The sequence below is a fragment of the Electrophorus electricus genome, chromosome 14 (genome assembly GCF_013358815.1).
Source record: "Electrophorus electricus isolate fEleEle1 chromosome 14, fEleEle1.pri, whole genome shotgun sequence".
Taxonomy (NCBI): Eukaryota; Metazoa; Chordata; class Actinopteri; order Gymnotiformes; family Gymnotidae; genus Electrophorus; species Electrophorus electricus.
In genome coordinates, this window is record NC_049548.1 from 21,200,494 (window position 1) to 21,272,582 (window position 72,089).

At 40.2% G+C, this 72,089-nt stretch overlaps 1 protein-coding gene and 1 long non-coding RNA gene across 3 annotated transcripts; both read right to left on the reverse strand.

Moving 5' to 3' along the window:
- Window positions 1–12,852: 12,852 nt before the first annotated feature.
- Window positions 12,853–22,533, reverse strand: LOC113567819. 2 transcript variants are annotated; one of them, XR_004776849.1, is made up of 6 exons: window positions 22,219–22,533; window positions 21,377–21,459; window positions 19,242–19,390; window positions 15,795–15,880; window positions 15,146–15,426; window positions 12,853–12,979 (listed from the first exon to the last, which is right to left on the reverse strand). It is a non-coding gene; the product is annotated as an uncharacterized LOC113567819 (long non-coding RNA). The 2 variants fall into 2 exon arrangements; XR_004776848.1 differs by lacking the exons at window positions 12,853–12,979; window positions 15,146–15,426; window positions 15,795–15,880 and adding an exon at window positions 18,513–18,548.
- A 9,305-nt stretch (window positions 22,534–31,838) lies between these two features.
- LOC118242434 lies at window positions 31,839–33,280 on the reverse strand (the record flags this gene model as incomplete). Its single annotated transcript, XM_035533746.1, has 3 exons — window positions 31,839–32,303; window positions 32,452–32,583; window positions 32,891–33,280. Coding segments are annotated over 3 exons (636 nt in total), but the record flags the coding sequence as incomplete, so codon positions are not given.
- Window positions 33,281–72,089: the final 38,809 nt, after the last annotated feature.

Consider the following 72,089-nt stretch of genomic DNA (forward strand, 5'->3'; position numbering starts at 1 on the left):
ATTAGAAAAATAAGTACCAGAATCCTTTATCGTTTTATTCATAAGTATGTGATTTAAAATAAATAATCTAATGGTAGGTATTTAGCTCGAAACTAGAGTTATATTATACAGTATATCATTAAGTTGAATGGGATTGTAAAATAGTAGCTAGTGTGGCCTCTGTGTTCCGTCCCATTCGATGCACACCAGGTTGTAGATGAAGGGGGTTTCCTTTTATTTTCCACACTATAAGAACTTCAGCAACCACATTTAATTTCACTGAGGGGTCAGCAAACAAGCCCACAGCAGGTATGTCTCGCTCTGCCATGCACCTCCCAGTAAATGTTACAACTTCTTCCATAATAAAATATATAAATAAAAGAAAGCTGTGGTCATAAAAAGGAACAGCACCTTCTAGCGATGAACCTCAATTATTTCAAGACAACTAAAACATAGGTAGGTTAAAGCACCGTTAGCTTGCAGCGAGAACAAAAAAATGCTCAGATTAACTTGTGCCTCAAGGCAAACAGTTGAGTTAAAAATTAAACAATGAAATCAAATTAAATTGACCCAACTGCAACACATTGTGCAATTGCATTTAATTTCACAAACGAGACAGAGGGCTAATGAAGCTTACAAGAGAACATGAATCTGTTTATACAAAACATTTAAATTCAGTACAATAACTTTTATATAAGGAAGTAGGTGAAAGATAAAAAAAAAGGTCAAAAAGCTGAGCATACTGGTGTTAAACTTATATATAATTATTATTATTATTTATTTATTTATTTATTTATTTATTTTTTCTCCTCCCCAGATTGCAGTGTAGTTTTGGGTCAGATGAGAGACATGGTGAGCTAGAACAACAAAAGCCTGAGACATTAGTGACACTGTTTGAAGCACATGGCCACAACACTGACATCACACCATGTGACATCACACCATGACACACACTGGCTTTCATCACTCTTACTGTATGATAAACACTACATATGTTCAAAGTTACAGTTTAGGCATGGGCATACACACTCAGCCCTTTAGTTTCCTGCATGCTAAAAAATAAGTTTTTTAATTTTAACATTTTAACTACTAAATTCTTTTATACGGTATTCTTTTAAAATGTTCTCTTGTTCTGCTTTAGGCATATTGAATAAGTTGGATAAAAGCTGCCAACCAGCCTGACAACGCATTAATGTCAGATGGTGTCTGTCTGTCTGTTGCATTATTTAGCTTTGAACACTAGGTGGCAATACAAGGTTTTAAAATGTTTTCGGGTCAAAGAAAAGCCAAGTAATTCTCTGTACTTTCATAAGGTAATCTGTGATATATAATAGTAGACTTTAAATGTCTCTGTAACGGGTGCAGAGTGGTGCAAGACTGTTTAAAAGTATACAGGTTTAGAACTTTTCTGAGGAATCTTAAGATCCTGGTACAGAGAGCTTCCAGACCACTGACCAGAAGAAAAGCAGATTATTAGAAGGACAGGTGAGATTTGTTTTTGTTTTTTTTTGTTTTTTAAAAGAGAAGTCCTTGGTTTGGATATAATGGTACCAAACTATGGTTTAAGTATTGAATATCAATTTGCATAATGGTTATATCATGATTTGGACATATTGGTGAAAACTTCAAAAATCAATATATAAAAATGGAAATGTGTATAAAGAACTCCTTTGTAGCCCCTTAGACATTCTCCAGAGGATTCCTGAAATGCTTGTAATCATCAATTTGCAATAAACAAGTGGACCTGCCATCCTCCTCAACTAATTCTGGAGTCTCCACCTTTATTTGATTTTATAACTTTGATGTCAACTTACTGGGAGTTTAGGCACAATAAGAACAGAAACTGAGCAGCAGCTCACCCTGCACCAGAAGCTGCCCACCGACTGGATGCTGTTGAAGGTGGATGGTTTCGGTTGGACTCGTAGGCTCTGGGGGGCACCACACTGGGTAGACCAGGCACCGAGCAGCAGCTCAGGCTGCCCCAGAAGATGCCCTTGTCGTGGATGTGATACCTGCAGCTGGGAGACGAGAGCACAAGAGTTCATAGCATTGCTCACTCCACTTTAAGATATGTGGGGAACCCAAACACATCATTCTTCTGTTTTCTTGCTGTTACACCCCATATTAAGGATAAGATAACATATCTACGTTCGTAATAACGTGGTGAAATCTGCTGAAAATGGTGAGACTGAGCATAAATAATAAGAGAAACTGAGCACTTAGTCCGCATATTTCTAAATGAGAAGAAAAAGTTCTTACAAACAATATAAAGCACACAATTATATATGGGAAAACAGTTACATTTGTCATTAAGAGAAGCACTACTTTAAAATTATGAGTTTATTAGTTTAAATTAATTATTAGTTTAAATTATTATACACAAATGTAAGTAGTAGGCTATTTATGTGAAAATGTTTCATATGTAGGTGTAAGTAGTGTGCGTGTGCACAAGTGTTTCCCTGATTTCTCCCTAAACGGGCCCTCATAGTTCAGCAGTAATGAGGCTAGTTAGATTTTGCTCAGAATTAAGTACACTTTGAGATATTATATGTATCACAGTCTCCGGTGGTGAGACATAACATGGTTAATCAATCCAGGTTGAGGAACCTGTTAGAGTCACTGCATTAATGACATATCTGTTTGCATTGCCAGTTGTTGCTATGGCGGCAATGAAATTAGGAAATTCAAAGAAAAACAACTCATCTACACTCTTGGAACTTTAGAACCCCATATGTCCCATGTCACAGTGTCACACAGGAGCGGAATCCCATGAACAACACCTTTACAGATCAGTCTGTGGAAAGACACCGAAGAGGACAGATAAAAAAATGAGGCGTTTCTAGAGCTGGTGTGCTGGAGGCATCGAGAATGAATATGTAGATACAAAGGAGGTGGAATCCAGGAGAGACCTAATAAAGAAAACTAAAAGCAGAAAGCAGAAGTGGAATCTAAAAAAACTGAAGATAGAGTAGAAAAAAGGTCCTACAGATGGTATGGATATTTGATTATTTTTTTCTGCTTTTTGGCCTTGCCTTTCTAAATGGACGAATATAAATCTCATGTATATAAAAAAAAAAAAAAAAAAAAACACAGAAAACTAAATCTTTACAATAAGGGACAAAAACTGACTTATTGAAAATGCTTTTATCCTCTGATTAGCGATGACTAAAACTCTCATTTAAAATATGCAACACCACTTGAAGTATTAATGCATTATTAAACTTTTACAAGCTTTTAGGCTCTTGTCAGGCTGTATGTAGTAAATACAATACATGTTCTATATATATCCAGCAGTAATGATACTTGCTCTGGCAGATTTGAAGATGGCCCACGAACGGACTGAAAGTACTGCGGCAGCATGTCTGAGTGAAGTGAAGGATGGATATGACCTGTACAGATCAGCCATGAGCAAGCGGAGGCACTCTGTGGCACCTGCTTCACCAGCCTTGAAAAGGGTCAACAAAGACACCAAACCAGGTTTGGATGCAAAGCAGTCAGCCATCTTCCTTCTAGGGCCAAGAGAACACGAGTGGCTTGTGAAGTGTGCAGCAGGACAGCAGGATCAAATCTGGCAGCTTCTGCTCCAGGACATCAAGCTGGCAGAGAGGAGAAACTTCATGCCTGGTTTCACAGCACTTCACTGGGCTGCTAAACAAGGAAACAGGGAAATGATGCGCAAGATCCTTCTTCTTTCACGGCAAGGTGGGCCAGGGGTTGACGTAAACACCAAGAGCTACGACGGCTACACCCCACTATACATCGCTGCTATTCACAGGCCCGAATCAGTCCTGAGTGTTCTGGTGCGTGATTATGGTGCCAACTGCAACATACGTGACAACAGTGGCAAAAAGCCCTATCACTACCTACACAAGGACGCCTCACCCAAGGTGAGAGAGATGCTCGGAGACCCTCACGCTGGGGATTACAAGCCCTCAGGCCATGAGCAGCACTTTTCTGATCTGCCCAAATGGTTCAGCACTTTGGGTAAACTATTTCAGTCCAAGCACAGTAACACACTCAGATGCAGACCAAGATTCCACTCAGCCTTGCAGCAGCTTGACCAAGATGAGGACAGGATAGACTATACATTCATTTCCAGAATGTTCCCCTACAATTAATGAACTTCCCCAGTGAAATGGCATATTCTCAAATAGACATTTTTTCTAACTTGTCTTTTACTCTGATTTTGATTCTGTGATCAGAACCTTAAGCTGTGAAATAACTCATTTGCACATAGATGTTTAAAATACTGAGTATACTCATTGTCACAAGAACTGTTTAAATCTGAGTCTTCCACTCTGCTGTACCACAGTGGAGAGTCCAGAGCTACCAGACCTTAAAGCTTTACCTCTCCCATATAGAGAATACAGTGATGTGTTCAGTAAAACCCAAGCCACTGTTTTACCTCCTCACAGAGAGTGGGACTGTGCTATAGATCTCCTTCCTGGAGCACCACTTCTCAAGCATCCTAAGCTGTACCCTCTCTCTCGTCCAGAGAATGCAGCTATGGAGGAATATGTGCAGGAGGCTCTTCAGCAGGGTTTTATCCATTCTTAAACCTCTGCCCTCGCAGCTGGATTCTTCTTTGTGGAGAAGAGAGGAGGAGGTTTCTAGGCATTTATGGATGAGATATTTCATGATATCATAGACAGGTTCCTTATTGTTTACATCGATGATATATTAATCTACATTTAGTCACTATGAGAGCATCTTCAACACGTTCAGTTCTAGCCCCACTCAGACAACACAACCTCTGTGCTAAAGCAGATCAATGTTTCATCGGACTTCTTAGGCTGTGCTTTTTCTCCAGGCAACATCTCCATGAATCCAGATGAGGTTACAGCAGTTGTAGACTGGCCAGTGCTTGCTACCATCAAGGAATTACAAAGATTCCTGGGGTTTGCACATTTTTATAGGTGATTTATTAGGAACAATAACTGAGGGGCAGGCTATGAGGAAACTACGATGGAATTCACAGTTCAAGGAGGCTTTCCATAGATTGAAGGTTGCATTCACGTCAGCTCCAGTACTGCACCAACCAGTTCCATTGCTCCCCTTTCAAGTGTATATAGATGCCTCTGATGTAGGGGTGCGAGCGGTGATTTCACAAAGGCAAGGCTTACCAGCCAAGATGCATCCTTGTGCCTTCTTATCCAGGAAGCTCCAACCTGCAGAAAGCAACTATGATGCAGGCAATTGCGAACTTCTAGCCATAAACCTATCTTAGGAACAATGGAGACACTGGCTGGAGGGAGCACAACATCCCTTTGTTGTACTCACAGACCATAAGAACCTTGAATATTTAAAAACAGCCAAGAGACTGACAACCCGACAGGCTAGATGGGCGCTCTTCTTTTCACGATTTTGCTTCTCAGTGTCTTGTTATCCCTGGCTCTAAGAGCAAGAAGGCTGATGCATTGTTTTGCTTGTATGAAAAGGAGGAAAGACCATAGAGAACAGAGAACATTTTGCATAGAACACTGTTTCCTGGCTATCATACTATGGGCTTTCAACAAGAGTTAGAGGAAGCTATGAACAAGGATCCTGGCCCAGCAGAATGCCCCCATATTGTCTGTACAAAGACCTAACTGTTTTAGAGGGCAACACCGTGATCATGGTGGTAGTGGACAGGTTTTCCAAGATGTGCCTTCTGATTCCCTTCCCCTCTCTCCCTACAGCTAAGGAGACAGTTGACACAATATTTATTTTTGTTTTCAGTATATTTGTTTTCAGGATCACAATTTACTTCTCAGTAATGGAGACAATTCTACCGGGGCTGGCCGAGGGGGATTTGGGCGCGGTTGTCTGGAGCTACCTGTCGGAGTGGGGTTCTGTGACAGATTCGACCCAGGCAACTAGTCTTACCACACCCAGACATAGAGCGCCCTCTCCTGAGTGCTGATAGGCTACACTTGTTTCTCTCTTCTATTTCCTTTATAGCCTCCCATTTTCCAACTGCACCTTGCGAAGTATTGCTCTCCTCAGATGCATACCGAGCATTCTATTCCCCAGTTGCGATTCCTGGCTACCAACCTCTGTTTTCGTCCTAGACTACGCCTCATTCCTAGACCTTCAGATTACTCTGGACTCTGGACAGTAACAGGAGCTAGTAACCTATGAAGACACACGGGGCAGACTGGGTAGGAATATGAACTGACAGGAGAACACATGCTGCAGGATGACAAAGACATAAGCTAAACAAAAGCTATGACTGTATTACTGAAAATAGAGTCCTTGCTCACATTTTTGGTAGCATGATGGGAAGGAACTGTTACACGATCCCTCCTGAAGGGAATCCAATGTGCCAGAGAAGATCAGGCCAAAGATGCTCCCTGCCATAGGAGGGTCTGGGGTCAAGGGTCTGACCCCAACAGAGTGAGGCACATCCAGAATATAGAGGATCTAGTGATGGAGGTAGAAGAGGTCCTCCATAGGGACCATCCGTCTGTTAGCGACACTGCAGACTAGGAGAGCGACGAGGCTCCAGCACCCAAGGCTCCACCCAAGGCTCCGCCCAGGGCGTGCCACTCCGGACCAAGTAAGCTGCCCCGTGTGACTTTCAAAGAGGTGTCTTCGTCATCCGAGGAAGACACTCCTCCCCCTAAGGCGAATAGCCCCATAGCACATGTGCCTACACCTAAGCCTCGTAGAGCCAAGAAGGCTGTGGCACCAGTGCCCACCCCAGAAACGGGTAAAACAGCCGGTGCTTTTCCCGACACGCTTGCACCAAAGCCTGAGCAGCCGCCACACAAGCCGGCGAAGGACAATTCCACCCTGGCTGCTCGAACTCCTACCCAGCCAAAGACTGAAGGACAGGCTGGGGCTTCCCAGAACTTTTTCAATATCCGTGGTGTAATTTTGCGCATGTACCTGTCCCTGTTACTGTCCGTGTCACTGTCACACAGAATATACTGATCACTTTGTCCCCCTTTGTGTCTGTGCCCGATGCTGTTTGTGTGTCCGTCCCTGTGGCCCGTGACCGGGTCGCTCGGTCCTTGCCGCTTGGCATTGGTCTCGGAGCTGTAGCCCGATAGGCTGGTGTGCTTGGAGTCGCGCCTCTGGGGAGGGGCTGTCACGATATGTCCCCTCCTCCCAGACGCCGTGCGTGTGCCTGTGTGTTCATTTGTAGGACCACGCCCCCGTGTCACACCTGTTTCTCGTTCTCCCTCGTTGTCATGCGTGTATTGTATGAGGTCTCGTCTAAATGTTAGTTGTTGTCAGTGTTTAACCACAGTGTCCTTGTTTTGTGTTGGAAAAACGTGTCATTGCGTTTTACACGATTTGTCCCTGCATCCTGCTCTACATCTGCATTACAGGATAATGGATGCCCCAGCCTCCCTTAATAAAAATTGGATACTGTATTGTATTCCTCCCCACACCACCCCAAAATCCAACTTCAAAAAATAAAACTACACTTTTGTTTATACTTCAACATTTTTGTTTGTTGCCAACCAAAATATACCATCCTAGTCGAGTACTTCTGGGGCTTGTTGTGTGAATGTACAGAAATTTAAAAATTGATCAGACATGTTCAAAACATGAACAGACTGAAAATAATTATCACTGATTAATGGTTTTCTTTGTCTAGAACACCTATGGGTATGTTTACTAAAACTTACTGTTTGTGAAATTCATTGGATTTCTTATTTGTCTTAGATGCTTCATAGCATTTTCTTCCTGGGATATATTTTTGACAACAAATTTGAGACAGAAGTCTTTCAAAGACCTCTTAAAGACCTCTTCCCTGAACCTTTTGAGAAGTACAACAGTCATCTGCCCAGACGCACTCCTTTTTCAATTCTGCTTAACATGGTGAGTAAAAAGCACAAACAATCTTTGTGCCATAAGAAAACCTTAATAAATTGGTCAATTGAAATTAATAAAAGGGCAGTGCTACCCTTAAATTAAATTTTGATATTTTTAAGACATTGTCTCTAAGACTATATAAGCAAATGCATTCACTTGAACTGTTCTGAAATTTTGAGATGTAATAGCTAGGATAAAAAAAATTCCCCATGCATACAGATCTGATTGAACACATCTGATAAAATGCTGATATATATTTTAGGATTTACCAACTACACCAGAACTTGTACATGTCTTATTGCAGCAAATATGTGAGATTTTACAAAACGTATTCAGCTATACAAAAAATAAGCATGTACATTATATGTAGTCAAAATGACTGCTATGGTAGGTTGTAGGTAGGTTATATAATTCTGGGCTTTTAACTCTTAGAGACATGATATATTCTCTTTGTGCTAAGCTGTAATAATACATTTTAATACCATATGAATTCAGATGAGTCACTGTTTTGGATATTATTTAAAAATAATTACTGTGAACATCAACACTAAGATATTCAGAGTTCTGAAAAAGAGCTGGGGTTTGTTTAGATTACAATTTTCAACACATTAGTTAACATCTGTAGTTTACACTTTCACTACAAGCTGAAAAGCTTTCCAACATCTCAGACCCTTTAGAAACACTCACATTTCAATAAACTAGCTAGTCTGGAACAGGAAAATCCTTTTTTTTTCATACCTGCATTTTGTTTTTGAATAACTTTGTTTTTTTTCAGCTACAGAATACCTTGGGATTTCTAAGTGCCCTCTCACAGTATACAAACGTGATTCTTTTATCTCACAGAAAACGTCTTTGAATCCTATGAATATTCGTGATGTTTGATGAAGGAGTGAGGCAGGACTATGTTATAACAAAAATGTTTTTAATGAAAAAACAAAACAAAACATAGGGGAAAGGTGAACAGATCACAAAGCAGTCTTAAAGACCTTTAGGTTTGGAGGCTGTTACCTCCGACCAGTGTGAAGCACTGACTAGAGGTACCTGTGGGTTTATTTAGGGAAGTTACAGCAAGAAACAGATGGATGTGATGAATTATGAGTGGGTGATTGGGAACATGGAAGTAAATGAGTGATGTGTTTGGTAGATTGGTTGGAGCATCTGATTGGGTATATGTGGATGTGATTGGTAGATGGGCTGGTGATTGACCAGGCAGAGCGTCTGATTGGCTGGGCGATGGAGATTGGCTATGTGTGATTGGTAGATTGGCTGGTGATTGATTGGTTGGAGCGTCTGATTGGCTGGGCGATGGAGATTGTGTGGGTGTTTGGCTAAGTGTGGGCCACAGTGTGCCAGTACTTTTCAAAACATATGAGCTGTCTTTTCTAAATAGAAGAACGAATATTGACATTACAGAACCTTTAAATGTTTATTACTATGCTCCGTAATACGCTTCTTGTATTACTTTCTACAGCTACTTTTTGTTACATATTTGTTTTTCAGATGGAGATACTCTATTGCACAGAAGACCGAATTAAAGAGGAACTTCTGATTCTGCTGAGGAAACTAAATTTTCCAAACCCACTTCACAAACCAGGCAGTAAAACTGAGCAGTACTACACATTAGAGTCCACAGTAATCTGTGTGTGTTATTCAGCTCCTGAGACACAGAAATATTTTGGGGCGTCTCTTTCCTGCAGGCAAGGACCTGCTAAGAGAATTCTGATTGACCTGTCATGCCTTCAGACATGGCATAACTATGTATCTCATGCCATCATGTCATTTTATAAAGGTGATAACGGTGATGGCATAACATTCCCTGAGTCTGTAAAATGTCAGGCATATAAAAGGGACTGGATTAAAAATGTTTATAGGGAAGAGCAGCCATGTAAAAACTGTAAAAACCTGTTTAATCTGCAAGATGCAAAGCTGGATAGAGTGTATCATTCCTATGGTAACTGTACAGAGACAGAGGCTTTGAGCAAACTACTTAGAATTAACAGAGTCATTGAAGAGAATGCGGTGATCAGCAATCATACACAGGAAAAATTGGAGAGACTCAGAAATGTAACAAAAGCACATTTGGCAGAACAACTTACTGAGGTTGGCATTAACATTAATGATAATAACTTTGTCTTCTATGATCATCCCAAATGGGCCTTAAAGCCCTACTTAACTGGTTTCATAAAATAGATAGATAGATAGATAGATAGATAGATAGATAGATAGATAGATAGATAGATAGATAGATAGATAGATAGATAGAAATTATTATTATACAAAGCGCAGTGTGCATTTAACTGGATTTTTGTCAAAATTACAGGGTGATCCTGATGTTTATTACACAAGGTGCAGTGCAGCCTTTAGCCCCAATATCAGCATGACCTGCAAGTGAATAGACGCACTAATCCAGTGTCATAACTGGATCTTATGGGCCACATTACAAAATAATTCAGTATAATTAGTAAAAGTATTGTTTTTGAAACATAATTTGTAATTTGTAATATAAAATGATGTAATTTGCTTGTTTACCTGCCACATTAAAGTGAATGTTCTTAATCCATGCAACGCCATTTCCTCTGGAGCCACATGTTACAGTTAATGATTTAAAATGTGGGGTATTCAATGTGGTGAAGTTCATGCAATGTCCCTGTGCTCAGACAAATATTCCATACATTGAAATATATTCAAAACATACATTAACATTATTAACATAATAAAACCAAAGTGAGACACATTGCTCATTGTTGGTTCTGTGCTCCTGTGTAATTTAATGATTCGTTATCTCTTCAGAACTTCCATGACTATTCCAATCTTCACCGGAAGGGGCACTGCTGGATCAGTGATATATACAAAATTATTCAGATTATATGTTAAGTGTAATAAACCTCTTTTTAGAATACAGGTGAGTTTTCTGAATCATATTATATTATTGCTGTTGTTAATAATAATCATAATAATGTCACTTATGCACATATCTAATATCTCCTCTACAGTATATGACAAAAATGATTATGGATTTCATCAACATGGTATGTAGTATAAATATAGTAATTTTTTATTAACAGTATTTGTATGAAGTCATTATATTGTATATTTTCATGCTGTATATTTCTTGTACCTACTGACTGTTTTTAATAAAAACCCAGCAAATAAATGTTGCTTATAGAAAACAAAAGTGACTACTGTATTATATTTTCTGTGCATGTTCATTGATTTCAAAGCCTAAACAAATACCATGTACGATTCACATTTTCTCAGGTCATGAACTGTGAGTAGCGATTACATGTAAAACAGCGATGCCCAAATTTCGTTTAGACAAGCTTAGAGCTTGCGCTGCTGGGTGGATGATCACTGCTGACCCTAGGAAACACTTCACTGTGGAGTGGATGTCCTGAGTATGACGGCATCTCGGGTAAGCCACGGGCGAAGATGAACGGATGAGAGGAGGGCAGTGCTCGCCTTACACTTCAGTCTAAAAGCAGAATCCATTTATTTCCAGTAAATGGTTATGTAACATGGGCTTGAACCCAGATCAGATAGGTGAGGGCACCAGCAGCTTACTGGGTGAGCAACCACACTCTGACAAGACTAGACTCGGTGTGAAACAGTTAGTTTGTAGAACCGGTAAAACAAGAAAAGTAAGTAACCAAATGTGGGGCGTGAACCCTGGCCACTTTCTTGCAAGGGGGACAAGTACTCGCTAGACTGCAACAGCTATAAAACTACCTCCATCTATGGGAAAAGGAGAACCAAGGACGCCATGGGAAGAATGATATCCCCGATTCCCTGGGGAAAACCAAACTAAAACTTCTCAGACTCAAGGTCTCCCTCTGATGGCCGGAGTGGGCCTCAGCCTGGCAGCAACCCTGACAGTAATATTGATAACCATTAACTGTTCAGCAGTGGGTCTGTAACATTTTAGCACCATTAAATGTTCATTGGTGGGTTTATAACATTTCATAACCATTAAATGCTCATCATTGGGTTTGTAACATTTTATAACCAATAACTGTTCAACAGTGGGTTTATAATATTTATAACCATTAAATGTTCATCAGTGGGTTCATAACATTTTATATCTATTAACAGTTCATCAGTGTGTTTTTAACATTTTAAAATTATTAGCTGTTCAACTGTGGGTTTATAACTTTTAGAACCATTCAATGTTCATCGTTGGGTCTGTAACATTTATAAGCACTGACTGTTCATGAGTGGGTTTATAACATTTTTAATCATTAACTGTGCATCAACAGGCTTATTACATTTTATAACTAACTGTTCATCAGTGGCTTTTATAACATTTATAACCATTAACTGTTCATCAGTGGGTTTATACCATTTTATAACCAATAACTCTTCAAGAGTGGATTGATAACATTTTATAACCTTTAATTGTTCATCAGTGGGTTCATAACATTTTATACCTATTAACTGTTCATCAGTGGGTTTATAATATTTATAACCATTAACTGTTCATCAGTGGGTTTATAATATTTATAACCATTAACTGTTCATCACTGGGTTTATAACATTTGTTATGACCCCGTCTGGGCTGTGAGGCTGTAACAAGGAAAAGAAAGTACGAACGTCTAATGTAACGGAGGTTGTGACAAAGTGAGCAGCAACAAAACAAACATAAGCACAAACAGAAGGTTTTTCAGTGTATTTTACAGAGGTTATGATTCATAAACAAACAAACAAACAAACAAACAAACAAACAATCATACTGGTGCAAGTGGCTTCAGGAGTCACGCAAGCCAAAATAACAAACATAACCCACACTAAATAAAACTACATACTAACTAATCCTAACAACACAAGAAACCTACAACAAACTTTCCTAACTCCATAATACAAAAACAGACAAAACCCACACCCAACAAAAATGGCAGTCACTCCCTACCACCAGTGTCCAACACCAAAACACCAAACAAACAATATTTAAACAATCGATATATATGTATATATACACAGCTACCGAAGCAGGAGGGGCGAAGCCAAAGACGAAGTCCAAAAATGGGGAAAAACAAGGTCATACACAAAACTTCATACAAATTTTCAATTCAGCAAAACAACTCCAAACTAACACAGTCTTCTTTCACTCTCTTCTCTCTCTGCTCTTCTGTGAGGGGCCTTTAAATAGCCGACACAGTTGGCCGGAGTCTCAATCAGGCTGGAAATCCTGTCAGTGGATCTGGAACACACACACACACACACACACCAAGCTTTCCGTAACACATTTATAACCATTAACTGTTCATCAGTGGTTTTGTGACATTTATAACCGTTAACTCTTCCTCGGCTGTTTCAGATCCCTGAACAGCAACATTATTTGCATTGCACATTCAGCCATGGAAAGCCGAGGCTGCACTCAGTAAACTGGACATAGACTGTGCTTTCTGGAATCATCCAATGCTTTCTAGAATCATCTAGCAGTTGCAGACGTGTGCATGTACCAGATGAATGTGTGCCATGTTTTTGAAAAATGTGGACAACAAACAACTCTTAGCACCAATTGTCAGACCTGGATGTGTATGTTACACTAATACACTAATAAGTATTACACTAACATTTACTACACTAACTATTATACTTCATCATCAATAGAAATGTTTTAGTATACAGCAAAACATAAGCTGTGTGACTTAATGATTCTAAGACCATTTCAATTCTTTATATTCTCAACCTCATTAGACAAGTGTAATAGGCAGTGAGGAACTTGTATTAGTAAGATTGCCGACATGTATTGGGTGACAACACTAGAGTCACAATGCTAAACAAATAGTAGAAAAAGCCATAAATTAACGTGAGGCGAAGTAACGCTGAGGAGGCAGAGCTGGATGCGGGGACGAGTTGCAGAACACAGAACAAATGTTTATTAATACACACCACAATGACAAAACACTGACAACATTCGCACTCAAACACGAGACTCATGTACGCGCATACTAATGATACACAACGAGAAGCAGGTGTGAAACACAGGGGGGGCACGGCCATACGGACGAACACACACACACGCACGCACACACACACACACACACACACACACACACACACACACACACACACACACACACACACACACACACAGACACACACAGGGAGACATTTGGGAGGAGGGGCCGTACCATGACAGGCGAGGTTTGAACATACCACAGCTCATGTTCTTAGTAAATCAAACAAAGCTACTAAAATGAAAGCAAGCAGCTTATATTCATGTAATAAATGAGGATCAGGGTGGTGAGAAGGATCCATATGCAGGTAAGGGGTTTTAATGAAGGAAGCACAAAACAGGGTGCGGCCAAAAATCAAGGTCCAAAGGCAAAAACAGACTCAAAACCAGAATAAATGCAGAGGGAAAAGGCGCAAACACATGAGGCAAAGTCAAAACACACGAGCACAGTCCAAGGCACAAAAATACAACAGCAGGTAAAAAACACAGTAACACTGGCAGTAATTCACAAAATGAAAGAACTGGAGATTTTAAGTAGGGAGGCTCAGGTAGTGGGATCTGGGGACAGGTGAGTTCATTGGAGGTAGCTATGGCAACTGGGTTAGTACTCTGGAGAGGAGCACCTCTGGTAGCCAGAGGGGGGATTACTGACAAGAGAGCAGCTAGATTTTAGATAAATATGCCAGTGATTTTCCTGCTCTATTATCAAAGGCCAAGTTACATTTAAAGTTTTTCGTAATCATTTTCTTCAAATGTTCTCATAAATGAAAAGGTTTGACAATTAAGCAGAAAGTGTAATAACATTTTGCTTTTCCTTTGTTTACTAGATCAAACATGCCATGTTATTGTGAGCATTTAAAAACATTTACTATGTTGCTTTTACTTAGCATATTTCCAGATGAACAGTGTTAAAACTACATGGTGTCATCCACAGCCAGCACACAGAAACCATTTAGCAACACCCTAGCAACAACCAGGGAAACCACAGCAATTGGTTAGCAACCACCTAGTAACAGCATAGTAACTACCTAGAAACTACTTAGAACACAGTGATGGTTAAGATACATGACTAGTAATCAGAAGATTGCTAGTTCAAGCCCCACCACTGCCTAGTTACCAGTGCTGGCCCCCGATTGCTCAAGCTGTGTTCAATCAGAATAGTAGTTTGCTTTGGATGAAGTTGCTGTCAGCTAAATGCTATAAGTGTAGAACACCACAGAAACCATTAGTAATGCCTTTGCAAGCACTGTACATGTTCTTCAGGAAATGCAAATCTACTTTTTCAAGTGCAGTGTGGTCAGATATATGTGGCAGTGATGCAGTATCCTTCAGTATCGCTGGATTATTTCAAGTATCACTGCATGTTGTATTTTTTTTTTCTAACCTATAAAGGTTTCTCCATACCTGAACATGTTACACCAAAATCTTCACCCTGATTACAGTTGTGTGATCCAAGATGAGAGCACTGTGTAAGGGAGCCTTCACTTCCAGAACAACCATCATCATCCAGAAATATCGGACCACTTCCCTGAGAGCTCGGCCACATCCCAGCTGTCTGCACAACACCTCTGCATCCTTCATGTCCCAGTGATCATCACACACTGTTTCACACTGGCCATTACGGTAGCTCCCCACACTACCAGAGCAGGCATTTCTGCCCCTGATGGGTCGTATGTTCAGGCCACCTATCAGGAACGAAAAATAATGCACAGCTTTATTGACTATAAGTTTCGAATAAATGGTCACATATTTCTGTAAAACTAAGCAAAGCATTTTCTCTGTGTCCTAATGTGTCATGCAAAACATTTCTGCAAAGGATGTTTAAGATACAGCAGCCTTTCATTGGCATATGAATGGGCTCATATCAAGCCAACATTTATGACTGAACCAGACACTTACCAGCAAGCACAACACTTTGTGTATTTTGCAGAGTTGTCCTGACTTTACATTTGCACTCATTATACACAGACAATAAATGAGTCTCAGTCATTGTTCTTCTGATAGGGACTTTATATCTGGGATCAAGGGTCCTGTCTAATCCCTGGAAACCCACCTCTTCCTCTATGGACAGAGGCTGGAGGTCTTTGACAATCATCTCTCCCAGGCATCTTGTGATTGTTGCTGCTCTGCCAGAATCTTCTGCAAACAATACAGCACAAACCAACTGAAGCTACGGGCTGTTTGTCAGATCTTATAAATGTAAGCAGTCTCTCCATATACATGGACAACAGTAGAAATAGAGGAACTGCTATGTTCATCGGGCTTGCTGATCTGAATGCTCTGTGAAATTGTCAAATGGAAAAAATATGGTAATTTAATACATAATATATATACAGCGGGTGAAATAAGTATTGAACACGTCACCAATTTTCTAAGTAAATATATTTCTAAAGGTGCTGTTGACATGACATTCTCACCAGATGTCGGTAACAACCCATCCAGTCCACACATACAAAGAAATCAAATCATAGATGTCCATAAATTAAGTTATGTGTAATAATGAGAAATGACACAGGGATTGACACAGGTATTGAACATGGTTACTGAAATGTATTTAATACTTCGTACAAAAGCCATTGTTGGTGATGACAGCTTCAAGACGCCTCCTGTATGGAAAGACTAGTCACATGCATTGCTCAGGTGTGATTTTGGCCCATTCTTCCACACAAACACTCTTCAAATCCTGAAGGTTCCGTGGGCTCCTTCTATGAACTCTGAGCTTTAGTTCCTTCCATAGATGTTCAGTTGGATTCAGGTCAGGTGATTGGCTGGGCCATTCTAGCAGCTTTATTTTCTTTCTCTGAAACCAATTGAGAGTTTCCTTGGCTGTGTGTTTGGGATCATTGTCTTGCTGAAATGTCCACCCTCGTTTCATCTTCATCATCCTAGTAGATGGCAGCATATGTTTACAGTGACTTTTGACATCCAAACATGGTGTGTATTATGGCATCCAAAGAGTTCAATTTTGGTCTCATCTGACCAGACTATATTCTCCCAGTATTTCACAGGCTTGTCTAAATGTTGTTGAGCAAATTTTAAACGCGCATCAACATGCTTTTTCTTCAGCAATGGAGTCTTGCATGGTGAATGTGCATACAGGCCATGGAGGTTGAGTGTATTACTTATTGTTTTCTTTGAAAGAATTGTACCTGCTGATTCCAGGTCTTTCTGTAGCTCTCCACAGGTGATCCTTGGTTCTTGGACAACTCCTCTGATAATCCTTTTCAGTCATTTGTCTGGAATCTTGTGGAGAGCACCTGGTCGTGGCCAGTTTATGGTGAAATTGTGTTCTTTCCACTTCCAGATTATGGCCCCAACAGTGCTCACTGGAACCTTCAGTAGTTTAGATGTTCTTCTGTAACCAATGCCATCAGTATGTTTTGCAACAATAAGGTTGCAAAGGCTCACAGAATTTTTACCAATCATGAGATGTTTCTTGTGTGGCACCTTGGTAATGAGACACCTTTTTATATATGGTTTTATTATAAGTATATACAATGCATGTTTACATGAAGATATTTCTGTCTCATGAAGGTAATGTTTAACTGTAACTTGACACTGTAACAGCATCTTTAGCTTAAGTTTAAGTCAGGCCTTTCTCCTCACACCTGTGACATGTGACATCATAGTAGACTGTGACATGTGACATCATAGTACAGGAAAATTGTCAACATCATAAAAAGGACAAATTATGAATAGAAAAGTCTGAATACTATGCAAATCTTTCCTTATATAAGCAAAGTTATGTAAAACATAACATTTTATTTAAACATAAAACATAAAAACATGCTCCTGTGTAGTTTAAGGATTCGTTATCTCTTCAGAACTTCCATGATTATTCCAATCTTCACCAGAAGGGGGCACTGCTGGATCAATGCTCTATACATAATAATACAGTTTATATGTTAAGTGTAATAAGCCTCTTTAGAATACAGGTGAGTTTTCTGAATCATATTATATTATTGCTGATAATAATAATAATAATAATAATAATAATAATAATAATAATAATAATAATAATGTCACTTAGAAATATAACTGATTATATGATAATCATTTTCTCCTTATAATGGCTCACATGCACATATCTAATATCCCCTCTACAGTATATGACAAAAATGATTATGGATTTCATCAAAATGGTATGAAGTGTTCTCTTCAGGTCATGTTTAGGAATGTTTCTAAACATAAATAAAAATTCTTATGATAGTGAATGTCACTAAGGTGTAAAGAAAATGTATAAAGAAAATTTCATTGTAAATACTTAGCAACAGAAGATTACTTCTAAATTAAAGAGTAAATCAAAGCAAATTTTAACATTATTTGCAAATATTAATGTCATATAAATGATTTCTGTCTTTATCTTTGTAGTTTCAGGACACGGTAGGTGTTTGGACACGTTGCTAACACAAGTTCAGGCAAGTACTGTCCAGTAACAAAGAGAAAACATCCCCACCCAGTTAAAACCAGAAAAACAAGGAAGGCAGTGAAGGCAAAACTCCCATCACACCTCAGTAAAACATACCCATGTGCACTCTTATGTTCTTATGACACGTGAGTATTTGGAAAGGACAGAACGACATAAAAGCATATTCACACGAAGCCTCAGGTACTCTTTAGCACACATGCCTTCTTAAGAGTAATGCAACTCTTTCCCCCCTCATATATGCATACAGTGAGTTTGACTCTTTCCTCAGGATTAAGTTTTTTTCTCCAGATTGTTATAACCTTGTTGATTAGCAACATGCCACATGTTGTTAAGGTCTTTTTATTTGCTTTATATACTCCACATTTCTTTTTAGGTGTCCTAAAGAAGGAAACAAGATTAAATTAGACTGATTTATTCTGAGCAAGAGTATAAAATCTTCATAACATTCAGTTTCTTTATGCATCTTTGAGACATTTAAGACATAGTTTTAAAAGATGTCTTGTTGAATGTTAAGACCATGTCAAAGCCCTGCCTTTTTACTCCTGAACAATAAGAATATTCAGCAATTTTAAATTGATAGTGCAAAACCACTGACCCACCAAAAGGAACTGAGCAGAATTAAATAACTGATTTAAAGCCAGTGGATGTTCAAGATGCCAGTAAATTGAACATTACTGAGAATGCTAGCATTCACTTTTTTGGTTAATAACATCCTTGTACAATCAAATATATTTTACTCTCCTGTTCATGGTGCCAGTGTTTTTCTGCCTTTGCTCCTATCATGGCAAACAAATCATTATAGTATCCTTTCATAATCTTACACAAATATATAGAGAATAAACCTATTAGGTAGCAAATGTTCTGGCCAAAAAACATTGAAATTTGTTTATTTCCAGTTGACATTGCTCAACAAGGAAAAGCAAGAAAATATTTCACCACTGAAGACCTGAGTCACCACGCAGTTAAAAATTAAGCAACACACATTTAAGTTTTGTTTCCCTTGAAGTATGATTCAGCCTACAGTATATAAATATTAAAACATACTTAATTACTTAAGAAGTATATGCATACCAAGTGACTTATCTGCATGTTTGTTCTTGATCTGGACTATTTCCCTTCTAAGCCAGGCATCTTGCTTATGCCCAGGGTACTTCCCAGACTTCACCTTCTCCTCTCGACTCTGGACTGAAGCACAGTTCTCTTGCTATTGTTCCAGTGTCCTGTCACATAGAGAAAATAAAACCTCCAGCACTCTCCTGTTTTTCAAAGTTACAGACAAGTTCTTCTTTTTATTGTTGCACTATACTGTATGCACCCAGCCACTTTACATAACCCGAGAATCACTATATTTCACTCACTTTACATGCACAGTCACTTCATTATGCTACTAAAAATACTATTAGTTTGACAATGTACTAAGAAGTCATTCAGGGTACTAGTAATAGTGCAAGCATATGTGCAAACATCAGTGCATTATATCACCTTGCTGATGTGGATCAAGAGCTGATGTAAGCACCCCCCACTTAATATCTAGTTTATACTTCTAGTGTATAGTTTATTCTAATATTATAGAGACGAGTTTATTGTAGTATTTGGGTGCTCTGCCTGTATTTATTGTGTATTTGCACTGTTATCTGCTACTGTTGTATGTTAAATGTAGCACCATGTCCTGGAGAAAATTATCCTATCCTCTCTCAACACACCAGTGATGAAAAGAAACGACAGTGAAGCTGACTTTGACCACATCCCCAAATGTGGTGGGGAAAATTTGTAAAATTGGAATTGGTTAGAAACATGCAAAGGAACAAAAAAGAGAAGTTGGAAAAATACCAGGGCCTGAAAGACGAAATAGAGAGGATGTGGAGGGTTAACACCAAGGTTGTCCCAGTGCTGACAGGAATATTTCAGCATGTGACCTCCCTGGAAGAGTGGTTCCAAGAGATCCCAGGAGTTACAACATGGATCTCAGTCCGGAAAAGCACAATCCTATGTCTTGTACCACATCATTAAACGTCCAGGCCTCTGGTAGAAGGACTGAGTGTGAGGAAAATGTTATGACCACCCACTGGAAGGATGATACATGAATTTTACATATATCCACACATAGAAAGAAATATCTCATATCAATACATATTTTCATTTATCCTTTTTTAATTTGTTCCCAAGTTACTGATAATTTACTTAACCTAAAAGCAAAGGGATTGTGGACAAGACTTCATGTTTACAATCATGATATTAATGTTTTGAGGGTTTATTTATTTATAACACAGACATTACATCCTCACATATTTATGAATTCATAATTACTTTGATATTCAAAGACTGTTATGAAACTTAATTAATCTGAATCTTGAGTTGATGTCTTTGTTTAAGGAAATAATGGATCATGATTATCTAAAGTGTTATTATTCGTTTTGCATTGCTTAGCCCCAAGCTATATCTCTGACCTCCTCTGTTTCATTCCATCTCTCAAGCTGTACGATCTTCTAGTCGACTTCCCCTAGATGTTCCACACTCTCAGGACTTTTTATGTTGCTGCCCAAAGACTGGAATAATCTTCCATGTTTTATAAAAGAACCACAATCATTCTTCAACCCTTCGTACTCTTATTATGAAACATAAATATAAACATATTCTTGAAGGACAACAATTTGACCTTTCTCTTATGAAAGGCCTTTTCGTGTGCATCATGACAAGACCAGATTCATATACTAAACACAACTTTATTGAATTTCCATGAGTATAAGAACATTTTATAGTCTATAGTGTCTAAATAGTACTACAATTTTGTACTTTATATTGCTTATAAGAACGCCTCCACTATATAAATATTTGGACCAAAGCTACTTTACAATGGCTTCCAGTAAAATTTCGTATTGATTAACCAGTACAGTCAGGTATTTTATTATCTACTTCCCATCTTAGTGTGAAGGGCCAAGCAGAATCAGACGCTTGGGGATATAAAAAATGACCTGTAGTAGTGTTCAACTCAGTGGTCAAGGCAGCAGGCAAGTGACATTAAAGAAGAAGTGCTTCTAGAAAACCCAGAATAGAGACAGCCATGCAGCAACCGCAGTGAGGGCAGTACAGTGGAATGGACAAATATGACCTTAAATCCTGACGTCAAACATTCTAGTCATCAGAACTGTATCAGAAAATATATTTAAAAAATCTCTAAGTTGAAAATAAAATTGGATTGATCTTACCTCGGTGTCTGTGTGTACTGGACTATTGCTGATCCTGGCTAATGAGTGAAATATGAATTCCACAATGTCAGAGTTTGAGAAAGCTTGAGGAAGGAAGACATAGTTTAGATTATGTTTAGCTTTACAGCATTAAAACATTTTACTTCAAATTTTACTTTGAAACACCATTCAAAAATCCCCCAAAATGCTCCACTCTCAAAGCTAAATGTACTACTAGTAGAGTCACTATTTATTTACATATTTATTGCAAGGTTGAAGTCACTGATAAGAATCGAGTCTATGAAATCATGAATAGAAAAATATTAGAAATTAGAAGGAAAAAGGATGGAAAGAAACACTGAAGTAAAAAATGATATTAAGCTAAATATGTCCTTTAGTGTGGGGAGAAGGCGCTAAGATAAGTTTACAACATGTCTTAGACATTAACGCAATATATTTGGGGCATTTTATGTTTGTTTGGCTCATGGAATTTTCTGGCAGATAAATATATATCTGAATATTGAAACAAGGTTTTGCAAACAGCCTGACCCAGGTGTAGACAAACAACATGGCAACTATAAAACACGGTTTGTGTCATTTCTTTACTTCTCACAACAAGTTCATGATGATAATTTTATCCAATATATTATAATATAGTATGTGTAAACATCCCTGAGAAATTGTGACCAGATGAAAAGGTATGTGCTGAGAAGCAAACAATTCTTTAAAGTGTTGTAAATTATATTGTAAATATTGTACCTTGATTAGTAAGGTAAACTAACTGGACTTACAATCCAAAGACATAACCTGAAAATTTTCACATAGAACCAGCTATGATTAAGAGAATCAATGTTTTGTTTTACCTGATGTCCAATTCCTTTCTTCTAGCTCTAAGGAAACATGATCCAGTGGTGTTTCTTAACTTTGTATAATGCTTTAGCTGTACAACATAAGGATACCACGCCCTAGCTTTTCTGGCAAAGTGGAACAACAAGTGTATATTCAGACAAGAATTAGTTCTAAAGCACGAGGTCCCTTAAGTTGTGTTTCTTCTTTTTTTGTCTTTTTTTAAAAAATCCTGTATGTTGAGTATGTTGTTCCAACACAACCATAAGCTGAAGTCTCACAACAGGGTTCAGTATATTTGGGCTCTAAAAATGGGTATTTCAAGTTTCAAATACGTTTCCTGCAGTGGCTCTTCGGTTACATTCACTTCCATATTCAGAAGGGAACAACACACACACACACACACGCACACACACACAAATGCATATTTGCAAACACATATTTCTAGAGCTTTAGCACCAACCTGAAAACAAGATCTTTTATTGTTAGAACAGGGCCACCTAGTGACCACTAAGTGCCACATTAATTCTGACATTAAATGAAGTTATAATAAAAGATTTCATGTTGATTTCATCAAGTTTCAGTTTCAGGATAGACCCAAAAGGCCCTTTTCCCTGACTAAGCTTCACCAAGTGTAACATTCAAAGACAAAGTTTTGTCAGATTTTTGTGAAATAAACTGAAATATATTTCTTATTCATTCCACTTTCAAAATTGACCTAGTTTTAAAATCTGAAATTCCTGTTATGTAATAGTGCATATATGCAGTGTTTTCAGTCACTTAAAATCATTTGTGACCGTATGACTGTGTGTTTCTACTCAACCTAATTTATTTGTGAAACACTCCAAAATGTAAACATACCTAAATTTGACCATAGTGTTTCTCTATTAATAGAGTGATTTATCAGGAAATTAGTATGACAGGCAGATTAATTTACAAACATAGTTTAGACTAAATGTAATTTTTAAAAATAAATTTATTTTTCCTTGACCCTAATGGAATTTCAGCTTCATGGTGTGAGACAAACTCCATTCACTCCACATTAAGTAAGAATGAAGTTACACTTCTATAGCACCTTTCTCAAAACCGAAGGACACGTTACAATCACCACACAGCTTTTACATCCAGTCAGCATACCAGTGAGAAGCAGTTGCACACTCACAACAAGAAGCCACAGTTCCCTGGGGGACTGAATCGGGCACAGGAATTGGAGAGAGGACAACACCCAGGAGAGAGCACCATCCACCACTGGGAGAGATGACAACACCCAGGAGAGAGCACCATCCACCACTGGGAGAGATGACAACACCCAGGAGAGAGCACCATCCACCACTGGGAGAGATGACAACACCCAGGAGAGAGCACCATCCACCACTGGGAGAGATGACAACACCCAAGACAGAGTACCATCCACCAGTGGGCATGCAGACACACAGTCATTCACATTCACAATCATACCAGGATAATTGCTTGGGTAGTTAATTTTACCTAACCTCCATGTTTTTGGACTGTGGTAGGAAACCCACACATACATGGGGAGAACATAGAAACTCTATTCAGGTAGGGACCCGAACCAAAGACCCTAGCACTGAGATGCACACAATGCAAATAATGTTTGTTATTTCAATTTGTGTCAAATGTGCATTTTTAGCAATATGCATTATAGTAATTAACCACAACAATTCAGGCAATAGTTAAATAGGAGATGTTATTCTGTAATATGGACCATAAGGAAGGAGAGTAGAACACAGCAGCACCTAGTCAGAATTCCATTTTGGTGCAGTTGTATACAAGTTTCCTTCAGGGTAGATTTCTGCTCACCCTCCAAATGCAATTTTGGAAGATAAACGGAAGCTCCGTGTCTTCACTGCTGAAATTAAGCATTAATGGAAAACTGTTATTGAATTGTCTGTTGCTTTGCAGTCAAATGGGTCATTGTTATCTGAATGATAAGAGATTTAAGTGAATTTATTGTGGGTTCTAACACACATTGATCTTTTATGAAAGTTATATAATTGATGATTTTGAGCATAAATAAGTTATAGATTTACCATAATGGATTTGATAAATAGTTAGCATTGTTTGTATGCATAGGGATGTTAGTTAACTCTGTAAGAAGTGAAGTGTTTTTACAATGAGAAAGCAATTTAAAATTCTCTGTGTGTAATTCAACCCAGTACAAGTGTTTTGGTCCAGTGACTGGTCTGGCAGCTAAATATATCTTGCTGTAAGTACAGTGAAATGTTCCTTTAGAGTTGCAATATATCCATAGTGGCCTTAAAGTACCTTTGCACAGGTGATCACATGCATTGTAATCCTATTTTGATTTACAAATTGTACATTTGATATGATATGAATGTATTTTATGGAGCAGTTTAAGAATATGGTTGTAATGGACATTTAAACCTTTCAAGACACTTGAAATGAATAATGGAATTATACACACAGATGTAGTTCTAGTGTTTATTAGACGTGAATCAATAGATGTAATTTGGAAGGTAAACCTGAGGTCCTCACTGCTACTTCACTTTACCTGTGTTTTGTAGGATTTCATCTTTGGTGCTGTGGTTCCTTTCTTTGGACCTGTAACAAATTATGGAGGCTTGTCCAGGATCTATTTCCACTGGAATCATACAGGGAAATGGATGCCGTGATACCAGAACCACAACCAAGGTGGGTAACGTGACAGGAAGACAGCCGTTGAGTGTTTGTAGAGGGCAGACCCTTTTCGAAGGGGGTCTTCATTCTGCCAAAAGGAATCAAACCACTGCCTCAACAAATGAGCACATCATGTCAACTGCACACAACAAATTCATCTGGAGTATCAAGAAGACATTGTTCAAGCTTTTAGACACTGAGGCCTACCAGCTGGCAAAAGACATCGCAGCTGATAGTCAAGGTGTTGACTCTCTGGAGTCTAATGATGAAGGATGTATACACTATGTCCTGGGCTATATGAAGTCTGACACTTTGTTGAACTCTGAAGATGAGGGTATGAGTCATTTGTTAATGTTAAATGACCATTACATAGTGTTATTGGAAATCACAGTTCAGGTCTCATCCAAAGCAATGTGGCACAGGTACAAGACACCAGTCACTGCCACTACTGCAACTAAGACAGCAGGTAATACAACACTTAAATATGCTAGATCTCACCTATCATCTGCCATTACTGTGTACACTGTATGACAACACAAACCTCAGTATAGACACCAAAAACATATACCAGCTTCACATAATCCACAATGCGCAGGGCAAGAAGCTACAATAACTCAAAGACCTGAGTTTAGTGAGCCTCAATGTAAGTGAACCCACAGCACAGTCATCATCAACACACCATATGCTAGCACAGACAGTTCCCGAGATAATGTTTTCATTAAGGATATGCTAATAAATATGGATGAAATAACCATCAGAGATGAATTTGTGTGAAGGCCATCACAGAATTGTTTCAGGAATGAATGTGTGCAAAGCAAAATAAACAAGAAATTCTTCAGCAGAACTGTACCACATGAATGGACTCATCTTCCCTCAATTGAAGCAGGTAAGCAGAGATATTTGTTATAACTCCAAAACTGTTCAGGATGTTTCCCTCTATACCATCTATCAAGGTCTGGGATGAAGACACTCAGTCATAGGACACAGTGCTCAGGTTGGTGGAGGAGACCGGCCTGACAACCAGAGGGATAAACTGTAAATAATCAAACTTAAGAAATGGTTGTTTATACTTTAAATACTAAGTTGGTGATGAACTTGATTGAAATCACAATTAATCTATTGCTAAATGTATAGTTCATACTAAATGTTTACAAACCTATAAGCAAAACCTGTCAATTTGTGTTGAGAAAAATTAAGTCAGTCAGATTTGTAAATTGCAAATGCTCTGGGACTGCCCTGTGCATGCTCAGGTTAGGGATGAGGTGCACAAAGTTTGAACCAAGAGTTCTGGCATTTGCATGGGATTGTGTTGTTGAACGTTGAAAGGCAACAAAGGCAATATAAAATACGAAGGAAATTTGGATTTTGCTCAAGACTGAAGTAAGTAACCATTTCATAAAATGTATTTAAAAATGTTGAATCCTTAAAAAAATTAATCATTTAAAAGATGCCAATAAATTAGTAATTTCTGTGGGGAAAATGCTATTATGTTTCTTTAGATATGAATCATGTTAGCTGTAAACCTGACCTGAACAATGTCCTCTGCTTCTTCAAGTCCTTTGAGAAGTTGAAATTCCACGCTATGTAATCCAAGCCCTGCAGTACCACAATGAAGAGAAATTGTGAATTGTTCTGTGAAGAGATTAGGCAAGTTGGTCCATTGGTGTCTGTCGGTGGAATGAGTGTAGATCTGAAAGATCTTGGTCATGCACTGAAAGAGAAAACCGCATGAATAGTAGGGGATGTCAGGAGTTTGCTGGGTTTTCTGACCTAAGCATATGTGCAGGACTTTTCACGCATAGCAAGGCCGCTATATGAGGTGCTCCAGGTAGATCATCGTATACCACAACCTAAGCCCACAAAAGAGATGATCAAGGGGCTCAGTTACATTCCCATACACCAGTAGAGTGTTGCAGTGAACACCAACAATTCTTGCATAGTTTCATACCTCATTGTCATAACACAAACTATTATAGTGTAACGCCCCATAGCTCCTGTAGTTAAATGTGGAAACGCTCCCCAAATTATTTCAATTTGTACATAAATCTCCCCTAAAGAAATGTAAGGCTTTAGGTTGGTACCAGTTTATCACAAATCATGATCATGCTATTAACAGGGCATTAGATCAGTGAAAGAACATCTGAGTGTGGATGTTCTAATTCAACATTCCATTTGACCAGAGGTCAAGAGGTCACCACTTCAGTTCTGGATACTCCTTAAAGGCAAACTTGAGAAACTCTTTGTCTGCTTGATAAATACACATGGCAACATTTTGCTCTTAGAATGCAACATTTCTAATATAAATTTAGGAAAAACTCCAATAACGTCCTAGTAAAGAGATTACATTCCATTTTCTAAAGTTGATCAAGCTCACGAATCAATAAGGGCTGAACTGGTAGAGCATTTGACAGCAGATCAAGACATCCCCAGTTCTGGGGCAATATGATATATTTGTCACGATCAGTCCCTCCCAGCTTCCATGTTCCATGTTTTCCCTGTCTTGTGTATTCTAGTTTCATGCCAGTTTCATTTTCTCTACCCCTCGTTTGACTTTCCACACCTGTCCCTCGTTTACTTCATGCATTTAAACCCTGTCGTGTGCCCTGTGTCTTGGCTGTTCATTGTTTATTTGAATGGTTGTATTTCTTTGACTCTGTGCGTTTATGATTATTTGATGGTTGCTTTTGTGTTTGGTTTAATGTCTGGATGTTTAAAAGCCCATCTGTTTCCAAGCCTTCGTTTGTTAGCCTGATTTGTTATCCTAGCCTTTGTGTTTCCCAGCCTATGTTATATCCTGCTTCCCGTTTGCCTTCGTGTGTTTGGTTCGTTTGATAATGCATCCTCGTACGTTCCGTATAGGCTCTATGACCCTGGACTGCCCTAAGGACTCTGATTTTGGATTTGCCCATAACAAATCTCGCTCTTCTCCGCACGTGTCCACCTCCTTACTGCTCACCGTTACAGAATGAACAGCCCCACAAGGACGCAGCAAGAGAGTGACACTCTGGTTGGTTGTGGTTCTGCTGGGATGAAACTCCGGCTGTAAATTCCCTGGTGCTGCAGGTACACAGGCTTCTCGTCGTTCCCGGAAAAAGCAGGTTCCCGTGTATTTCGATGACAAGATCCCAGGTAAGCGCCGAGAGTCTACCCATCTTGACCAACGCTGCAAGAAGGAGCGGCCTGCAGCGCAAGACGTGAGTAGGCGGAGTGAATGCACGGATCACCCATGGCTAGGCACTTGGTGTGCACTGAAGCGCAACTGCGAGCTCCCTATCGCTTGCGTGAGCATGGCATGAGCCACCTAGAGGGTTCTGTGTCTGTGTTCTTCCAGGGTCACCCCACCGGTGCCTGTGGCTATCCCGCAAGCCACCCAGTCTGATCCTGATCCGGTTCCTGGCAGGAGAGACGCCACCCGTTCTGTTACCAGGTCTGTTCCTGTGGCCTTCCGGACTGTAGTTCCTGCCTCTGGACCCACCGCCGCATCTCCGGACCCGCCAGTTCCTATTCCTGGAGTGGAAGAAGCCACTCCACGAGCCCCTGTGGCCTGTCCCAGTGGTCGCTCCTTGAAGCTCTCCTGTGCCTCAAGACTGCTACTGCCCTTTCACCAGTCTCCTGTGTGTCTGTAGAGCTGCCTCCTGATTCAGAGGCTTCATGTTCTCTGCCCGTCCTGCCCCAGCCTGCGTTTTCTGCCGTTTCTTTCAAGTAGGTTAAAAGCTAAAAAGACGACTTAAGGCGATTCTCAACAACGCAAAGACGTCTCTTCCATTTCCCTTCAACTACCACAGTCCACATAGACAAAACCTCTCCCACCAAAAAAAGGGATTTCAATGGTTCCAAACTAGAGATATAGTGAATGTCAAATAGTAAATTCAAAAGTTAAATGCAAGAAAGTGAAACCTAAAATGGTTAAACATATTATTAAATATTATTAGCCTAAATGATTTAATGGTTGTAGAATTATTACATTTCTTTAGAAGCGCACGTAAGGAAATGCAAATGAAAATGTAGCCATTTCAGGAAATTGCAGATAAAATACCAGCACATGAAACTGAAAAGAGTGTTCAGGCCATGTCAGTGGCCATGGTGCCAAACATTCAGGGTCATCTTAAAGTCCTGGAGAGAGTGGTGGAGCGAGAGAGAGAGAGATTTTGGGAAGAACATCATTCAGTGGCCTTTAAAAGACTCATTGAGACAGAGCAGCAGTCATATGTCAACCTGAAACGTACAGATGTGTACATTAAATAGAAATTAACATGTACAGTATAAAATTCCTGAGAATCTTTTGGTAGTGCATAATTAATCTTCGTACTGTACCCTGTTGAAGGTAAATCATCCTTAGCAGGCAAAAATGGAATAGAGAAATCAAAGGAAATCTTTGAGACAGACTGACAGGTGTGTGTTCTGCCACCTCAAAATCTAGTCAAAGTTGATCATCCAAAACCACTGAATGACCACATGCATACATATACATTCACACAGAGAAAGAGAGAGAGAAAATGGAATTAAAATAATGAAAAACAGATCACCTGTGGCATTATGATGTAAACAAATGACACAATTAATGCAGATACTACAACAAACTTGGAACCGTTTACAAGATGGTTTCTATGAGCTTTCATTCTCGATGACACCCTTCGTCCTCAAGGTGCTCATTACAGCAACAATGACCACTCCTGGTCCTCCCGTGTTTGGATGACTTGATTTGAAACAGGAGTATAAGAGTTTATACTTGTACTCACGAGTTTAACCCCGAGCATGAGACTGCAATAGCTTATTCATCTGAAGAACAGCGCCCATCGTGGAGTGCCTACCTTCATACATTTGTATTGTTTATTAAAGTGCTTCCAACATATGGAGAGCGTCAATATAACCAATACAAATAAAACTTTACTAACAATAGGTTTAAGCAGCTTCCATTTAAACAGAAGCACAAACCAACTTCATGTATATTGTCAGGCTTGTCTGCAAGCTGCTGAAATGTGATATAGGTCATATTTTGCAGTACAGCAGTTCAATCCTTGTAAATTCTACTGGTACTGTCCTCAAAGTGTCCCAGAAGACTTCACCTTGTATTAGAGAAATAGTGTAGATTGTAATTCTAATGTTCTATTATTATTAATCTTCTATCTACTACAAGGTGTGAGTACTAAGCCGTTTCCCGTCTAACAAGTTTACATTGGCTCACATTTCCTCATTAATAACCAAGTGCATTGTTCTTCCTGACCACTAGGGGCAGTACTGTGCCAAAGCCAAACTACCCACTTGGGTGATTCTGATCACCCGAGTTCTCTGCATTTCACAGGGCTGTTGTACGCGGACACAGCCTGCAAATATACGCAGCACCTGTACTATTCAAATACAACTTTACATTTGTTTTACAGCTGCAGAAAACCTTCACTTTGTCTAATATTACTTAGCTAATGGACATATTGTGGATTTGTCTGCGGACCGCATATTGACTGTCAATGGATTGTATGTAGAGTCATGACATTTTTAGCTTAACAACTTGCCAAGACAAGCTAGTTAACATTTCCTAACTAATGATTAACTGTTAATTATGTTTTGCAATAAACGCAGTAGGTTTATACAGGTGTTTATGAACAGAAAAAAATTCTTACAATACTAGATACATGTGTTCAGATGTCAATGCCAATGTTTATTTATGAAGCACAAGTTTCTTAAAAAAAATAAATGTTGACCACATGCTAAACTAACAGATGGCAAATTCTGCAGTTCCACTAAATAAAGCCGGCGCTGATCCCTGATTTATACACTAATAATAAATCCTTACAGTGGTTACAGAGGTATGAATTATTTTTTTCAAAATAGGAAGAAGATTAAAAAAAAAAAAAGGTTCAACATTGAATAAAAGTCTTAACTGAAGATAATGGGATTTCACTACTGCGTTAATTTGCTCATCAAATCTAAGAAATCATTATTGAATACAACTCCCAGATTTTTGTCTGTTGGTTAAATAAAAGATTGCCAACACCTTATGTTCCAGGAAGAACTGCTGTGAAAAATCAGAGGGACAAGCACTCATTTTCAGCTGAACTACCACTTCCTTTAAGTGTAAAAAGGTGGAAGGCTCAAATGGATGGAAGACCATAGAGCAGGTCACTACTGTTGCTGGGTCACTGGAAAGATGCTTGGCCTGAAATGTATTATTCCTATAAAAAAAAAAAAAAAAAAAAAAAAAAAAAAAAAAAAAAGGTTTGCAAGTTTCCACAGGAGATAACATGCATCTGGGCTAATGACATTTTGTGGATTTAAAGTGGTGGCAATAGTATTAAAAAAGAATTTGTGGTTTGAGACTTTTTCAGCCTTTACTCTACTGTGGTATTGAACCTGCTCTCCCTGACTAACACACGAGATACCTTTAATCTTTATTTCTCCACTTCCGTTCTGCTTTTGTGCAGTCATGCCTGGCAGCACGAGTTGTGGCAGTAAGCCATGGTTAAAGTTCTGTGTTTTCACAGGAATAAACTTGAGAGGGACTATGTTATCTAAAATACTCCAGCAGTTACAAACTGAAAGGTGGTGAGTCAGGTTGAAAACAGGTTGAAAACAGACCAGTTGGAAAAAGAACAGTTCAAAACTGGAGTATTACCAGAAATAAATGTTGCAAAATTTGAAAACAAAACAACAAATGTATTCAACTTTCCATAAGAGTTTTGTAAAAAAATAAAATAAAAAAAAGTATTGGTTTTAAATGTTGATCCTTGTTAAGGTCACTAAGTGAGACTACCCAGCACTTTCATATTGTCTGAAAGCATGTTAGATCAGATCTCCAGCCCTGAAGGAAGCAGTTAAGCACTGATATATTCCCTCATTGCCTTGTGATTGGAAACCCTGCCAACTCACTAATATTTGGATTATAAAAAAAGAGCATGCAGAGAAAGAGAGAGGTTGGGGGGGGGGGGGGGGGGTATATGAATGCAAGCCTGTGCATGCCCATTAAAATCTTAACTAGCACTTAGCCTTCCTGTTTGAAAACATCTCCCAAACCTTAACTCACTCCTAACCATTCACTGAAGCAATCTTCCAAGTTCTCAGCTCTGAACTCTACTGACCTGGACTTTACTGAGAAAAGGGTTGCTGTCATTATCTTATGAGGCCTGGGGTGAGCTGAAGTAGAATTTTTATAATTTCACTGTCTAAACACTTGGCTGATGAAATGTTACTGACTATCTGGTTGCAAATTAAACTGAGGCACATTTCACAGTATATTGCCTATTGAAAAGCATGAAAAAGAACCCAAAAAACAAAAAACAAAAAAAACCTGATGATGGGTTGGTATGGTGACCGGGGTTGGTATAGTTTGCTGTTTCTAAGGAACAACAGGCATAGGGTTTTGATGGACAACATCACAGCACATTAAAGTATTCTTGGGTCGTATTCTCTCTTCCTCTGTTTGGACTTCAGATGCAGTGCTCAATTCCGCCTACATAAAACAAACAAAAAACATAAATCAGAAAAAGGTTCAAAAACAAACTTTCTGAGCAATGGGGTGAAGTGTGGAGGATTAAAACCATGGACAAACACTGGGCCTCTTAACTAATTCTATGATAGTCCTATGTAACTAAAAGTACCTTCATTTGTTCTTTGAAGTCCCTTAGAGCCTGAAGCAGCTCAAGATCCAAGGATTCACGGAACTTCCTGTGCTCTTCTTTCACTTCCTTAACTTCACTGGATTCCATTATTTTATTGTATTCTTCTTCTGTCTAAGAAGGAAGACAGGTTAGTCAAGGGTCTAGACTAGTTTGATCGTTTCAATTCACTGTTTTCATACTAAGCTTAGTATTGATACTTATTACTAATCAGTAGGTGTGTTAAGCTGGGAAAATATTGTCCACCACTAGTGTTGGAGGGCCCAGAGTCTAGGACAATTTCCCCTGCCAAACACTCCTAAGCTTATAATTAAACTGACAAGTTGTAACAGATCTGAATTAAAAAGGGAAACCATCAAACTGGTCTAGAACATTTACTAACCGCTTTTTAGCAATTAATGGAAAAAATTTAAAGACTCACATATTCAAAACATTCCCCGAGTTGGAAGGTTTCTATTCCAGGAAAGGTCATGCCACTACTAAACAGTTCCTTTAAGCTTCTGGCCACAAGGTGCAGAACTACGTCTTCGTAGGCATATATGTTGCCATCTTCACACAGCAAGAGGACCAGGTGCAGGCCAAACGCCTCACATGGGAAGTCATCAACTGCACCAATTACCTCCATTTCCATTCTCTCTGGCAGGTAGAAATCTTTCCAGGCTTCCAACTCATCTTCGTTCCCTGCATAGACTGTGTCCTCCTGGCCACACACTCTCAGAGAGTAGCTGTTTGGTTTCACCAGAGGAATTCGTGTACTACAGTGACTTTTTACAATTTTGGGGATTTTAGCAAGGTCCACAAAACTAGCTACAAAAATGATTAGAAAAGGATTAATATTTTACATTACATTTACAGCATGTGTTAGTGTGACATTTTAACGAACACGAGAGATGCAAGTGATTAGAACGGGAACAGAATTTTAATAAATAAGTGAGCACAAAAAGGGAAGTTTGATAAACAATAAAAAGTATTGTAAGTATTGTCAGTTCCGTCTCCTACTTCATAATTCCTCTCGGCACGCAACAGTTTCTTTGAAAAGTCTTTGGCAGTTAATTTGCATCTTTTTTTCTCAATGTGTTTTTTGCAACCCTGTTGACTATTTGCAACAAAATGTTTGATGGTTCCCAATGTCTTAGCAAATTTAAAATCCCCCTGAAAGACTTTACAATTGTTGACTTTGCAAAGTCAGTTAAAGTTCTTTTTTGGCCCATTTTGCCTGAGGAAAAGAAGCTGCCTAATAATTCTGCACACCTTGATATAGGGTGTTGATCTCCTTAGGCCGCACCCTCCTTCAGTACACAAATACACATCACCTGATATGCTTAAATCCAATAGGCATTCAAGTTTATACACCTTGGAGTTGGAAAATATGCATAAAAGTGATAAGGTCAAAATACTCTCGTGCCTAATAATTGTGCACAAAGTGTGTGTGTGTGTATATATATATATATATATATATATATATATATATATATATATATATATATATATATAAAGTTTAATATATAGTTTGATATATATAATAAACACAGACACACACATACACACACACCCTGTTTCCAGAGATGTTTTGGCGAGAAGTCCATCAGCTGTGCAAGTGCAAAGTCCAAGTGTGAAGAAGTCCTTTCTTTGCGTAGCTGATGAAGGACATCTATTCTAAACATCCTGCATTTCACTACATCTCTTACAACTGCACACTTCACTTACTCAACATCGTTATTTTTAATTATATATATTACATAAAGTTGCAGGTAGTTACCGTTTGTGTAGGTGTCAAGGAATTCAGATTTAACGTGATCCCATCTAGAAACAAATTTCTAAAATGAAACCAAGTGATTCATGTAAACAGCTATTATGAATGAGAGGCGGCAGACTGCATGTCCAGAGAGAATTGATGGTGAAGAATTGTAGGTCAAGGCAGCAGAGAAGTGACAGTTGGGCACATGCAATGCAGGAAAATGTATATTAAAACCCACAATGGTTGGAAAAAGGTCAAAACCAAATTAAATTAGTAAAGAGTACTAACACAGAAATGTTACACAACAGTGAGTTTGTAGGTGCACTGTTACGCACGAGCTGCATTAAAGAAGAAGCGCTTCTAGAAAACCCAGAACAGAGACTTCCATGCAGCAACCGCAGTGAGGGCAGGACAGTGGAATGACAAATATGACCTTAAATCCTGACGTCAAACTTTCTAGTCATCAGAACTGGATCAGAAAATATGTTTAAAAATCCCTAAAATTGAAAATAAAATTTGATTGATATTACTTGTTTTTTGTGCTTAATGGAGTCTCTCATCATCTAGGCTAATGAGTGAAATATGAATTCCACAATGTGAGAGTTTGAGAAAGGAAGACATAGTTTAAATTATGTTTAGCTTTACAGCATTAAAACATTTTACTTCAAATTGTACTTTTAAGCACCTTTCAAAACATCCCAAAAACGCTCCACACTCAAATAAAGCTAAATTGTACTACTAGTAGTCTCTGAACTATTTATTTACGTATTTATTGTTGAGGTTGAAGTCGCTGATAGGGATTGACTTTATGAAGACATAAATATGAAAATGATGGAAGCACTGAAGTATAAACGAAGTGACGGCCCGAGTGCCGCAGGCGCGGAGCAGGACGCGTAGACTCCCTCGACTGTGGCAGACGTTTATTGACGCGGAACGCATATGACGACGGGGGCACTCACACCTAAGAAACGGTCAACATGACTACACGGAACATTGGCACGAACACGAACACATAAGGCTAACATAAGTACACGTGTGACTAACGACACAAACACCGACCAACACTGGGGCGCACACCAAGCGTTTAAACACAAACCACGTTAAACCGGGTGCAGGTGTGCGGCATCGTGGGGGCGTGGTCACAAACCATACCACGTGACCTGTGGCAAGGGGAGCGTTCCGTGACGAATAATGAAATTAAGCTAAATATGTCCTTTAGTATGGGGGAAGGCGCTAGGCTAAGTTTACAACATGCCTTAGACCTTAACGCAATATATCTGGGGTATTTTATGGTGTTGTTTTTTTTTTTTTTTTTTTTGCGGAGAAATATACATCGGAATATTCTACAAACAGCCTGACTGCCACTTCAAAATGTTCAGACATAGTAATTAAGTAATTAAGAGAACCAGTGATTTTTTGCTTTACCTGATGTCGAATTCCTTTCTACTGGCTCTAAGGAAATATGATCCAGTGGTGTTTTTCAACTTATACGGTGCTTTAGCTATACAATGTAAGCCTACCACACCCTAGTTTTTCTGACAATGTGGAACAAGTGTATAATTAGTCCCTTAAGTTGTGTTTCTTTAAAAATAAATAAATAAATAAATAATAATAATAATAAAAAATAAATAAATAAAAAAAAATCCCGTCGCGTATGTTGTTCCAACACAAGCTGAAGTGTCACAACAAGGTTCAGTATATTTAGGCTCTAAAAAGTGCGTATTTCCTGCAGTGGCTCTTCGGTTACATTCACTTCCGTATTCCAAAGGGAACGCACACACCGACCCGGATGTATTTCTCAAGAGTTGTCGCATGATCATTTATTGTTAGAACACTGCCACCTAGTGATCACCTAGTGCCACATTAAATATTAAATTCATTTATAAAAAAGTTATAATAAAATATTTAATGTTGACTTAACTTTGTTTTAGTTTCAGGATAGACCCAAAATGCTGTTTGCCTTTACTAAGCTTCACAAAATGTAACATTCAAAGGGTTGCCAGATTTTTTTTTTGCTTATTCATTCCACTTTCAAAACAGACCTAGTTTTAAAATCTGAAATTCCTGTTTTGTAATAGTGCATATATGCAGTAGTTTCAGTCATTAAGTCAACCTCATCTTGATCACAAAAGATCCTCTAAGGCTACACATTATCAAGAAAAGGCAAAAGGTGTTATTTAACTTTCTCAATTATCCTATAACTAAATCTGTATAAATTGTTCCTGGCTTTGAGTTTAATAGACAAAAATGTTTGATTTTGTTTCCTGTTTCATAGCACCTTTTAGGACTAAAAAGGCAACTTTGTGACTGTAGGACTGTGTGTTTCTATAAGTAGATTGAAGAGAGAATATGTCTCAGATCAGAAGGAAGTGTAATAAGATATCATTGTGTGTGTATATATGTATGTGTATATATACACACACACACACACACACACACACACACACACACACACACACACACATACACACTATATTACCAAAAGTATTCACTCACCTATCCAAATCATTGAGTTCAGGTGTATAAAACCAAGCACATAGGCATGCAAACTGCTTCTACAAACATTTGTGAATGGGTTGCTCTCAGGAGCCAAGTGTAAAGTTAGGTGGAGAGGGGATTATGTTGTGGGAACAGTGTGAGGGCAGCCCCTTCCTGTTCCAACATGACTGCGCACCAATGCACAAAGCACAGTCCATAAAGACATGGATGAGGGAGTTTGGTGTGAAAGAACTTGACAGGCCTGCACAGAGTCCTGACCTCAACCTGACAGAACACCTTTGGGATGAATTAGGCCTTCTCATCCAACATCAGTGTCTGACCTCACAAATGCACTTCTGGAAGAATGGTCAAAAATTCCAATAAACAAACTCCTAAACCTTGGGATGTCACACAAATTCATATGCGTACGAATGCAAAGGAGCAAATACTTTTGCCAATATAGTGTGTGATCCCGCCTACCTCATTAACAATGAGAGATTGGAATAACAGAGTCACACTGGCTCGGATGTCACCTGGGTGAACGAGGTCATTGCTAAGATGGACAGACTTCTAAGAGCCTTCATCAAAAGGTCAATGGAGCTGTGGGAGATGACCCTAGAGGCCAACTGCAGACCAACAAAACAAGTGACCATCGAGTGTGAGATTTGTCAAGGAGATGCCCTGTCCTCGCTACTGTTCTGCATAGGCCTGAACCCCCTCAGTAAGCACCTGACAAGCATGGAGTTTAGTGAGCCTCGTAATGTAGGTGAACCCACAGGGTGTTCATCATCAACACACCATACGCTAGCACAGGCCATTCCTGAGAGAATGTTTTAATTAAGAATATGATAATTAATATGGATGAAAGAACCATCAGAGATGAATTTGTGTGAAGGCCATCACAGAACTGTTTCAGGAATGAATGTGTGCAAAGCAAAATAACCAAGAAACTCCTCAGCAGAACTGTACCACATGAATGGACTCATCTTCCTTCAGTTGCAGCAGGTAAGCGCAGACATTTGCTATAACTCTAAAACTATTCAGGATGTTCCCCTCTATACCATCTATCAAGGCTTAGAATGAAGACACTCAGACGTAGGACACAGTGATCAGGTTGCTGGAGGCCTGCCGATCAGAAGGATACACTGTGAAGAATCAAACTTAAGAAATGGTTGTTTATACTTGAAATATTAAGTTAGTGATGAAATCACAGTTCATGTAATGCAAAATGTATAGTTCATGCTCAATTTTTACAAAACTATAAGCAGAACCTGGCAAATTGTGTTGAGAAAAATTAAGTCAGTAAGATTCGTAAGCTGTAAATGCTCTGGGACTGCCCTGCACATGCTGAAATTAGAGATTCCAACAGCAGGTGCACAAAGTTTGAACCAAGAGTTCTGTCGTTTGCCTGGGATTGTGTTGTTGAACGTTGGAAGTCAACAAAGTCATATTAAAATCCAGAGGAAATGTGGATTTTGCCGAAGACTGAAGTAAATAACTACTTCATAAAATGTATTTAATATTTGGAGCAATACTGAGGTTGACCTCCTCACTTGCAGAGGAGCTAAATGCTCATTATGCTTGGTTTGAGGCAAACACCCCCCCTGCTGCAAGACTCCTGGTAGATCAGGAGAGCTGCACCCTAACCATTCATGTGTTTGAGGTGGTCAGATCCTTTAAGGCAGTCAAACCAAGCAAGGCCCCTGGTCCGGATGGCGTCCACAGTTGAGTACATAGAGCACACGCCAACCAGCTGGTGGAGGTTTTCCCTGACATCCTCACCCTCTCCCTAAGACTGTCAGTGATCTCCTCATGCTTTAAGAAAGCCACCATTGTTCCAGTTCCCAAGAAAACACCTGTCTAAACGGTTGCGCTGTTGCGCTGACCTCAACAGCCACGAAGTGCTTTGAATGGCTGGTCAAAGCTTAAATCTGTTTCACACGTCCAGACACCATGGACTCCCACCAATTAGCATACCGACCCAACAGATCACTCACTCACATGGACAGGAAAAACACATATGTGAGAATACATAGACTACAGCTCATCAATCAACACACAAACTCATCCCAAAACTGACACACTTGGGTCTGAACGCCCATCCCTGCAATTGGATACTGGACTTCCTGACAAGCAGACCACAGGTAGTGAAAGTAGGCAACAGCTTCTCTTCAACAGTGACTCTGAGCACAGGGGATCCACAGGGTTGTGTGCTCAGCCCCCTCCTGAACTCCCTGTTTACACATGACTGTGTAGCCAAACACACATCTAACATCCTCTTCAAGTTTGCTGACCATACAACCATCCTAGGAGACGAGTCAGCCTACACAGATGAGGTCATTGGCTAAAAAGTGGTCCCACGGCAACATCCTCCAGCTCAACGTCTGTAAAACGAAGGAGACTACAGGAAGCTGCAGATGGGCAGTCACTCTCCCCTATATATCAGTGGGGCCAAAGTGGAAAGAGTCAGTAGTGTTAAGTTTCTCGGTGTACACCTCACCGATGACCTGTCCAGGTCCCACCACACCAACACAGCGGTGAGAACAGCCCATCAGCGCCTCTTCTTCTTATGAAGAAGCCTGCCCCCTTATGAAGCCTGCCCCCTGACATCCTCAACAGCTTCTACAGATGCACAATAGAGAGCATCCTCACAGGCTGAATCACTGTCTGGTACAGCAGCTGCACTGTAAGTGACTGTAAGGCCCTCCAAATACATTGCAGCACACCACTACTTGAACATTTCCATATAGTCACTATTAATATACAGGGTGTAGTTTATCTACAGATTACCCTTGGCTAATATATTCAATAGCAGGAGGCTCCTCCTTAGGACCCTTCTGAAGTCACATTGTTTATTTTTTTACTCTGCTGTTGTATATTATTTATCCATATTGTGTATATTCTGTATATTTGGAATATTGTTGGCATCTCCTCATTAATTATGTAGATCAATGTCAATGCTTCTGTAGACGAGTTACCCGTGTCTCACCACAAGCATTTCAATGCATGAATTTCCTATATATTCATGCAAATGACAAATAAACTTGAGTTGACTCATGGTAAACTTGGGAAACCCTTTGGCAGCTTGAATTTCACATACACATGACATTTTGCAAATAGATTGCACACTGATGATGAAATCCAATAACATTCAAGTCAAATATAGATATCTTGTGCAATTTTAATTCATTAACCAGCTATCACTACTGAATAAGTCTTGGTGTGTTCATAAAATGACTGGGCTGATGTGCTCAGGAGAGCTGGAGATCAAGAGGTCACCACTTCATCTCTGGATGTTATCGCATGGTAAACTTGACAAACCCTTTGGCTGCTTGACATTTGGAACATGCACTTGACAACATTTTGCAATTAAAGTGCACCCTTAGGGCCAAGTGCAATAACTTACAAGTCAAATATAAATATCTTTGGCAATTTTTTAAAGTTTATTCAGCTTTCACCATTTAGTAAGCCCTGGTGTGTTCATAAAATGATTCCTGAACACAGCTCTTAATAACAGCAATATTGTTCAGTGGTCCTGCATTTTGGCTGCAGATCAAGAGATTCTTAGGTCACCATTTGGTGTCTCTTGTGGCAAGGGTGAGACAGCATGTGTCCACTTGACATTTCGCTATGCACAATGCAACTTTTCTGCACTTAAATTCCCACCATGGCAAAAATTTGAATACCTTCCATGGCAGATCTCTTGTTACATTTTTTTTTTTTTCAGCTGAATTGGTCTAGTGTGCTTTCTGTGGCAAATTTATTACTTGGGGGTACCCAAGGATTGCTGTTGTGGTCACCTGAGCTTTCTCAGGTCTTGCTTTCATTGGGGGTGTAGCTCAGTGGTAGAGCATTTGACTGCAGATCAAGAGGTCCCCTGTGCAACTCTGGATGCTAACTAGTGGCACACATGAAGTTATGTTTTGCTATGCATCACACAACATTTTGCATTTATATCACATTCTGAAAAACCCCAGTAACTTCAATGTCAGTTATCTTATTCCATTTTCTTAATTTGATCAAATTCATGACTCAGTAAGGGCTGATATGCTCATTAGAGTATAACTGAACACAGCTCTTAACAGGATATTAGCTCAGTGGGAGAGCATATGGTTCTGGATTAAGATGTTCCAATTCAACTTTTACTTTGACCGGAGATCAAGAGGTTACTACTTCATATCTGGATGCTGTCTCAGCGCAATCTTGACAAACCCTTTGGCTGCTTGACATTGGAACATTCACTTGACAACATTTTGCAATTACAGTGCACCCTAAGGAAAAAGTGCAATAACTTTCAAGTCAAATACCTTCTACAATTTAATTTGATCCAGTTCACGACTCAGTAAGGGCTGATGAGTTATGAGAGCATAACTGAACACAACTCTTAACATCTTATCTCAGGGTTATTTCAGTGGGAGTGCATTTGATTCTGGATTAAGACATTGAACAGACTGTTTTTTGCTTTACACATCCAAAGGGGAACCATTTTCAGGGGCTTCAGCAGGGGGACACATATCCAGCTTGCTCGGTAAGCAGGTAGCATGGCCGGACAGTGGCGATGGACCTTCCCTGCCTCAGCCTCCATGCCAGGCGTGGGGCAAATAAATATTGAAACAACTGGATTTATCAGATTTATTCTAACTGTTGGACATTCATTCTTTCTCTCTAATATTTTACACAATTGGTCTGGCTGGATCAATAATACTTGAATATTTCCTAGGGTGGAATTCAAAGCAACAGTGATGGACAAACTAGCACTTACAACACAGGACGTCCTCTGTGTTTGTTATCAGCACGCACATGTAAGAACGTCCTCCGTGTTCGTTATCAGCACACACATGTAAGAACGTCCTCTGTGTTTATCAGCACACACATGTAAGAATGTCCTCTGTGTTTATCAGCACACACATATAAGAACGTCCTCTGTGTTTATCAGCACACACATGTAAGAACGTCCTCTGTGTTTATCAGCACACACATGTAAGAACGTCCTCTGTGTTTATCAGCACACACATGTAAGAATGTCCTCTGTGTTTATCAGCACACACGTGTAAGAATGTCCTCTGTGTTTATCAGCACACACATATAAGAACGTCCTCTGTGTTTATCAGCACACACATGTAAGAATGTCCTCTGTGTTTATCAGCACACACATATAAGAACGTCCTCTGTGTTTATCAGCACACACATATAAGAACGTCCTCTGTGTTTATCAGCACACACATGTAAGAACGTCCTCTGTGTTTATCAGCACACACATATAAGAACGTCCTCTGTGTTTATCAGCACACACGTGTAAGAACGTCCTCCGTGTTCATTATCAGCACACACATATAAGAACGTCCTCTGTGTTTATCAGCACACACGTGTAAGAACGTCCTCTGTGTTTATCAGCACACACGTGTAAGAACGTCCTCTGTGTTTATCAGCACACACATGTAAGAATGTCCTCTGTGTTTATCAGCACACACGTGTAAGAATGTCCTCTGTGTTTATCAGCACACACATATAAGAACGTCCTCTGTGTTTATCAGCACACACATATAAGAACGTCCTCTGTGTTTATCAGCACACACATGTAAGAACGTCCTCTGTGTTTATCAGCACACACATATAAGAACGTCCTCTGTGTTTATCAGCACACACGTGTAAGAACGTCCTCTGTGTTTATCAGCACACACATATAAGAACGTCCTCTGTGTTTATCAGCACACACGTGTAAGAACGTCCTCCGTGTTCATTATCAGCACACACATATAAGAACGTCCCTTTTCCTCAAGCACACAGCTGGTAATTAATTGATCACAATAGCATTCAGCATGGAAGTCACCAACTGGGTCATGATTCTCACCATTCCCTAGTGGTTTGATAGAAAAGTAGTTCCTAGAAAGTGGGGTTGCAAGGGCCATATGCTCCTGACAAAGGGCCAATTGAAAGTGGAGCTGTTAAGGCCTTGACCTTTGAACTCTGGATAGTGCTCTTGAAACCTGGGCCTTTGTGGGCCTGCGCGTGCCTATGTATATGCGCACTCTGACAACAGCTTTTACACAGTCGGCATGAAGAGACTGTGTAACATGACATGACATTTTCTTTTTGTCTTGCTCACAACCCAGGAGGCCTTCATCAGAGAGATGACAGTGACAACGATTACCGCAAATACTATAACTGATAATAACATACTAATAAGTAACTAATGCATAACAATTGTGTAGTTTTAAAATGGTGGTTTGATAGGTACACAACTTTGAAATGAGTACTTCACTTGTAGTCGGAAGGTTGCTGCTTCAAACCCCACCACTGCCAAGTTGCCACTGTTGGGCCCTTGATCAAGACCCTTAACCGTGAATTGCTCACGTTGTACTCAGTCATAATTGTAATTGCTTTGGATAAATGTGTCAGATAAATGGAAATGGAAATTTTTCTGTAAACAGTAGAGGTTTACAATAGACAATAGCGGTATAGAATAGTCAAAATATGTATACCATTACAAGTGGTCTAAGGACAAGCTGTGCCCACAGTAAGAGGGCAAGAACTCAGCTGACATGAGTTAATGGTGAGAGTGCTGTAAAGCACAGATCATTCTGAGTAATATCACATCAATGTCTGAAATAAGAACACCTAATCTTTCAAATATACTGGAAGTATGCTTGTAGAAATCATGACTACATCTTCAACACTGAGGTAAAGTACCATGGGTAGTGCCCATTTGTGAAGTAATAGAATTTTTTAAGATTGATGAATTTAGTCCTAGTGCCCCTCTAAGTGAATTGCTATGTAGGGGAGACTGATGTAGGGAAGGGAGGTAAGAGAGAGAGAATTTTGAATTTGGCCTGTATGTAGCCTTTATGTAAATTATTGTTGTTGTTGTTGTTTATATTGTTGTTTTAATCTACATAACTGAACACCACAGTCAAATCTGAAAGGTAAAGAATCCCAAATATTGGATAACTAAACACACCCGAGACAGTGCCCAGGTACGTAATACCTGTATGGTAGTTTGACTATCACAGCCATTGTTTTACAAGGAAAGAGATAAGGTCAAGCCTAACCAAACAAGTCTGTGGCGCAAGACGTCAAAAGTGCTATTTTGGGAACTGCGGCTGGTCAAACGCCAGTGCAGGATTTCCCTCTCAGCAGAAGTAGAGCCATATGGCGAGATCAGCGATTGCTGGTCAGGGACTTGATTCATATTTTTAACACTTGTGTAGCAATGTTCTCAGTGGATGATGCAAAAATATTATTAGATATTAAATATTATTTATTTGCCTGTTTATGCCCTGATCATAGATAATCACCTATTTTCTGGTTCCCAGTTTCATTCATCAAACCGTGGGATCGTTCAGTTCAAGGTTGTCAATCATTTGCACATGTGTAAGGCCAAGCTCTCAAAAATCTTCCCAGACATGAACCCTACCTGTGATAAATGCTTTGACAGAAACCCCTGTTACCCCTTTTCACTCATTTTGGTCTTCTTGTAGTATGTCATTTTTGGTTTCTATTTTTAAGTCTTCACAGACATGATTGGTGTGATAATTAAATCTTGTCCTTATCACAAGACCTCAAGTTAATGAAATTCCAGTCCAATCCATCTTCTGTGAAGATGTTTAATTTTGTTGATTTTGAACCCCCTCCCCCTCTTTGGTAGGTGGATCTCTGGATATTCCACATTCCACATTGCCACATTAGCCACATTGAAGATATGAATCAGTTTATGCATATTATTTAGATTTAGATTTAGATTTCCATTTCCATTTATGGCATTTGGCAGATGCTCTAATACAGAGTGACTTACAAAAGTAAGTCGACTAACAAAAGTTAGACTAAGACTAAGTTGCTGCAGTAAGGTAGGGTTCATTTTATACTGCAGAGGGAATATTATATATGTGTATGTGTGCCATTATAAAGAGAATTCTGATTCTTAAACAATGTTATATTTCCAAGGGACATTATTATTATTAACAATAATTTGTCCTTTTTATGATGTTGACAATTTTCCTATAACACCATCTATATCTCATTATAGAATTATAAAAAAAAAAGGTTCTGACAAAATTGTTAAAATTTTAAGGAATATTAATACTTACAACAATTATAAAAAGCATTCACGTTCCTGTTTTTTTATTCAGATTTTCTTGTGTTACAACATTCATGATAGAACTTGAATGCTAACTGAGATGTTTTATTAACAATTCTCATATACCTCTTTAGTCCAAGTGTTGTCACTGTCCTTTTACATGTGTAAATAAATATATAGTGACATTCCCAAGCATACTTCAGCGAGAGAAGAGTCTACAAAGATAATTAAACACAGTGACAGTTCTGCTCACGTGTCTTTAGGGGGAAACAAGTAAGGAAAGGGTGAAATAAAGTGCCAATCATTTGAATTAATGTACATCTGCTCTTTTCTCTTTTTAACAAGTGCATTACCTCAGAGATTGACCTACCGGGGGGGGGGGGGGGGGGTTTCCAAGTCAACACAATTAAACATCTTCATAGATGGATTGGACTGAAATGTAGTTAAATTAAGGTCTTGTGATGATGTGCCAAAAAGTCCAATTAGAGGACAAGGTGTAATTTTCACAGTGCAACAAACTTTGGCCTGGCCGGGATTTAAATATTTTTTTTTTTCTTTTCATCTTTGTACGTGGGGGGAAACCAGTAAACACTAAGCTTTAACATATAAAACTAATTTAAAATCAATGACTTGTTAATTGACATAAATTATTAGTTGTGTTAATATTCAATGACCTAGTCTATGAGTAAATGTAAAGCATTACCTGCTCTTGTGAGAATTTTGGCTTCACACTGAGACCTAACTAGCCACAGGGACCACCTTATTCTTTGTCTGGAAGTCAGGTCATATCAGCCCCATGGTACCATATTCACCTCCTGTACAAATTATATTAGAAAAATGCCTGAGAAAGAAGCAAAATAATTACAAGATATCTTGTTTCATTTTCTTTAACCGATCCAGCTCATGACTGAATAATGGCTGATGAGCTCATTCCTGAACACAGCTATTAACTTGGAAGTTACTGGAGTTGTTCCTAAAGTGATCATTATAAATGCAGAAAAGTTGCATTGTTCATAACCATACCTCATGTAGACGAAGTTTATTTATATTTGCCACAAGGGGGCACCCAGAGTTGAACTGGGGACCTCTTGATCTGCAGTCACTGAGCTATACCCCCAAAGACAGAAACGTTCATGCATTGAAATGCTTGTGGTGAGACACGGGTAACTCATCTACAGCAGCATTGACACTGATCCACATAACTAATGAGGAAATGACAACAATATTCCAAATATACAGAATATACACAATATGCATAAATAATATACAACAGCAAAGTAAGAAAATAAACAATGTGACTTCAGAAAGGTCCTAAGGAGGAGCCTCCTGCTATTGAATATATTAGCCAAGGGTACTCTGTAGATAAACTACACCCTGTATATTAATAGTGACTGTGTGGAAATGTTCAAGTAGTGGTGTGCTGCAATGTATTTGGAGGGTCTTACAGTCACTTACAGTGCAGCTGCTGTACCAGACAGTGATTCAGCTTGTGAGGATGATTGTGCATCTGTAGAAGCTGTTGAGGATGTCAGGGGGCAGGCCAAATGTCCTGAACCTTCGTAAGAATATATATAATTTTGTATACTTAATTTTGATTTTATTGCTTTATTTTTTCTGGTGGCTATTTTTATGTTAATTTTTTAGAAGACTTAAAAATCTACGTTATCTCTTTAAAAAGTGTAAGGTGACTATTATAAATATTATTATGTGTGGCAGTGAAATCAAAATACAAACACTAGGATTTAGCGTGACTTGATACTAATCTATCTGTGCTGATATTAGCGTATGTTCTGTTAGAAACTACAAAGCACTTCAGTAAGTCACTCTGCACAGGGGCATTTACCAAATGCTGTAAATGATATGTAATGTAAAACTTTAACCCTTACTGTGGTACACTAATTCCTCTGGTGAAATCCAAGAGAGTGAGATTCAGAGTGTGTGGCCAGGAGGACACACTCTATGCATGGAACGAAGATGAGTTGGAAGCCTGGAAACCTTTCTACCTGCCACAGAGAATGGAGATGGAGGTAATTGGTGCAATTGATGACTTCCCATGTGAGGCGTTTGGCCTGCAGCTGGTCCTCTTGCTGTGCGAAGATGGCAACATATATGCCTACGAAGACGAAGTTCTGCACCCTGTGGCCAGAAGCTTAAAGGAACTGTTTAGTAGTGGCATGACCTTTCCTGGAATAGAAACCTTCCAACTCAGGGAATGTTTTGAATATGTGAGCCTTTTTTCTATTAGTTGCTGAAGAGCTGTTAGTTAATGTTCTAGACCAGTTTGATAGTTTCCTTGTTCATTTACATTTGATTCAACTTGTCAGTTTGATACTAAGCTTAGTAGGAGTGTTGGGCAGGTAAAATTGTCCTAGACTCTCTTTGGTATTTTCCCACTGATTAGTAATAAATATCCAAACTAAGCTTAGTATTAAACCAGTGAGTTGAATCATAGGGTGACTGGACAGGGAAATGATCAAACCCTTGACTAACCTGTTTTCCTTCTTAGACAGAAGAAGAATACAATAAAAATAATGGAATCCAGTGAAGTTAAAGAAGTGAAAGAAGAGCACAGAAAGTTCCGTGAATCCTTGGATCTTGAGCTGCTTCAGGCTCTAAGGGACTTCAAAGAACAAATGAAGGTACTTTTAGTTACATAGGACTATCATAGAATGAGTTAAGAGGCCCAGTGTTTGTCCAGGGTTTTAACCCTCCACACCTCACCCCATTGCTCAGAAAGTTTGTTTTTGAACCTTTTTCTGATTTATGTATTTTGTTTGTTTGTTTTATGTAGGTGGAATTGAGCACTGCATCTGATGTCCAAACAGAGGAAGAGAGAATACGACCCATGGAAGCTTTAATGTGCTGTGATGTTGTCCATCAAAACCCTATGCCTGTTGTTCCTTGGAAACAGCAAACTAAACCAACCCATTATCAGGAGCAGGAGCATGCATCATTTTTGGAGACCTCTTGATCTCCTTGCAAATTAAATCTTCTTGGAAGGAAGACTTCTTGCCGTTTGGCCTAGGTAGTGATATTTGGCTATGAGATATGTCTTTACACCTATAACAGGTGGGATTGGTTACCTTAACCCACCTGAGCCCTTTGGTCCAAATATTTATAGAGTGCAGATGTTCTTATAAAATAGATTATTAGGCATGTCCAGGTAAATGTAAATGTTAAAAAATATAATTGCAGGACTGTTAAAGGCATAAATGCACAGTAGTAAGGGCCATGCATCATTTGTAAACAGGGCAGGTATGCCAGTACATGCACTACAGTAAACTCAAGTTATGTAAAAGGAAAGTGCCACTCATTATGTTTGTCTGCACAGAAATTGTTTAGGCGGATTAGTATTGTTTTTTCTTTTATTTAGCACTGTCTGTTGTCCACCTGTTTTATGTATCATATTGTTGACTTCCTTATATAATGTAAACCTCAGTAATCCTACATCTCAGACATTCAGAGGTTTCGTAACCTAAGAAAAGATAAGTGAAAATATTTTGGCTAGTGCTAAAAGAAATGACAATTACACAGGTTTAGTAACCCTATTCTGTTTAATGAAATGTTTTTTATGCTAATTTTTGGTGATGCTTTTTTTATTTTATTGCTTTTTAAATTTCCAGGCCTTGATGCACCACCGCCAGCTCTTGTTTTTGGAGGCAGACTTGCTAGTGAAGACTTCATATTGCTGCGATGTTACTGTTGGAAACACTAAGCCCATCATTCCTTCTTATAACATAATTATGCTTAAAGTCTTGATGTATGTATGAATGTATCCCAGTGTATATTTTTGATGACAAATAAATCCTATATGTGTCGCTCATTTGTAATCACTTATAAGAAATATCTGATGAACCTTTAGTTATACTGGTGACTGAAGGAGAATTAAAATATACTAATTATTTATTATTTATTATTAATTATTCCATGGTTTAAAAGTACAGATGAAAGTGGGCACATTATTTGGCAAGCAAAATGTCACCGATGCCCTTTTTATTTATGTAATAATATTTAAATTAATAATACATTCATTAATAACACACAAAGTTTAATTTGACACATTTTACTTCTACAGCATAAAAAGAGTGTCAGCCAAAGTGCTGCACAATATCAGTACAAAATAAACCATTAAAAACTGCTCCACATTAAAACATCAGTTGTTTTGCACTATGAATCTGAAATTCCTGAATGTCTTAAATTCCTGAATGTCTTAGGTGTGAAAAGGCGAGGCTTTGACATGGCTTTTAACATTCAGCAAGACATCTTTTTCAACAATGTCTTAAATGTCTATTTTCTCAAAGATGCATATTTTATGAAGATTTTATACACTAATACTCTAATGTAATCTAATTAATCTTGCTTCCTCCTTTAGGAACCTTCCAGTAAATTCCATGACATATAAAGAAAATAAAAAAGCCACCTTAATATCATGTGGCAGGTTGCTGATCAACAAGATTATGATGACCATCCTAAACAATTGTGAGAAAAAAGATGAACTTGGTCCATTCATGGATGAGATGGGAAAGAGTTTCATTATTCATGTGTTCAAATACTGTTCACAAGAACTAAGAACTGTATTATTTTAAATATATTCCTGAGTTTGAGTTTGAGTTTGAGGTTATACACTTATTTTAAAATATTCCTAAATAGTAGCTTATTTTAATTTATTTATTTATTGTATATTTTGCTAGTAGGACTTTAGCCTGAAAGTATTCTTGATAATAAACCACTTATGGTAGCATAAGGATATGTTTTGATAGAGATTTCAAAGCACTCTTGTGCTGTAAATGGATTAAGTGTCTCATTTTGTAGTCTGCATTTTATCATTTATTGGTATGAACCAAAATTATTGTTGTGGCACAAGCACAATGGTTGGGGGCCAATCTTCTCTGTGGCCAGTCCTGGGCCCCGGGGACCCTCCGGAGCCACTTCGCCCCCCGTGGCCCTTCCGGAGGCCTCCGATCTCATCCGCGCCATCCACGGCCTTCCCGGATCCACAGTTCACTCAGATCCCAGAATCTGCCCAAATTACTGTCCAGGTGACCTCTGTGATCTCTCCGGCAAGGAGGCGGGACTATGGTGATAGAGGGTTGGCTGTTGTTTCGCATGTGCAGTTGAGCATGCATGTCAAGTAGCTTGTGTTTCATGTTGTTAGACTGGCTTTTTAAAATCTTTTATCTGTGTGTAATTATATTCTTTTTTATTCATGATTAAGATTGCATGCGAAAATTCAACAGATATTCAACAGAATGTCAATTTCATTGTCTTCCTCATTTCTATTGTTTTTCTGCATTTTAAAAAAAATATTTCCCACTAATATATATAATATATATATATATATATATTATATATATATATATATGTATATGTATATATATATATATATATATATATATATATATATATATATATATATGTATATGTATATGTATGTATATATATATATATATATATATATATATATATATAGTTAATTGTTAAAAGTGGATGTTCATTTAAGCATAAGATTAATAAAGTTAACTTAATTGAATGTTAATTAAATTAAGTTAATTGAATTTATACACAGAAAACCGAAATGTTTGAATTGTTGTTTATTGTTCATGAAAAAAATTATATCAATCAAAATAACAAGTGCATCATTTGTGAGATTGTCTCATTACCAATAAGTTATTTATTCACTTTATTAAAGTGGTTTAAATGGGTGCCCATTCACTTTGTGCACATAAGGCAGAATAAATCAGTGCTCATTCACTTTCTGCAACAGAATGCAGAATAAATCAGTGTGCATTCACTTTGTGAAATAAAAAGCAGAATAAATCAGTGCTCCTTCACTTTATGAAGTAGAAAGCAGAATAACTTTGTGCAAAGTAAAATACAATATAAATCAGTGCTCGTTCACGTTGTGAAGTATAACAGAGTATTAACATTATTAAGCAGTGCTGCTTCACTTTGTGAAGTATAACAGTATTAAACAGTGCTCCTTCACTTTGTGAAGTATAACAGTATTAAACAGTGCTAATTCACTTTGTGAAGTATAACACAGTATTAAACAGAGCTCCTTCACTTTGTGAAGTATAACAGTTTTAACCTGTGATCCTTCACTTTGTGAATTATAACACAGTATTAAACAGAGCTCCTTCACTTTGTGAAGTATAACAGTATTAAACAGTGCTCCTTCACTTTGTAAAGTATAACAGTATTAAACAGTGTTCCTTCACTTTTTGATGTATAACACAATATTAAATATTAAACAGTGCTCCTTCACTTTGTGAAGTATAACAGTATTAAACAGTGCTCCTTCACTTTGTGAAGTATAAAAGTATTAAACAGTGCTGCTTCACTTTTTGAAGTATAACAGTATTAAACAGTGTTCCTTCACTTTGTGAAGTATAACACAATATTAAATAGTGCACCTTCACTTTGTGAAGTATAACAGTATTAAACAGTGCTGCTTCACTTTGTGAAGTTTAACAGTATTAAACAGTGCTGCTTCACTTTGTGACGTATAACATTATTAAACAGTGCTCCTTCACTTTGTGAAATATCACAGTATTAAACATTGATCCTTCACTTTGTGAAGTATTGAACAGTGCTGCTTCACTTCTTGAGCACGGAGACACTGCGGTCTGTGCCTGACGCACAGGTGTGACCTCGCTGTACAGGCACCTGTGCGTCAGGCACAGACAGCAGTCTCTCCCTGCTCAAGAAGTTTCTGGCCCCGGGCACCATCACCTGCCAACTGCCCCCAATGGTGCCGGTGCCCACTCCAAAATGGCTGCTGACAGTGTACGCACAGGACATGCTGTCATGGCTTGAGGAGATGAAGGCCAGGGTCACCTCCATCTACGGAGCCATTTTGAAGATGGACTCCACAAAGAAGGTTAGCTTGGGCACAACCTGAACGCACGCGCACCGCTGAACCTCTACTATGTGCTTGATCGTCACGTGTGTGACGTGCATCGTGTGCCCTTTGTTCCTTCTGGTGACCAAGAAACTTGCCGGCACCGCTGCCAGCACGGCGGCATGGGCTACAAACGTGGGGAACAAGTTTGGGCAGGTCCTCATCAGCGTCCTCGTGGTTGGCGGCCAGGGCCTGCTGCCCATGTGCGTCAAGCTGATGGAGTGGTACTGGTGAGCCGGCGAGGCCCCTCCCCAGCTCCTCTAAGTGTACCGTGACTGCTGTTCCAGTGTGGGCAAGGGCAAGGCAGCTGCCATGTTCCACAAGTGGGACCAGCTGGTTGTCAGGCTGGACGTGTGGCACTTCATGCGACGGTTCGTGGCGGGTGTCACCACGGACGGTAACCAGCTGTACGGCCTCTTCATGGGCCGCCTCTCCTTCTGCATCTTCGAGTGGGATGCGGAGGATGTGGCCCGTCTGCAAGAGGCCAGGCAGTCGGAGCTCGGGGAGGCACCGCGGTCCAGAGGCCGCCTGACTGACCCAAGGAGCTGGCTTGGCACTGTCGGCGCCACACGCGCGGGGCCCAGGAGACTGAACTGCTGGTCCAGGAGCTGCTGGAAGACTACATGGATGTGACAGACACCATGGGCGTCAGACTTCTGGACCGCGAGAAGATGGAGGACATCTGGCAGACCCAGAGGCGCCACCTCCACTGCATTCAGGACCCTCCTGGTGTTCAGCTGTACAGGAGGGTGGGGCAGGTGACCAGGGGAGGGGTCGTACTGCTCGTGTATCGCTGCTCACGCGGTTCCACATCCCTGGAGTCATTCCACCTGCACCTGAACCGCTTCGTACCTCGTAAGTGCCTCTCTCGCACTCGCTCTCTGTATGCATGTCAGCACTGTTTACTAAAAGCCTCCTTTCCTCAACTGCTACAGGTACAAGTGCGAGTGCCCTGCACTTCCAGGCGTACCTTCTTGAAGAGTTGGTGAGGTGGAACGAGGACCTTGCGGCAGCGGCAGTGGAGGGAAGCGATCCTACTCGGGTCTGCTACAGCGGCCAGCTGCAGCACTATGCCAACCAGCTGAGCCAGCAACTCCTTGGGCTCCAGCTGGCTGAGGATTATACTAGGTCTGGAGAGTATACAGGTAATCCCGCCCCCCCTCTCATATTCTCACACACACATATACACACACACACACACACACACACACACACACTTAACCCTTTTTTCCCTTTGTGATGTATTATACATTTGTATAGGTGAGCTCATCGGGGTGGAGTATCTGTACTCTCAGACCGGCGTAGTGCTGCAGGAGGACCGCGGCAGGGATGCAGACGCTCCAGATGGGATCAGCGATGAGGACCTTCCAGAGCTGGAGGACGAGGGCTTCGAGGACGTGGACGTGGGATTTGATGAGTTTGCGGACCCCACGTGCTCCGAGCACAGTCTCGAACCACTGCCGCCTCTCCATCGCGCAGCATTGGGACCTCGTTCTCCGGCTGCCTCGTCGCGGACCTGATCGGACCCGGCTGAGTCCTCAGCATCCAGGATGACCAAGGAGACCATCCCTGATGGCCGGGTTGCTACCCAGACTCAGGCTTTGTGTGGGGATGAGGAGGATGTAAGTACACTGTAGTTCTTTCAGTTCAATTTGTATTTACATGTACAGCGCAACACAAGTCCTAAGCAATCCAAAAAAAGGTGTTCAACCATATGAGAGCAGTAAATGTTTGTGTGCATCAGTCCAAAAGTGTGTTTCTTTCTTTTATTTCTAGGAGAGCCTGGGACCTGATGGTGTTCCAGGCTACCATCATGTAGTAAACCTGGCCGACAGTCCGGTGGACCTGCGTCACCAGGCCTTTGTGACACAGCAGAGGGTAGACAGCATCGTCGCTCTCTGGGACAAACTGCCGGAGAATGACAAGGGCGGCGTTGCCTACCCACCACGTCACAGAGACAGACTTATTAAGGGACGGTTTAAAAGCAGCCACTCTAAGACCTCTGTTGTAGCTGGAACAGAGAGTCTGAAGTGGTAAGCGCACTCTCCATAAACCAATGAGTTTCCTTGAGTTTGACTTGTAGCTGTGTGACTAATTGATCCTGTCTGTCTGTGTGTGCTTTTGTATCTTCACAGGGGCCTGCTCAGTGCACCAGCGTCAGCCGTCTCGTCGAGGCCGTGTGCCTGGTGCTTTGTCGGCTTCACCTGGCTGGTCAGACCGTCGCCGGCGTCAGGGTGAACAGGTGGGCTGCCATCATGAGGGACTACGGTGTCATCAGGGACGTAGTCCTCGGCAGCCCCGGCCTCATGACCCGGACCCGTATTCAACTTTTTGAGTTAAATCAGAGGACACTGACCCAGTGGTGAGTTTAGGGGGTTTTATATTGACCTTATTGGCACTGTGGACTATACAGGCTGAGTTCTAATAGGCTGTGCTGCTGTTTTTGTTACAGGTACAATGCCAGGAAAAAAAAGCAGGAACAGAATGTTCTGTGCCTGAGCGTTGGCCAGTCCAGCACTCCCATGGTGGCCCCGGAACCCCTCCCTCCAGCGCTGAGTAAGCTCCCGGAGCGTCCGACTCATGGGCACCCTGCCTTTGAATTTAACATACAACAGGATGCGTCTGGGAAGGCTTGTCGGCGCGTCCAAGGCCAACCTCCTCTTCCTCCCGGTGAGACCCCGACAAGCTCCGGTCCGGAAGGCGACATGGCTTCTGTCACCATCGCCAGTCCTACTGCCCCTGCCGCACCGGCCAGGCCCAAAGTGCCCCGGACTATGCTGTGGCGTTGGAAGAAAAAGGCAGAGACCGAGGCTGCCGCCGCTGCTGCAGATGGACAGGCCGTCCCCACGAAGCGACACAAGCATGAACACTACGCCTGCAAGCAGTGTGGCCAACCTAAAACTAAAGAGCTTGGCCACAGCAGGTGCACTTCTGTGAGGCGGCAGCGGGAAAGACCGTGGAGCAGAGGATGGAAGAGAAGAGATGCTGGACAAGGTCAGTGATCTGCTGACCACCCAACTCACCCCATTGTTCATACTTGTACATAGTTTTATATTTTTTCCTGCTTTAATTGTGTTGTTCATAATTATTTGTACTTTCAAAAGTGAAGGAGCACTGTTTAATACTCTGTTATACCTCACAAAGTGAAGCAGCACTGTTTAATACTGTTATACTTCACAAAGTGAAGGAGCACAGTTTAATACTGTTATACTTCCCAAAGTGAAGGAGCACTGTTTAATACTGTTATACTTCACAAAGTGAAGCAGCACTGTTTAATACTTTGTTATACTTCACAAAGTGAAGGAACACTGTTTAATACTCTGTTATAATTCACAAAGTGAAGGAGCACCGATTTATACTGTATTTTAAGTCTCACAAAGTTATTCTGCTTTGTACTTCAAAAAATGAACGAGCACTGATTTCTTGTGCTTTGTAGTTCACAAAGTGATTTCTTCTGCTTTGCACTTTACAAAGTGAACGAGCACTGATTTCTTCTGCTTTGTACTTCACAATGAACGAGCACTGATTTATTCTGCATTCTGTTGCACAAAGTGAATGGGCACCGATTTAAACCACTTTAAGAAAGTGAATAAATAACTTTTTGGTAATGAGACACAATCTCACAAATGATGCACTTATTTTGATTGATATTATTTATTTCATGAACAATAAACAACTATTCAAACAGTTCGATTTCCTGGGTCTAAATGATTCGGTTAAATTAACTTTCTTCAATTAACATTCAATTAAGACAACTTTATTAATCTTATTCTTAAATGAACATGCAATTTTAACAATATATATATTAGTGGGAGATATTTTTAAAAATGCGGAAAACCATTAGAAATGTGGAAGACAATGAAACTGACATTCTGTGAAATGTTGGATTTTCGCATGCAATCTTAATCATGTGAATATAAAAGTGAATATAATTACACACAGATAGAAGATATTCAAAAGCCAGTCTAACAGCATGAAACACAAGCTACTTGACATGCATGCTCAACTGCACATGGCTACTTAACATGCGAAACAACAGCCGACCCTCTATTGCCATAGTTCCGCCTCCTTGCCAGAGAGGTCACAGAGGTCAACTGGCCAGGAATTTGGAGAGATTCTGGGTTCTGGGTGAACTGTGGGCCTGGGAAGGCCGTGGATGGCACGGATAAGGTTGCTCGCCTCCGGAAGGGCCAAGGGGGGGCTGAAGCTGCTCCGGAGGGGCCCCGGGGCCCCAGACTTGCCACAGAGAAGAATGACCCCCAACCATGCGCCTGTGTGTGTGTGTATCTGTGTCTGTGTGTGTGTGTGGAGAAGCATGTTCTGGTTCTCCTGCAGCAGAATGCAGCACTAATTGCCAGGAAAGACCTGCATGTCGCCAAGTCCAGGTCTCTACACCTCTGCACTGTTTCACTCACACATCAGCATGTGGTATGAGCAGGACTAAGACCTTTAAGGGAGACTCCTTTAAACCTTTAAGGGACTAACCCAGTACTTGTTTTCTTCATATGGCTGGGTTTGTCACCTTTCATCACAAGAATCTGTAGCACTCAATCTGGTAAAACTATGCACTCTCTGTGTATATACTATATACTCTGTACGTGTCAAGATGAAATCAGCTCATAATCAAACTCATAAACATATATATCAACTTATGCTAATTTATCTACAGATGTGAAGAAATTAAACAGTATCTGTATGTCTGTATGTGTGCCCGTGTGTGTGCGTGTGCATGTGTGTGTGTGCGTTTTCATCAGGCCCAGAAGAATGTGCTGTTAGAGAAGCGTGTTCAGGTCCTCTAGTAACAGAATAGCACCAGATTGCGAGGATAGGCCTGCATCTCGCCAAGTCCAGGTCTCTACACCTATGCACTGTTTCACTCACACATCAGCATGTGGGATGAGCAGGACTAAGACCTTTAAGGGATTTAACCTTTAAGAGATAATCTGTTCAGAACATCCTAAAAAAATTTAGGAAAGTTCTTAAGGGCTATGGTAGTGTTATTCAAATGAGTTCATGAAAATTTGTAAGGGTTACATTAGGGTTGATCGAATGAGATCATTCCATATGACCTCTATAAGGCTTCATATAACAAGCACTGCTAGCCTCAGAGATGTACTATATCTGTAGCCTTTAACAGCAGGCTACGCTTCACACTCTTCTGCCCTCAGGCGGTTGGCGTAGGAGATGCCTAAACTGCAGGAGTACCTGGAGAAAGAGGACATAGAAAAGAAGCTTCTGAGCCAAACCAATGAGGAGCTGCTCTGTAAGTAAAATATAAATATCTGTAAATATCTGTATAATAAGTAAATAAAAGGAAGATGTGGTTGTATAGTGTAGTCGTTTGATTATAAATAATCTCATTATAATCTTATCTACAAATTCTTATACATTTACATTCACTCATATACTCAAATTCCATATCATAAATAGAAAACGTCCACCTCATCTATTTTTTAGTTTTTTCCTGATCAATAATACAAAAAAAAAAAATCAATAATACAAGAAAAAAAATAAACAGCACCCTCTAGCGATGAACCTCAATTATTTCAAGATAACTGTAAAACCTCTTGGGCCTGGAAGTCTGGTAGTAGTATTATTTAAAGTGTCAAATGTGATGAAGTGTGCCCAGGCTCAGAGCTATTTTGCTGGGCATGACTGTGTGACCTCTTGGGCCTGGAAGTCTGGATGTAGTATTATTTAATGGATCAAATGTGATGAAGCATGCCCAGGACCAGAGCTTCTTTGCTGGGCATGATTGGGTGACCTCTTGGGCCTGGAAGTCTGTTTCTAGTTTTATTTAAAAGGTCAAACTGCATGAAGTGTGCACAGGTCCAGAGCTACTTTGCTGGGCATGTCACACACGCGGGGAGTTCCATGCACAATGCCTTTACAGATCAGTCTTTGGAAGGGCACTGAAGAGGACAGATCGAAAAATGAGGCCTTTCTGGAGCTGGTGTGCTGGAGGCATAGAGAATGAATATGTAGATACAAAGGAGGTGGCATCCAGGAGAGAACTAATAAAGCAAACCAATAGCAGAAAGCAGAAGTGGCATCTAAAATACAAAGATAGATTGGAAAAAACCTCCTACAGTTGGTATGGATGTTTGATTATTTTTTTCTGCTTTTTGGCCTTGCCTTTCTAAATGGATGAATTTAAACCACATGTATAAAAAAACACAGTAAACTAAATCATCTTTGCAATAAGGGACAAAAACTGACTTATTGAAAATGCTTTTATCCTCTGATCAGCAATGACTAAAACTCTCATTTAAAATATGCAACAGCGCTTGAAATATTAGGGCATTATTAATTTTTTACAAGTTTGTAGATTCTTGTCAGGCTGTATGTAATACATACAATACGTGTTTTATATATATCCAGCAGTAATGATACTTTCTCTGGCAGATTTGAAGATGGCCCATGAACGGACTGAAAGGACTGCGGCAGAATGTCTGATTGAAATGAATGATGGATATGACCTGTACAGATCAGCCATGACCAAGCAGAGTCACTCTATGGCACCTGCTTCACCAGCCCTGAAAAACATCAACAAAGACACCAAACCAGGTTTGGGCGCAAAGCAGTCAGCCATCTTCCCTCTAGGTCCAGCAGGACAGCAGGATCAAATCTGCCAGCTTCTGCTCCAGGACATCAAGCTGGCAGAGAGGAGAAACTTCATGTCTGGTTTCACAGCACTTCACTGGGCTGCTAAACAAGGAAACAGCGAAATGATGAGCAAGATCCTTCTATCACGGCAAGGTGGGCCAGGGGTTGACGTAAACACCAAGAGCTACGAGGGCTACACCCCACTACGCATCGCTGCTATTCACTGCCACGAATCAGTCCTGAGTGTTCTGGTGTGTGATTATGGTGCCAACTGCAACATACGTGACAACAGTGGCAAAAAGCCCTATCACTACCTACACAAGGACGCCTCACCCAAGGTGAGAAAGATGCTCAGAGACCCTCACACTGGCGATTACAAGCCCTCAGGCCAGAATGTTCTCCCACAATGAATTTCCCAAAATAAATAGCATATCGTCAAATACACATTTTCTCTGACTTGTCTTTCACTCCTGATTTTGATGGTGTGATCAAAACCTTAAGCTTTGAAATAAATCATTTGCACATAGAAAATTAAATTATTGAATTATTGAAAATTAAAAAATTGAGTAGTCATATTTAAACATTGTCTGTTTCCCTTGAATATTCTCTAATGTTTTGTCTTTGAGTAATGAAAGGTATTTGAGGTCCTTCAGCTGTGCAAGCAAAGTACTTCTGAATTAGTAGTAGGAGAAGCCACTTTATATATGAAAAATTAGGTGTGTGCTTTATATTGTTTGTAAGAACTTTTTCTTTTCATTTAGAAATATGCAGACAAAGTGCTCAGGTGAAATTAGTGTGATAAAAATGTTCCCACCTATTAGTTCAAGTTCAAAGTTCAAAAGGCTTTTATTGTCATTTCAGCTATATGCAAGTACAGAGCAAAAATGAAACAATGTTCCTCCCGGACCGTGGATCCAACATAAAACAAAACAAGTGCAACAGACAGCACTCTACACGAGTGCAAACAATACAATACAGTGCATTAATGTCATACAATAAATAAATACAGCACAGGACCGATACACAAAGAACAGACAGTGCATTTATTTTTACCAGTACGCAGTACTGGGAATACGTAAAATGGGTTGTGCATAGGAGTCAGTGACACGCTACACTGAACATAGCAGTCACTGGTAGCAGCCAGAACAGTTCAGAGTACAGTGCTGATATAGTACAGTACTCTAGCAGCAAGTAGGAATGATGTGCAAGAGTGCAAAAGCAGTGCATATATGTGCGTGAAGTTTGACTTCAGCAACTATTCCGATACAAAAACAGTGTGAGTGTGTGTGTGTGTGTGAGTGTGTGTGTGTGTGTGTGTGTGTGTGTGTGTGTGTATGAATGCGCGTGTGCATGACTGTGTATAAGAGAGAGAGATAGTATATACTAATGGTCAAAAAGATTTATTGCTTGAATTGATTGATTGATTTGACAGCTGTCAATCACCCCCTCACACACACACACACACCACCCCGACCGCTCCCCCCATATATTTTATATATAAATATATATATTATTATTATTATTATATATGATATGATGTCACATAATATTATATGAAAATAAAATCAAACACAATGAGGGATCTTCAAAATAGTTTTATTTAAAAAATCTTTAATTGTGAAATAATCAAGTGATTAAAGTAAATAAAAGTTATCAGTCTTAAACGAATACGTACCACGCAGTCTTTAAAAAACTAAAACTCGCTGTTTAAAAACAATTTTGTCGCAGGCATGCTGATCCAGAATACACACTGATCCACAACCTATCACAACCAAGGGGACTGTTAGAAACTGGTTTAAAGTGACCAGTCCTTCAGGTTTGATCTCCTCCAAGTTACCCTCTACCTGCCAGAACCCAATTCCCAAAATGAAGCAGTGGCCAGACTCTTTGGAAATGCACCAGTGGCCTGGGGCTCGAAAGGGGCAGGTTTAAAGGGTTTAGTATGAGGAGGGGTGCTTAAGTCTGGGCCCAAAAGGTTCATCTGGTGCGCCAGGTTTGTGGAGGTGTGCATACCTGGAGGGTAAAAGGGGAGATGGGGTGTGGCATGGCCAGGTGAGGGTTGCAGTTTGGTGGGCATCAGTGCCCTGGAGGTGTGGTTGTTCCAGGAGGGGCAAGGTGGCGTAGTGTGGCTGGGCGACGGGGCGCTTCGCTGGTCATGTGCTTGTGAGTTAGAGGCCTGGAGGTCTAGTGCTTTGAATGACAAAAAGGGTCTGATTTGTGCCCAGGTTTAAAGATATTTTGCTGGGCAGGACTGTGTGACCTCTTGGGCCTGGAAGTCTGGTGGTTTGAATCATTTAAAGAGCCAAAGGGCCTGAAGTGTGCCCAGGTTTAAAGCAACTTTGCTGGGCATGTGGTTGTGATTTAGAGGCCTGGAAGTCTGGTGCTTTGAATGATGTAAAGGGTCAAATGTGATGAAGTGTGCCCAGGCATAGAGCTTCTTTGCTGGGCAGGACTATGTGACCTCTTGGGCCTACAAGTCTGGTTGTAGTATTATTTAAAGGGTCAAACTGCATGAAGTGTGCCCAGGTTTAAAGCTACTTTGCTGGGCATGCTTTTGTGTCCTCTTGGGCCTGGAAGTCTGGTTTTTCAATTTATTAAGGGGTCAAATGGCCTGAAGTGTGCGCAGGCATAGAGCTTCTTTGCTGGGCATGACTGTGTGACCTCTTGGGCCTGGAAGTCTGGTGCTATTTATTTATTAACGATTACAAAACCAGAGACAACTAGAAAACACCTTTCGCTCCATTCATTGCCTGCACGGTTACATTTCAAACAATGATTTGTCATCGATACTTACTTAATGCTTGTGTTGTTTTCATTCATCTAACTGGTATAGAGTTATTGGATTTTTTGGGGGGGCACTGCGTGTATATAAGCAGATATATGTATATGTGTATGATGTGTATGTATATATGTATACTATGTATATGTATAAGATTCCTTTTATGTATATAAAAACAGCTTTTGACACAGTGAACCACAACATTCTTCTCTCTGTTCTTTCCAGGCTTGGTGTGACTGGCTCTGCTTGGAGATAGGACCGTCCATCCAGATAGGACTGAAACCATCAGGTGACTTGGAGAGGATCCACATCCAAACTGTGTAGACTCTCCACTGGTGTTCCACAAGACTCAGTATTGGGCCCCCTTCTCTTTGTATACTCGTTCTCTTGGTGATATAATATCTTTTCATGGTTTCTCCTACCACTGCTATGCTGATGACACAATTATTTCTTTCTTTTCCACCCTCTGACACGCAGGTCTCCAGATGTCTCTCAGCATGCTTGACTGACATTGCGTCATGGATGACAGCCCACCACTTGAAGCTCAACCCCAGTAAAACTGAGCTTCTGTTCATCCCAGGTACTCCCAACCCTTACTATGAACTCACTGTTTCCTTTGAGAACTCCCTGGTATCACCATCCGAAGCATGGGCGTAACTTTGGACAACCAGTTGTCGTTCTCAACTCATGTTTCTAACCCAGTCTTGCAGATTCCTCCTTTGTAACATACGAAGGATTCGACCCTTTCTTTCGCAGGAAGCTACCTAGGTGCTTGTGCAGTCTCTTGTGACCTCAAAGTTAGACTACTGCAACTCGCTACTTGCTGGTCTTCCTCCAAGAGCCATCAAACCTCTACAAGTTGTCCAGAATGCAGCAGCATGACTTGTCTTCAATCTTCTGAAGTTCCTACATTACGCCACTGCTGCGCTTCCTTCACTGGCTCCCTGTAGCTGCATGCATCAGATTTAAAACCTTGATGCTTGCCTACAAATCCAAAAATGGACCAGCCCCTTCATGAGGTCAATGGTCAAAGCCTGATCTATACCTCAAGTACTTCAAACCTCAAGTACGGCTCAGCTTGAAATACCTTGCTTCAGGTCTCATGGACAACAAGCATCGAGACTATTTTCGGTCCTGGTTCCAAGATGATGGAATGAACTCCCACTTGCTGTCCAGACAGCAGAGTCCCTTGCAGTCTTCAAACACAGACTGAAGTGCCATTTATTTGTAGAATATTTAAAGGATAACTGACACTGTTCCCATATTGACTGACTAATTTAGTAATTATTGTAGGGTACTGTTTGTAGTTTAACAAGCTCTAGCAGTTATTGTTTATAGCACTTATCATTGTTTAAGATAGACCTTATGTATTTTGTACTAAAGTAACTAACCCCCAACTCACCACATCCTTATCCACTAAAGTAACTAACCCCCAACTCACCACATCTCTACCTGCTAAAGTAACTAACCCCCAACTCACCATGTCTCCATCCACTACAGTAACTAACCCCATCTCACCATGTCTCTACCCACTGAAGTAAATACCCTCCAACTCACCACGTCTCTACCCGCTAAAGTAAATAACCCCCAACTCATCACATCTCTACTTGTGAAAGTAACTACAGTACATTTCATTGCACATTATTTTTAAAACCATGGCAAAAACAATAGTTTTCCATCTATGTCACCAGCCCAGCATAGAGCCAGTCTTATCAATGGACCTTAGAAATAACGCCTTGGTGCTAGATGCTATACACACACTGTGCACTGTCTGAACTGGACCCAGAGTAGGAAGGCACAGCACCATTTTCAAATATAACAGTGTACTGTTTTTATTTTAGCTCTGCACAAAGTGCATACAGCATGTATGTGTATATACGCGTACAAGTGTGTGTTCAACGGTGTTATACACAATGCTGCAGTGGCCTGCTCTGCTTCAGCGTGCTCTTTACTGCGCTACACTTCACAGAGAGCTTTTAATGCTGCCTCTTCAGAATGTCTAGTTGGCTCTGCAGGTCCTTGCATGCATCCTTCACCTTCTCAAAATCCTGGAGCAGATTCTTGTTTCTCAGCAGGCTGCAGCGCTGGTACAGGTGCAGGTTGTCTGCACGCATCTTGTACTTAGCTATCATTACCCCTGCCAGAACTTTCCGCTTGTTGTTGATCATTGGTTAGTTTGGCCTGGATCTACAGCTCCACAAAGTTGCTCATTTCCTTGAGATGTGACTGGAACTGAGAGTGGTGGTACACAACACTGAGAATATTTTCTATGCCTTCAAGACTCTACTGTGTAATACATCTTCCCATCCTACTCCATGGTAATAAATTTACTGCATTTTCAGTTTTAAATGGGGGCTCAAAATTTCCAATTTTTGTGGTGGGATTTATGGGATGGGTCTTGTTATGTTTTCAGTTCTACGTGACAGTTCCATGGCTATCCAAAAAGTCAAAAAAAGTTGCACCCACATTAGTGTTAATCTACTGAGTTTAATAGGATGTCATACCTCTCTAGTGCTGGTAATTCCCTTCTTTATTTGAATAATCTCCTCTTCATACTCCATGATCAGAGTCTTATAATTCTCATTTTCAAACTTCAGTTTTTCACCTACAGACCCCTTTGTCCTCTCCTCCAGTTCTCTAATAGCTTCTTCCCGGCTTTGAACCCTCATATGCAAGCGAGGTTCCGTATTTTTGCAGCAGTGAGCTTTTTCTCAGTCTTCTGCTCAGCTGCAAGGAGCCGTATCACCTCAGCAAGAGCTGCCCACTTCCCTGACCGCCGGCTGAGAGCTGCAACGGCTACTTCTTGCATCATCATGTTGAAGACTTGATATTCAGAGTCCCACTGCTTCTTCTTCTCCTGGCACTGGGGCCGGAGCTCTTCGGCTTGTTGCTGGTAGAGCTGTGATTTGCACTGCCACTGCAACTTTAGGTCCTCTAGAATTTTCAGCTGGTCCTGGTAGCCATGGCGACTCCGCCTTGTACACACAGGCATTACCACATTTTTCCTTTCCAAACAGTCAGATATTATCATCTGCTGCTCCCAGTTCAACTGGCAGAGTTCATCCCTTTTTGGCAGGAGGCTCTGCAGAAGCACTTGGTGTTCCTTATACTTCATTATTGGTGTTACTTATACTTCAAGGTTACATCTCTCCATCTCCAGCTGCTCTTTGGAAGCTTCAATGTCATGAAATCCATCCAGACCAGTCTTCTGTAGCTGTTCATCTGAACCTAAAACTATGGGGCAGAGTTATACTAAAGAATCATCCATTTATATTCGTGAACAGATGGCAACGGCTGATTTTGCCCTCTTGAAATTGAGCTATGTTCAGCTGAGAAGGCTCTGTTTAAAAATATATATTACGACCCTGGAAATGAAACCATGTGTTAAAAACCAACAGGAATTAATTGGCATGTATTTTTTTCTGGAATGTATAGACTTTATAGTTCTTTACCTTTTTTTTCTCTGAAATGGTAGTGGATGGCTACCATTGATTGGAGGTAGAACAAGTGGAGCAATATGTGTGCTGTCTTTAGTTTCTGGACTGTGCACACCCACATCAAGAGCCTATACAAAGTATACAAGGCTTTTTTCACACTAGAATCTACATACTGACACACAAGCACACATAACCATACACAACCTTCCATCATAGCCAAACAACTTTTTATTAAAATGTACTAAAAATTTGTTTCATTGTTAAGGCACCAGTACAAATAATTTTAAGGTATCCCTTATAATTAAAAGATTCAAAAACACATGCTCCTACATTGTTTGCTTTCTGAGCACTGTGGTTTGGTCTTATTGGTGGCAGCTTTGTGCAGCCACATTTCCTCTTTTCCATATCTACTGGCACCTCTCATCTTTTGATGTGAATTGTAAAGCTCGATAAGCCTTTTATTTTTTAGGGAACAGACCTCAGATAATTACAGTAAGAAGCACCTAAGCAAATGTGTACTATGGGAATGGTGAATCCAGTGATTACCGTGGTCACATCAGCATGTCTTCAGTCATGGAACATTACTTTAGATCTTTTAGATTATTGTTGTACTAGGCATAAAGTTTTCATAAAGGGTAGTGGTGGTAGGGTGAGAACCTTTACTGCTAAAACACACATAATGAGCATCAAATGACATCTACACTATTTGTTGTTAAAATGAAGTCAAAGTCTAATGCAATTTGTAACAACTGTGTTAAAATGAAAATTAATGAATGTTTTCTGGTGGAGGATTTGCAGAATGTCTGCTATTGTCAAGACTGCAGAATTTTCCAGTCATAAGAGGATCTACAATTCCCAGAAGTAAAGTAACTAATTAATGTAACTTTGCTCGCAAAGTAAAACATCCAGATGAATCTCTCTCTCTCGGGTGGGTATTACAGTGACATTTTTGCAGAGTGTAGAGGCCTATAACCCCCCACACACTCACTCACAGGCAATGACTGGGGCAGTTTTTTGACACATAAAAGGTGTCCACTTTATCTCTAGGCATTTAAGATACAAGCATTATAATAAAGTAGTTAATTAAACTACAAGTATTTAAGTTTTTTTTTTTTTTTTGTAGGCTGTGTTCGCTCTACCGCTTCTGTGCAGGTAGTTGACATCCTCCTGTTTGTGGCTGGTGGATTCTCATGGAATATTCCTTAATATGGGGTGTAACAGCAAGAAAACAGAAGAATGATGTGTTTGGGTTCCTCACATATCTGAAAGTGGAGTGAGCAATGCTATGAACTCGTGCTCTCGTCTCCCAGCTGCAGGTATCACGTCCACGACAAGGGCATCTTCTGGGGCAGGCTGAGCTGCTGCTCGGTGCATGGTCTACCCAGTGTGGTGCCTCCCAGAGCCTCCGAGTCCAACCGAAACCATCCACCTTCAACAGCATCCAGTTGGTGGGCAGCTTCTGGTGCAGGGTGAGCTGCTGCTCAGTTTCTGTTCTTATTGTGCCTAAACTCCCAGTAAGTTGATGTCAAAGTTATAAAATCAAATAAAGGTGGAGACTCCAGAATTAGTTGAGGAGGATGGCAGGTCCACTTGTTTATTGCAAATTGATGATTACAAGCATTTGAGGAACCCTCTGGAGAATGTCCAAGGGACTACAAAGGAGTTCTTTATACATATTTCCATTTTTATATATTGATTTTTGAAGTTTCAACCAATATGTCTAAATCATGTTACTATTATGCAAATTGATATGCAATACTTAAACCATAGTTTGGTACCATTATATCCAAACCAAGGACTTCTCTTTAAAAAAACAAAAAAACAAAAACAAATCTTACCTAATAATCTGCATTTCTCCTGGTCAGTAGTCTGGAAGCTCTCTGTACCAGGATCTTAAGATTCCTCAGAAAAGTTCTAAATCTTTATGCTTTTAAACAGTCTTGCACCACTCTGCACACGTCACAGAGACATTCAAATTCTACTATTATATATCACACATCACCTTATGAAAGTACAGAGAATTACTTGGCTTTTCTTTGACCCGAAAACATTTTAAAATCTTGTAATGTCACCTAGTGTTCGAAGCTTAATAATGCAACAGGCAGACATACACCATCTGACATTAATGCGTTGTCAGGCTGGTTGGCAGCTTTTATCCAACTTATTCAACATGCCTAAAGCAGAACAAGAGAACATTTTAAAATAATATCTTATAAAAGAATTTAGTAGTTGAAATGTTAACATTAAAAAACCTATTTTTTAGCATGCAGGAAACTAAAGGGCTGAGTGTGTATGCCCATGCCTAAACTGTAACTTTGAACATATGTAGTGTTTATCATACAGTAAGAGTGATGAAAGCCAGTATGTGTCATGGTGTGATGTCACATTGTGTGATGTCAGTGTTGTGGCCATGTGCTTCAAACAGTGTCACTAATGTCTCAGGCTTTTGTTGTTCTACCTCACTGAGCATTTTTTGTTCTAGCTGCAAGCTAACGGTGCTTTAACCTACCTATGCTTTAGTTATCTTAATTGAGGTTCATCGCTAGAGAGTGCTGGTCATTTTTATAACCACAGCTTTCTTTTATTTCTATATTTTATTATGGAAGAAGTTGTAACATTTACTGGGAGGTGCATGGCAGAGCAAGACATACCTGCTGTGGGCTTGTTTGCTGACCCCTCAGTGAAATTAAACGTGGTTGCTGAAGATGTTATCGTGTGGAAAATAAAAGGAAACCCCTTTCATCCACAACCTGGTGTGCATAGTTGAGTGGGACGGAACTCATTAGCTACTATTTTACAATCCCAATCAACCTAATGATATACTGTATAATATAACTCTAGTTTCGAGCTAAATACTTACAATTAGATTATTTATTTTAAATCACATACTTTCAAATAAAACGATAAAGCATTCTGGTACTTATTTTTCTAATTACTGAGATATTCAAGCCTGGATAACTGTTGTCAGATATTCAAGCTTCAGTGTTAGACAGCAAACATTCAGTTGGCTGAGGTTGTCCTGCAAATTACAAATGTTTTAGGCTTACATTGCCTCATGTGCAATCACAGCTTTATCAAATGAAAATGGAAAAAAGAAAGAAAAAATTATGTATTTTGGATAGCAAGTCCACACGTGAAGTACAGACTGCATGGATGAATAAGTCCAAACTGTTGGCATGCGTTCTGCCTGAGGCAGTGCGTGCGGGAAAACTGCTATTGGCACGTCCCTCATTTTTGAAGCGATTAACATTGCTGTTCTAAGACAGACATCTGTTTTTGATATCTTTTACATCCTATAAATGGGGACTGCTCCATATTCTGTGCGATTATTTAAATCTGGATCTTAAAAACATTTTCCTTTGTGCAGGTTTCGATTTAGGGTTACAGGTACAGCATCATTTTTGTCTTGGCTGCTCATCCGTCAGATAAAAATAAATAGCCCATCAAATAAATAGGAAAGACCCATTGTTGTGCAGTGAGCCCAGTCAACCCTCTTTGAGAAACAGAAAACCCTAAGTTTCTTTCAACTCTAAGCCAACTGGGTTTTCAATAAACCCACTTTCTGAAACAGACCCCTGGGTGTACATTTTTAAATCTAAGTGTTCACTGACCTTTTCTGGCCAACACTGTGGATGTTTACTCAATGTGCTTAAAAGCAGACATGATCAGAAAACTGTGCATTTGTGTGTGTTTATTTATCAGGTTAGACTGTGCTTGTCTATAATTGTGACTTAGATCATCAGACCACTGTTATGGCCTTGACTTTGCAACAAAGCTGTAAAAGAGTGATGAGAAAACCAGCAAACAGAAGTGAATGTAGTAAGATGGAAAACACAAGGAAATGCCATTTAGTTGTTGCTGGTGTATTATACACAACACACACACACACACACACACACACACACACACACACACACACACACACACACACACACACACACACACACACACACACACACACACACACACAATGGAGTAGCATCAATAATAGAGTTTTGTTTATTTGTTTGCTTATTTGTTTGCCCCAGGCCACATGACTCCCTGACACTAGTGCCCCAGGCCACATGACTCCCGATATCCATACCCCACGCCTTACTGATATCAGTACCACATGTCTCCCTGACAATAGTACCCCATGCCACATGTCTCCCTGGTACAAGCTGTCTGCCAACACTGTCAATCACTCTGACCCTGACCTAACACACCTACCTGTCTCCCATCAATCCCAGTCCATGTTATGTCTTTGGATTTGTGAATGTGAATTTGATTTTCTTTACTGATGTCCTACACTTTTTCAATAAATTAAATTCCCTCTCAAAGAAACCTCTCTATATATTTCCAAAATGTCAGATGACAAAATCTTTTGATGAGTGAAAACTGTTGATAAACAGTTAAAGCCATTATTTGTGCTTGTATTAATATGCCAGATAATAATTTTTGAAATCATCTTCTGAGTATGTGTCACTAGGAACAGCTGGTATATAAAAAACAAAGACTTTTAGTAGCTTTTCAGTTCATTTAAATCATTAGTTAGGTTAATCAAATTCAACCAAGAGAGAAGCAAAAACATTACCTGCACTCAGATGAGCTACGGGTCTCTCCAGGTTTGTCCTCAATTAAACCTTTATTAAAACTGTTAACTGTAGTCCCGTCCACTGTGCTTGGTTCAACCACTTTCGTCTGAGATCTTTCAACAATACCCAGTCGCCTGGAGCGATGTCATGCAGGTGCTTGTCTGCGGGGCTCGGCAAGACAGCTTGCACCTGTTTGGATACAATGGACAGGGCACGGTGCAATGACATTCAGTACTGTACCATAGACTCAGTTAGGAGTACACTATCCGTCAGTGGAGGCTCTACACCTGTGTTGGGTGGTCTGCCGTCTCAAAGGCACTGAGCATCGTGCGCTTTTGGGGTCTGGTCCGCATCTGCCACAGGACCAATGGTAAACACTGGACCCAGTTAAGTCCCAGTTTCAGAGTACCGTTAGCCTGCTCCACCGCCGCTGCGCTAGCGGGGTGGTAACTGCAATGTTTCTTCATGTCAATACCTAGATGTTTGGTTAGTTCTATAAGGCCTTGATGTACAAACGGTGTGCCGTTGTCACTTGAGATGCGCTTTGGTAGGCCCCACCTAGGAATGATTTCCCTTAGGAACATCTTAGCTACCATTTGTGCGTCTTGCTTGGTCGTGGGAAACGCTTCTACCCACTTGCTGAACATACACACACACACACACACCAGCATGTACTTCTTACCCTCTGCCTGGGTTAATTCAACAAAGTCAACCTGCCAATGTTGAAATGGTTCGATTGCTGGCGGGTGTCCCGCCACTGGGGTCTGCGTGGAGGTTCCCTTGAGGGAGTGCTGCGCACAAAACAAGACAGCTGGAACATAAATTTTGGGTAAGTCTTGTGATTCCTTGTGCAAACCAATACTTTGATATGCTGTCTAAGATTCCCCCTTTGCTCATGTGGCTACGCCCATGAGCAATTCTAATCAGGCCCTGCATGTATGATTTGGGTAGGCAAGGTTTGCCCTTGGGTGTGTGTGTTCAAACGCCATCGCACACTGTGCAGTCTGGTCACCTCCACTTGGGGCATTCAGTGGCAGTGGCCCCTGACTGAAGTGCTCGTAATGTGGCTTGCGGGCTAGTAGCTGTTTCCTGCACTGCTTGCACAGCAGTTTTAGTTGCGGTTGCCTTTGCTACCTTGTCTGTGAAATTATTCCCCTTGCTAATTTGGTCTTCTGTGGTTCTGTGAGCTGCACATTTCACAACTGCAATTGTTTTAGGCAGCAAAATGGCTTCTAGCAGTGTGTTTACAAGATGGTGATGTTTAATATATTTACCTGAGCTTGTTAGGAATTGCCTATGCTTCTATATGGCTCCAAAATCATGAACAACCCGCCAAGAATATCTGGAATCAGTGTAAATATTAACAGTTTTGTCTGCAGCTAGTTTGCATGCTTCCGTTAGGGTTACTAGTTCTGCAGCTTGCGCTGAATAGGAAGACGGTAACACTTCTGTTTTGAAGTAGGAAGGAGTGTAGCTGGGTTCAGTGTTGTACACCTTTTAACAGTTATGTTAGGTATGTCTAAGAGGGTGGTGTGGTATTGCAGCCATCGCTGGGCTGACAAGTGTGACACTCTCTGGTCCTGCAGTATTCGGTGTACTGTGTGTGGGACTAAAACAGTAAGAGGGGAGTATGCCACTATATCTCTTGAGGCTAGGATGGCCTTCTCGGCAGCTGCTATTGCTCTGAGGCAAGCTGGTAGCCCTTGTGCCACCGTGTCTAATTTTGCCTAGAAGTAAGCTACTGGTCTTTGATGGGTTCTATGTTTCTGGCATAGAACCGACGTCATATAAGCACCTTTCTAATCTACCGTCTAAGTGAAAAGTTTGTTGGGATCAGAGAAACCTAGGGCGAGCAGGCATTGTAGTGCTTGTTTCAATTCTACAAACGCCTTTTCTTCCTTTGGGGTCCAGGCCAACTGCACCGCATTCCCGGCTTCGGTGGGAATGATGGCCCGTAGTGGTCCCTCCAGTTCTGCATAGGACAGAATAAACATGCGACATTAGGAACACATGCCTAAAAAAGATAACACCTGTTTCTTTGTGGTTGGCTTAGGTAGCGAAATGATAGCTTGTGCTCGGTTGTGAGACAGCCTGTGTGTATTCCCCTTAATGATATGCCCCAAGAAAGTTGCTTCGTCTTTACAGTTCTGTAATTTTGCAACTAGCTTTATGCCCTTCTGCAGCTAAATGTTTCAACAGACATAAAGTGGCTTGCTTGCACAACTCCTCTGTTGGCGCCGCTAATAATAAATCATCCACGTATTGCAGCAGAGTTGTGCCTACAGGAAGGGTAAGACCTTCTAAGCTTTCTCTTAATGCTGCATTATAAATGGTTGGCAATTCACAATAGCCCTGAAAGAGGTGTGTAAACGTGTAGGGTTTTCCTTCAAAGGAAAAAGCAAACCAATACTGGCTATCTGGATGTATCGGTACACTCAGAAAAGTATTCGCCGGGTCCACAATGGTGAACCATCGACTGTCATGTGCTATTTGTGACAATATAGTGTGCGGATTTGGCACTTCAGGTGCCCTTGCTTGTACTGCTGCATTTACTGCTTGTAAGTCTTGTACAAATCTCCACTCATCACGCCCTGGTTTCTCCACAGGACATTTGGGGGTACGGACAGGTGAGGATGGGCATGGTATTATTACACCGGCATCTCGAAGGGATCGGAATACTGGCCTAATACCTTTTTTAACCTCCTTTTTTAATGGCTATTGGGGTTGTCTTGGTCTGTATACGCATGATTTGTACTGGCTCACAATTTTTGATTAATCTCACATTGTTTTTCCCATTAGCCCATAAGATATCTGGTACCTCGCTCAAATAATTATCATGCTCGGATTCCGATGCTACAAAGTTAGTCAAGGGTGCACTCTGGTGAGGTGAGGTAAGCCATTTGGAATGCATCTACTCCTGCATTATAGTAAATAGTGGATTGTTCAGTGGGTTCCCATCTGTGGAGATGACTCAGTCATCTTATCCAGGGTCCAACCTCCCGCCATTGTCTAAAAGGATTATTTCTTCCTAGT